General features: G+C 45.6%; 1 protein-coding gene and 1 pseudogene across 1 annotated transcript; one reads left to right on the top strand and one right to left on the bottom strand.

The window, feature by feature from the left end:
* Positions 1-4,713: 4,713 nt before the first annotated feature.
* Positions 4,714-5,927, bottom strand: LOC134378563 (branched-chain-amino-acid aminotransferase, cytosolic-like; annotated as a pseudogene).
* Positions 5,928-6,665: 738 nt separating this feature from the next.
* Positions 6,666-14,922, top strand: LOC134378861 (synaptonemal complex central element protein 1-like). The gene is made up of 13 exons (XM_063098183.1): positions 6,666-6,735; positions 9,555-9,617; positions 10,609-10,668; positions 11,024-11,098; positions 11,757-11,804; positions 12,028-12,082; positions 12,793-12,882; positions 13,124-13,187; positions 13,971-14,037; positions 14,114-14,237; positions 14,307-14,417; positions 14,577-14,668; positions 14,891-14,922. Exons 1-13 carry the CDS (start codon positions 6,666-6,668, stop codon positions 14,920-14,922), a joined length of 951 nt encoding a protein of 316 aa, XP_062954253.1.
* The last annotated feature ends 57,167 nt before the right edge of the window (positions 14,923-72,089 follow it).

A 72,089-nucleotide genomic window follows, 5' to 3' on the forward strand; every position in this document is an offset into this window, starting at 1 on the left:
TATAAGAGTAGTTCAAAAAGTTCATGGAAAGATTCACATTATATTTTAATTCGATTTTCCCGCAAACTCTCTGAAGTACCCTCGTATATATTGTTTTGCCCCGTGTAATACACTTGCACGATAAATGAAATTGCTATCCGTAGAGGTTGCTATCCAGAGTTGTATTTCCCACAAAGAATTCCGAGAGTAAAATTATACTAATCCATAAAAATTGTAGTAATTATCAGAAAAACAAATACTGTTAGTTATATGATTATGAATGACTTTTAGACTACAGTTATAGTAATGCCCATGGTGAATATTCCTTTCTCTTGATTCTTTAAGGTTAATAACCTGTTATCTGGTACCTACTGTGCTTTAAAGTCACTTAGCTTATCATTTAAAGAACATGGAGGCTCCTTTTTAATCCTTAATTTAAATAATAACCTAATACTATTAATAGCTAACATGTGTCAGGCACTGTTCGAAGTAGTTCATATATTTTGACTCATTAAATTTTCACAGCAATTATAGAAAGCAGTTATAATTTTTATATCAATTTACAGATGAGGAAACTGAGGCCTAGAGATATCGTGTAACTTGAGAGTGTTAGTAACTGATAGGGCTGGGATCTGGACTCTAGGTAGTTGGGAAGCCAGAGCTTGTAACAAACCATGAGACTATCCTGCCTCTATTGAGCATTTTAATTTTTTTGAAAAATCATGTTACATGCACACACATCTACCATTTGTTGAGTTGGTATTCATACCCTCATCGCAAATTATCTTTCAATTTCTTGTGTCTTTTTGTCCTTTCAAACCTGCCTTTTACAAATGAGGCAGATGAGAATACAAAGTTTTTGTTTTTGTTTTGTTTGGGGATACCTAGAAAATTAGGAACCGAGTTGAAATGGTCTTTTATGACAGTCCCTGGTATCATAAGTAAATGTATAGCAAGTTTACATTTTTAGTTTTAAATTGATGACCCTCAAGTTATTTCGGAAATATGCCCAAAAAGCTCCCAAGAAACATTTATAATAATAAATGTTTATATCTTTCTAAAACAAATAGCTTCTTCCAGTTCTTTCAACAAGCTCCCTTGACACTTTTCATCTGCACACAAGTGGCTGTATTCTTTTGTACCTTGACATGCAGGCTTACATGAAAAATTGTGGACATAAAAATTGCATTTAGTAGGTCTGCCAGGAAGGGGTCATGTAAAAGTTATCTTTGATTAGTTCATGGAACTTTTTTTGTTTAGAGATGTGGTACGTGGCAGCAGTGATGTGCATCCTAAGAGAAAAAATGAACCATTTTATAAAGGTTTATTTTCATATTGTATGCACTGTAGTTCTATTGTGTGTTTTTGATTTAGTGACAATTTGTGTGTTTTTCTGTCACAGAGCAGGCCTGTGGTGTTGAGGCTCCCAGCCAAGCCATCCAGCCCTGCCTCATCAGCGAGGCTGTTCGACACTGTGGCCACAAGATTGGCCCCCTTTCTCCGTTCTCAGTAAGTAATAACAGAGTTATAAAAAGTTATATTTATAACCTGAAAGAATTTTGATTTTCAGCTGGTCAAATGAAGAAGCAATGGAATTGTTGAAAGCAATTTGTAGTGACTGTAATTTTGTTTACAAATTTATTTATTAGTTCTCTTGGGAAATAAAAGTCATTTTTGTCTCTTTTTGGAAGGACATTTTTCTACAAAAATTTTTTTCAATTGCAAATGAAGCTTTTTCTGTTGGAGCTTATAGGTTCTATTTTTCAAATCTTAGGTTTATAAAACTTTCTTGCCAAATTATATGTACCCAAATATTGCTAGAAGCACTTTGTATTTTTACATTGGTTAGATTGGCATCACCACTTCTATCAGATGTCCTTCTCCTAACCATGCTTTGAGTTGGAAGAAGAAATTTCTTTACTGTCTTTGAACTAGGCTGAAATGCAGATGGTGTTTTCACATCTTCAAATGATTTGAAGGCATATAATCAGAGTTTTGCTTTTACTTAATGGGGAATTAAAGAATTGATATTTCAGTAGGCTAAAGAAAGTGCATGCTTGTATTTATTTTAATTAAATGCTCATTTTGTGGCTGACCCTCTAAAAAAATTTATTTAGTAGAAGTTTCTCCAAATCCTTCCCGATTATAAGGAATTGGTTTGCCATTCAGAAAGTAAGATTTGATTTACATAACCAAGGATAGGTATATTTTACATTTTTTTAATATTCACTTTTGTTTTAATATATTAATGCAAAATATATAAGTATGTTATACATAAACAAATAAATGAACGAGTAAATAATAAGTACAACATAGTATACATTTCTACTTAAGAGTGGATTTTACTATTATTTGTTCATAGAAATCACGTGGGTCTCCTTTCTTCTCTGTGCTTAAAGCGAATTCTTTATTTGCATTAGTGTTTCCAGAAGCTTTCTGTAGTGGTGATGAATATTTTCATTGTTACTTAGTATTTATCTTGTATATGAACACTTTTTTTAAATTTTAACATTTACTTGTACATATTTGTGGGGTACAGTGTGTTGTTTCAGTACATGCATACACCGCACAATTCCCACTTAGGTTATTTAGCGTGGTTTCGTACCCATTAGTCCACGTCTTCTCCTCCATCCACCCCTCTCCCCTCCTGGCCTCTGATAATCATTATTCTTCTCTCTACTTCTATGAGAACGACTTTTTTTTTTTTTAGATTCCACATATAAGTGAGATTATGTGGCATTCTGTGTCTGACTTACTTCACGTAACATGATGGTTTCCTGTTCCATCCATGTTGCTGCAAAGGATAGGATATCATTTCTTTTTATAGCTGAATAGTATTTATTCTATTGTGTATTTATACCACAGTTTTTTTAGTCCACTTGTCTGTCAATGGGCACTTAGGCTGATTCCATCTCTTGGCTATTGTGAATAGCACTGCAGTGAACATAAGAGTGCAGGTGTCTGTTTGATACAGTGATTGCATTTCCTTTAAGTATAAACCCAGCAGTGAGATAGCTGTACCATAAGGCAGATCTATTTTTAGTTCTCTGAGGAATCTCCATTCTGTTTTCCACAATGACTGTGCCAATTTACATTCCCATCAATGGTGTAAAATAGTTCCCTTTTGTCTGCATTCTTTCCAGCATTTATTTTGTTTTGTTCATAGCAGCCATTATAACTGGGGTGAGATGAAATCTCGTGGTTTTCATTTGCATTAAAATTTTTTCATGCAGATGGTGCTTTTTGGCTTTTTGGCCATTTGTATGTCTTCTTTTGAGAAATGTTTTTTCATGTCCTTTGGCCATTTTTCAATTGGGTTATTGTTGTTATTATTATTATTGTTTTGCTGTTAAGTTCCTTATATAGTCTGGATATTAGTCCCTTCTCTAATGTGTAGATCGCAAATACTTTCTCCCAATCTGTAGGTTGTCTCTTCAGTTTGTTGATAGTATCCCTTGCTGTCCAGAAGCTCTTCAGTTTGATGTAATCCCTTTTGTGTATTTTGCTTAGTCGCCTGTGACTTCGTAGGATCACCCAAAAACCCACTGCCCACTCCCATTTTTTACTGTTTTCACTAGTAGTTTCTTCTAGCAGTTTCATAGTTTCAGGTCTTAAATTTAGGTCTATAGTCCATTTTGAGTTGATTTTTATGTATGGTGATAGGGGTCTAGTTTCCATATTCTACATCTCAATATCCAGTTTTCCCAGCACCATTTACTGAAGAGGCTGTCCTTTCCCCAGTGTATATTCTTGAAACTATTGCTGAAAATAAGTTGGCTATGAGAGCGTGGGTTTACTTCTGGACTCTCTATTCTGTTCCATTGGTCTATTTGTCTGTGTTTAGGCCAGTACCATGCTGTTTTGGTTAGTATAGCTTTATAGAATATTTTGAAGTCAGGAATAGAAATGCCTCCAATTTTTTTCTTTTGGTTCAGTACTGCTTTAGAAACATGAGATCTTCTGTGGTCTCATACACATTTTAAGACTGTTTGTTCTATTTCTGTAAAGAATGCCATTGGTATTTTGATAGGAATTGAATTGAATGAGTAGGTTGCTTTGGGTAAAATGGACATTTTGATGTTGTTAGTTCTGCCAACCCATGAACATGGAATATGATTCCATTTATTTGATCCTCAATTTTTTTCACCTAACCTTCTAACCCCTCACCCCTCACCACTAACCTTTAACCCCTAACCCACACCCCAAAACCCAACCTCCTAACCCCTAAGCCAAACACCAACCTTAACCACTAACCCCTAACCCTAACCATTAACCCCTAATCCTGACCCTAACCCTAACCCTAACCCTAACCCTTACATTGTGTAATGTTGAATACATGAATTATTCTGATTTGAGCATCACATATTGTACACAGGTATTGATATTCAACAGTGTACCACAGATGTGTACAACCAATTATGTTTTAATGAATAAAAAATACATAAATGAATAAATAAAATTTAAAAATAAATAAAAGCAAATGGAAACAAATGAACCTATCTACATAAGCAGTTGGTATATGACCACAAAGAGAGCGATTATTTCAAGAGACTTCATTTTATCTGATGATTGCAATTCATTTTCTTTGGCATGAGGAATCAATGACCCTTGTAACACACTGATAATACAAACTGCATTATGCACAACTAGTAACAGGTAGCCAAAAAAATCTATTGCAATTCAAATGCAACAATCTGTCCCAACAGTATACAGTTCATATGCTGTAGTTTTTATTCAGGCTAATACAATTGTCTAGTCAATTTCTCCTCTTCTGTATGGGATATCAGTCAATTTGCCCAGGATACAGCTTGCAAGCTTAAGACCATTCTCCATACTTGGAATATGTATCTTCTCACCCTTATACAGTATATCAGAAACTAGATGAACAACACAGGCTGTACCAGAGCCTCACTCTGTACATCTCCCTCACTCTGCTCCCCTCCAGGGCAGTTGTCAGGTCACCCATCGTAAGGTGCCTCTCTGAAACCTTAGATTCACCCACTTGTGTGCCAGGTCCTGAATGCACTTCCTTCCCTCCCGGAAGAATGATGCCATCTCATGGGGGAGGTGCCAGTTTCTCTTCTCCATCTTTATTTATCTAGTAAAGAAAAAGATTTATAGTTCTAAGTTCAGTTATCTGGTTATCCTTCCCAGAGAGCCACAGAACCTTACTGTCACCCATTGTCCATTGCTTCACATTGGGCAAAAGAAATGAGCTGTAATTCCCTTTCATCTTGCAGTCCCCAGTTCCAACTTCCCAGGCTCTTATATTATCTGGATTGGCCCACGGGGACGCCAGATTAAAGGTTCCCCTTGAAAAACAAGGCTCCACTGGGCTCAAGATGAGAAAAAGCAGGCTTTGTTTGATAGGCTTATTGACTAAAGAGAAGGTTTAGTTCAAATGAATGTAGGACAAATACGTAGATGAGCAGGCATTAAATATGGGACCCATTCTTGACTTGTTTCCACAAGCTGTTGAATACACCCTAAAAATTCTTCTTTGTAAAATACCAGCAAAGTTGCCCACACAGAAGATTAGTGTTTTCTATACATACTGAGGTTGGGCTGCAAGAGTCAAATTTTATTATCTACACCTCAAAATGACTTCAATGATCTAAGGAGATCACTCCACTGAGTAGTGGAAAGCCTATGATGCAGGATGCAACGAGAGGTTTTAAAGAGGCTTGATATGGGCCGAGCCGTGGCGCACTCGGGAGAGTGCTGTGCTGGGAGCGCGGCGACGCTCCCTCCGCGGGTTCGGATCCTATATGGGAATGGCCGGTGCACTCACTGGCTGAGTGCCGGTCACGAAAAAGACAAAAAAATAAAAAAATAATAAAAATAAAAAAATAAAGAGGCTTGATATGAGTTTTCTCCCACCCAAACTCTGAGGACCACTCCTCTGTCAACATGTGATCCGTGAACACAGTTCTGAAAACCAGCGTATTTGGGTCTAACCCTGACCCCTAAACCTAACCCCAACCCTAACTCTAACCCTAACCCCTGTGTGGCCCTAACCCTAACCCTGATCCTGACCCCGACCCTCTGACCCTGTAACCCTGACACTTACTCTGACTCTGTGACCCTGACCCTGACCACGACCCCGACCCTAACCCTGACTCTAACCCTGTCCCTTAATCACTAACCCCTAACCCTCTGCGTAGGTTTCTGAGCTCGTGAATCGGGTGGGGTCGGTCAGCTCCTGCCGGCGCGGCCCGCAGGTCACTCAGCTTCGGTCAGTGATGGCCGAGCTCCCAATCGCTGCTCCCGGAGGCGGGGACACTCTTACGGAGCGAAGTCAGGATAATGGCAGAGACCGGACTCAAGCAGCGGTCCCCACAGCCCAGCACATGCGCACTTGCCGCCACCCACCCACGTCAGTAGGAGCGCCCCTTGGCAACCTTTACACATGAGCAGGTGACCGCTCAACCGGCCAATCGCAAGCTTGGAAGGCTGCACGTGACCCTTGCTTTCTCGGCTGGATTGGCCGGCCGGGCAGCTTTAAGCATGCGCACTAGCTGATGGGCAGGGGAGCTGGACATTCCGCGCGCCCCCAGAAACGTTACTTGCCTCCAAGCAGACAGACGAGAGAGCAGTGCGCAGGCGCGCAGCGCCCCGCCCCCAGCGAGGTTTGGTCCAATCAGCCGTCGAGGCGCCACAGGCTCCGCCCTTGCGGCTGAGAGGAAATGGCGGCGAGAGCAGCGCTCTCGACTGCGGAGCCCGCGGGAGCCGCGGACCGGGCCGAGGCGGCTGGAGGTAGCGGCGGGAGGGCGGCGAGGACAGGCGGGGACGGGGCGGAGCTCTCCCGGCGGGCAGGGCGGGGCGAGGCGGGAAGGTGGGTTGAGGGTTTGTCGCAGGGACGAGGGCGTGACGGTCCCACCCGCCGCATGGTTCACCCTGTCGCACGTTTCTGTCGCGCCTGATTTGCTCCACGTCCTGTCGGTGTCGGTCATTCCGTTTCCTTCCCGAGAACGCCCACACGCGCCTCTTAAACAGAACAGGACGTTTTCCCGGCGCTCCCAGAGCTGAGGACCTTAGTGACCCCTCACGTCCGTGGTGGGACCGGGCTGGTCCGCGGTCCGAGCTGGACCCCTCGATGAGCCCGGGCGCCCGGCCCGCTGCGAGGCCCGCGGCGGGGCTCCCTCTCCGCCATCGCCGGGGAGGACGGGCGGCCTGACGCGGGGTCACAGGCCCAGGACCGCAGCAGGCACGGAGGAGAAACGCCAGCCGCCCGGCCGCCTCCCCTCAGGCTGCTCCTGCGGTGCCGAGCGGTCTGCAGGCTCCAGCGACACGGTGGGGACTGCGGCCGGGACATCCGCGAAGACGCCGGATCCTGCAGACCCGCCCACGTCAGCGCGGGCTGGATCCACACCGCGCACCTGTAACACTGGAGGTTCCAACACGAAGTCAGCTCGGCACGGAAAAGCGAGCTCGGAGCAGGGTGTGGCCACCAGTGGTGGCCCTGGGCCAAGGACAGAGAGGACGTGAACGCAAAGATGCGTATATACCCCTTCATTGAGTGCCACTGCCATGCTTTCGGGTCCCACCTTCAAGTTCCTCAAAAAAGCCTAATCGACTTCACCAATGCGTGAGTCAGTGCGGGCTTCTGTAAGGAATGACCGTACACTGAGTGGCTTATAAGCCGCAAAAGCTCATTTCTCACGGTTCCGGAGGTAGGACGTCCAAGATCAGGTGCTGGCAGAGTGAGTGAGCGGCGAGGGTCGCTCTCTGGGTCGTAGACTTTCGTCCTCCCGCTGTGTCCTGTCACGGTGGAAATCGCTAGGGAGCGCTCTGGTTCTCCTTTGTAAGGGCACTGATCCCATTCCTGAGGGCTCTACCCCCAAAACTCAGTCCCCTCCCAAAGGCCTCTGACCCCAATACCATCACACTAGGAGTTAGGATTTCAGCACAGGAATTTTGGAAGCACACATTGATGAGCTCATAGTAGGTGCTTCGTCTTCAAACATGCCGTTTGCATACTTCACCAAGGATATCTGGTTAAATTTCTAGAATTGGAATTATATCTTCGAAATGTTGATATAGCCAAATTGCCTTCTAAAAAACTGTATCGGTTTCCTCAGTCTCTGTCAGATATGAGGGCCTGTTTCCGCACACTGTCACAAACACTGGGCATTATCAGACTTAGCAAGTGTTACCAGTCTGCTAGGTGCAATATGTTAATTTGCATTTCTTTAATTATAACTGAGGTAGTACATATTTTCAAGTACTTATGGCCATTTATGTAATTTTCTGTTAACTGTTCTCTCCTTTTCTCAACTCTTATATGGCAACGACCAATTGTTTACCTTCTCTATATTGACTTATTGATTTAAAAAACTTTTTATTATGAAAAAATTTAAGCATGTACAAAAGGAGGGAATAAAATATAATCACTTCATGAACCCATCTCCAGCTTTAACAATGATCAACTCTTGGACAATCTTACTTATTCTTTAATCATCACCCCTCCTACGACACACTCCATTATTTCATTTTAAAGCATCTCACATATCATCCATAAATATTTCCATGTATATCTCTAGAAAATAAGTGCTTTTCAGAAAAGTAATACCATCATCACATCTATATAACAACAACAGTAATTACTTCATCAAATATTTTGTTAATTTTCAAATTTTGCCGAACTTGTCATCAATATTTTTTACTGTTTTTGTTTGAATCAAGAACCAATTATGGATCATTCATTGAGATTGGTTGATATGTCTCATAAAGCCCTTTTAGTCTGTAAGGATCTTTCTATCTTTTATTACCTTTGGAATGTATTTGTTAAACAAAATGGGTTGTTTTGCCCATGGAGTTTTCCAGTCTGAATTTTGCTAATTGCATCCCCACGTGCCACTGAACATGTTGCTCTATCCCTGTATTTCCTCTGAATTTGTATTGAGATCTAGAGGTTTAATGAGTATTAGCTTCATTTTTTTGGCAAGAGTATATAATCGGTGATATTGTCTTTTTACATCAGGTGGCTCCTGATATCTGGTTACCTTTATTGTGATTTTAATGCCATAAATAGTAAAATTAGGTGCCTATAATGATTATAAAAATTCATATGTAATATTATTTTACAGGGAGGCTTCAGAACCAGTATCGATTGTATATAGGAAAGCTATTTGTGTTTATATATATTTTAGCAAGACATCTTATATTTTCTTATTAGTCGTTGCAGTTTTAAGATTCTGTAGAACTTTATAATTGATTATTCCACCTGCCAGTTAGTGATTTCCGACTCCTCATTTCCAGTTTTTTATACCCTTCTTTTTCCTTGCATTATTAGATTACCAGCTTTTGACCAACCTAACTTCGAACAGCATTAGCAGTGAGAGTACACCCCTGTCCTCACCCTGAGTTTTATGAAGGGAATACTTACGTTGCCATTTCAGTCTGGAGGGGAAACCTGTCTTTTGAGTACTGTCCACCTCAGGACAAGGAGCTGGGGCACCACTCTGGCTGGAGACCTGCCCTCAGCTCACCTCAGTCCCAGCCTAGGCCGGTCAGATCCTTCCTCTGGTCTCTCACCCTACTGGATTCTGAAATGTTTGGTTTTGTCTCCTCAGGGCTGGACACATCCTCACAGAAAATTGAAGACTTGGTGGAAATGGTGAAAAGGTTACAGAAAGGTCACATGTCTCCTCTGTATCTGAGGCTTAGCCTGAGGTTTGGGGTCAAGCAGATGTGGGTTCAGTTCTAGGCCCCACAATTCACAACCTTGGGAAATTCCATTTTTTCTCTTTTAAAATTGAATTCCTTGAACTAAAAATGGTTCTAAATTAAAGAAGTATAAGGGGATAGAAAGCAAAATATTTTCCCCAAACCCTGTCCTGAGTACCTTGCTGGTCACCCCTTTGGCTCCCACTATACTGTGTTAGATCTCGAAGTTTTCACCTTCACCTGCCTTCCTTCCACCTCACTTCCTGCTACTCCTCACTTGCTTACCAGGCCCCTCCCAGCCAGTTCCCACTCAGGGCAGGCCTCTGTGCTGACTGCCTTCCTCCTCCAACCAAAGAGCTGCAGGGCCTGCCCCCTCACTTGATTTGGGGCCCTCAAGACGCCTTCCCACATCTTCACTCTTTCACACTTCCCATTCCTTCGCCCTTTTTCTTTCTCTTTTTCAATTAACATATGATAATGGTACGTATTTATGGGGTACAGTGAGATGTTTAGATACAAATATATACACATTATGTAATCAGGGCATTTAGCATTTCCATTATCTCAAACATTTATTGTTTCTTTGTTGTAAGAAAATTCAAAATCCTCTCTACTAGCTTGTTTCGAAATATACCATATGATGTTGTTAATTGTAATCACCTCTCTGTGCAGTAGCACACCAGAGCTTATTTATTCTAACACTCCTTCTCTCTTTAACCCCTTGCCCTTCTTTATTTCTCTTGACCAAAGTTACCATAACTTGACTTTGCATCTCTTTTTTTCTGTTCCTCGTCCCCCTGACCGCACCAGAATGTGAGCTTCATGAGGGCCCCAACACAGCACCTGCTAGCAGGGAGCGTTCAATAGATTTGTGTTGAATAAAAGCAGCAGAGGCACAAGGCTGGCGCCCACCCTACTCTGCCTACTCTGTCAGCAACCAACCTCTTTTCCTCCCTGCAGGAGGAAGCCTGGAGCCCCTGGTTGAAGTCCTGATTAACCAGATTAATGAGGTTCAGGAAGGTGAGCTCAGGTACCCTGGCTGCCAGCCAGAAACAGCTACAGGATTTGCCAGGCCCAGTGCAAAATGAAAATACAGGGTCCCTGGTGCAAGAACTGCTAGATATTCACCACAGCAACAACAGAGCATTAAATTAGGTACAGGACCCTTCTTCATAAAACTGCCATAGCCTGGCTCTGCTGCCAGCTGAGCTTGGCAAGAAGGGCCTGGACTCTGAAATCCTCATTTCCTGCTCTGTAAAATCTGGGCTCCTCTAGGTTTGTTTGAAGACAAATGTGAAATGTCATTGTTTGCAAGGGAATAGTGTGGGTGTAGGCTGTACTCACACAATGTCTGTCCTTCTGCTCTTTGGTGAAGCAAAAAGGAAAGCCAGTGAAGAGCTGGGAGAGGCCCGGGCTGTCTGGGAGGCCCTGCAGAAGGAACTGGACACACGTAAGCAAGCCAGGGGCCACCCAGAGGCCCCCACATGCCTCCAGCCTCCCTCAGCCCAGTATTCCAGACATGTAGCATCCCCTAACCCAGTACTCCAATATTCCTTAAAAGGGCCAAGGGCCCTTCCCCTCTCCAGCCTCATGTTCTACCAGTTTCCTCTGCTGGTCAAAGTGTTCTGAAAACACCCTCCAAGCACACTCCCACCTCAGGGCCTCTGCCAGGCTGCTGTGTGTTCCCCCAAGATAATACAGGTTCTTCTTGCCTCATGTCATCATTCAGCTGTGAGCTTGAATGTCCCCTTCTCACAGAGGCTGTGCCCAGTCATCCCATCTGAAGATGACATCCTACCCCACCTGGTCACATGCCCCTTCTTGCTTGATATATTTCTTCACAGCACTTATCCCATTTCAAGCAGTATCTTTATGTTTTCTCTCCCCTCGATGTAAAAGCATGAGCATCCCACAGGATCCTCACAGCCATACTTTGTAAATGTCAGCTTTCAGAGAGTGGGCACCAGAAAGAAGGGGGCTCACTTCATGGGGTCCACATTGGGGTTCGGGGCAGGGCTATACCCAACCTTCCATGTGACCATGGGCAAGCCCTATCCCTGCAGGTTCACTGGGCAGTCCCTGATTACTGAACGTGTTGTGTTTTCCAGTGCATGGAGAGAAAGTACGCCTGAAGGAGATCTTGAGCAAAAAACAAGGTATTGGCAGCTCCTCTGTCTCCAGGCTTTTGCCTGTGCCACCCTGTAGAAGCCCACTCTCCCTATAGCAGCTGAGGTCTTTGAAACCTGCCTCAGCTTAGTCCCTCCTGTGGCTTCTGTTGGACTGGTGGTGTCCACTGACCGGACATGATCTGGTCCTGTTCCCTATGCCCAAACCTGATGTTAGACAGACTCTCACAGGGCCCTATTTCTCTCTCTGCAGAGACCCTAAGGATCCTGCGGCTGCACTGCCAGGAGAAGGAGACTGAGGCACAGAGGTGTGAGCTTGCAGCCAAGCCTGGCTCTGCCTGCCCCTTCATTCTGGCCCAGCAGAGAGGAAGGGAGATGTGTCTCAGCCCACAGCTCCCATTCTCTCCCTCTACATTGAGAGGCCAAAGAGTGTCTTCTGCCCTCGGCAGTAGTGCTGAGGGTAACTCTCACTCACTGGGATAACCACTGATTTGCTACATTGTTCTCAATTCAGTTTCTTCAGCCAGTTTCTATCATGTGTCTTTTATTCTTTGTCACCTGGCTCCTTGCTGTAGATTCACTCACCTGCCTGTTCATTTAGGCATCGAGCTGACCACCTGTCCATTCTCTCTCCATTCATCCCTTAACCTTCCATCCCCTCATCTGTCTGCTTCCTAAAGGCTTATCTAGCTCATGTTTTGACCAGCAGCCCCAAGCCTTGGCATACCCTAAGACTGGAAGATGGAAGTATTTGGGAAGATCAGATGATATTAATACATGTGTGCATGTGCACTTGAATATGTCCATGTTGATCTCCCTAAACCTCACAAGGATGCTTCCAGGGGTCGTGTGCTCACGTCATCCCCCCATCTCCCCAGCACACACACACTACAGAGAAGGACCTCAGTGCAGAGGGAGAGAATGGCCCTCAACAGAGGGAGCCAGAAGCCCTACCTTTTCCCCTCCTGGGGACTCATTCAGAGAACACAGCTGAGAGGGCTGCCTTGCCCCTTCCCAGGAAGCACAGCATGTTGCAGGAGTGCAAGGAGAGAATCTCTGCCCTGAATTCCAAGATCGAGGAAGAGAAGAACAAACAGAGGCAGCTGAGGTAACCCCAGCACCCGAGGCCTGGGGAGCTCAGGTGGGCTGTGGGTGGTGCACTACCAGGGATGGGCATTAGAGGAGGAGCTGGCCGAGCTGAACATGGGAAGGTCAAGGTGGTGGAGGTGCTCCCAGTGAAACAGCATGGGCAGAGCCCCAAGTATATGCATGAAGACCCCATCCTGAGCCAGGCTGTGTGGTGGAGGTCTCAGCCCATGGCCCCTCATACCTGTGTGGTTGGTCCCTAGGTTGGATTTTGAGGAGCATCTGGAGGATCTGATGGCCCAGCACAAGGACCTCTGGGAATTCCATGTGAGTTACTTGAAGCTACTACTACCACCTTCATCTTCCTTGCAGCACCAGGCCCAACTGCAGGGTCATCCTCAGGCCTTTTCTTCTCACCTGCCACACCCAGTTCCTGAGCAAGCCCTGATGGTCTTAATGTCACCATCACCCTGAATCCAGTCCATTGTTTGTGCTCTCATAGCCACCCAGTGTCCTCATTGCCAATCTTGTCCCCCAACCCCTGCTGATCCATCTGGTCAGTGGTCAGGAGGAAACCTGACAAAGCTAAGGTCAAGTCATCCACTGAAGACATCCATGGGTATCTGGGATCATCACAGGCACAGGGGAGATAGTGCAGATCAAAGCATCCCGTGTTTGCCCCCAAGGGATCCCAGGCACCAAACAAGAAAAGAGAATGAATGTCAGCAGGGAAGGGGTCAGTGAGGCCACCAAAAGGGAACAGCTGCAGCTGTGCTGTTCACTCTCCAGATAACATCCTGGGTTTGAAGAATTTGCAGGTTTCTCTGTTGCAAACACTCCATGGCCGATTTCAGTGCTTGCAAAATTCCTGAACACTAACAATCCTATGAGCCTACCCAGTGCAGCACTGTATCTGGGGTGAGAGAGGATAAGGGGGAGGGAATGGCCAGTACCAAGGCCCTGAGTCTAGACTGTGGCTGGGTGCACCAAGAGGCAGAGAAGTAGGAAGTGAGGCACGGTGAGTGAGTAAATGACTGGATCCTGGTGGGCTTCTCTGAGACATGGGGGAAGCCTGGAGGTGTGGACTGGCCTCCTTTCTGCCCCTCTTAGAAGCCAGAGCAGCTGGTGAGGGAGATTTGTGCCCTGGACAGCAGTAAGGAGCAGCTACTCAAAGAAGGTGAGGCCAGAGGAGGATGGTGGCCCTTATTTGACCTACCTGCCCTCACTTACTCATTCACCCTCTCGTGCTGCAGAGAAGTTGCTCGAAGTGAAGCTGGAGGATGTGAAGCATCAGCTGTGCTCCCTGTGCAGGGCTGAGGGCACCTCCACCATCGCTGACGGGCTCTTTCTCCGTAGCCAGGAGGCGGCAGCAGCAGTGTAAGATGTGGAGGTGGAGGGGGCTGGGGGAAGGAGTGGCCTATGCTGACCCTGCCACTGGGCCCCCAGGCAGCTGTTCCAAGAGGAGAACAAGAAGGCTGAGGAGCTCCTGGCAGCTGCTGCCCAGCACCATCAGCAGCTGCAGCAGAAGTGCCAGCAGCTGCAGCAGATGCGACAGAGGTGGGTACAGAATCCCTGTCTCCCAGCCCCTCCCCAGGAAGGTGGCTGAGGGAACTACTTCTCCCTTCTGTCTCTGTGTTTATTCACACCCTTTTGTCTCTCCTCCACCCCCTCTTCCTTCCTCCATCTCACCCTCCTACCCCACCCCTTCCCATCCAGGCTGAAGGAGGAACTGGAAAAGCATGGGATGCAGGTTCCTGCCCAAGGCCAGAGCAAGCAAGAGGAAGGGGCCAGCCCAAGAAAGGCAGTGAGCCTGGGACTCAGGTGGCAGGGAGCAGAGACAGCTCCTGGAGGAGGCTGGGGGAAGGAGGGATCTGGGAATCCTCTGGGATGGTCTATGGGGAAGGGACACAGCCAAGGCAAAGGCATGGACGCATGGTGGTGGTGGGGAGGGGCAGGAAGGAATGGTGTGGGCACAGGGATGTGTGGAGATCCCTACTTTGGACCCTGTCCACCCACAGGCCAGTCCCAAGTTCCTAGGAGTCCAAGAAGAGGAAGACCCTGAGCTGCCCACTGAGTAGGACCTGATGCCCTGTTAGGCCAGGAAGACACTCCCCACCCCCAACCTTCTCCCAAGGGGCTTCGGGAAATAAAGGTGCTATTTTGGCACAACTCGCCTCAGTTGAGTCTGTGCTTGGGAGGGGGAGGGGCCAGGTCCAAGACTCCCAGGACTTTGAGACCGCGTGATGCCTTGGCCTGACTGACCCTTGGCCTGGGCCAAAGTTGCACTGCAGGTGCTCAATAAATGTTTCCCCAGCCTCCTGGTCTCTGGACTCTTCATCTGTAGGATCTGACAAGCTGTTCTGGGTCCCCAGACAGAGGGATGCAGGGATGAGACCCTTTCTCAATGGGCCCAAAGGGTCTGAAACCCACCCTAAGATGATTTCAATTCCATTATATAGGCTTGGACTACACAGACATTTTTTTTTTTTAAAGAAGGATCAATGAGCTAGGGTCCCAAACCAGTCAGTTCGTGCTGTAGTCCCCACTGGTTAGCTGAGAAAAAGAAATGTAATTTGAGGCTGCATGTAGTTTGAGCTCTCATGGACACAAAACATATAATTAAGACTGTTGTTTACAGGAATTTAATATGTTGGAAATTCTCAGTGTGCAAGGAGTCATCAACAAGGAATTAAAGTGTGTGCACCTGAGACAGGTTTCAAATCCACCAAAATGCATCGACCCAATTAAGGCCAATGATGAAAATCAAAGTCTGCATCTCCTGGGTCCAGATACACTGAATTGAGGACAAAGAGATTCCTTCTCTTGACAGGCTCCCCCACCAGGTAGGCCAGTGACACAGTGGGGTTGGAGAGAGGCCTGCCCAGGTTCCCAGGGGGTGGACAGCATGGTTTTCCATAGAATGGAAGAACATGGCAGCGGAAGGAAATTCTTCAGTCAGTCTGAGACCAGACCTGAGGCAATAAGCCTAAAACTTGACATAGTTTTCTAGCTGAGATGGGGTTAATCACACCTGTGTTATATATGAACTGGCAATGCCCTAACAAAATAACCCTCATATAAAGTGGAGATTAGAAAATATATTGAACTGAATGGCAATCACCCCATCACAAGACATCACATTTAAAAGCTGCAGTTCAGGTAAGCCTATGATTAGAAGGAACTTTACAGCTTCTGTTGGTTCACCACAATAACCAAAAGAACAAATGATCTGTTCAACTGATGGATAAAAGGCCTTTGTAGTTGGAATATAAAAATAGCAGTTACCACTAGAGAAAATGGAGGGGATGCTGAGAGGAAGAGGCTTGAAGAGGCTTTCTGGGGTCCATTTCTTGACCTAGGTGGTGGTTACACGGCGTGTTTCCTCTGTGATCAGTTATTGACTGGTATAGTTTTGATGTTTTTCCTGTTATGTTCTGCTCAATATAAGCAAGTTTATTAAAGGGTGGTGAAGAGGAGCAGAAAGGAGGGATTAGACGGGAATGAGGAAACTTTTGGGGGTAATGGATATGTTCATTACGTTGATTGTAGTGATGGCCTCATGGGTGTGTACCTATGTCAAATCATAAAATTATATACCTAAATATATGCAGTTTATTGTACGTCAATTTTACCTCAATAGAGCTGCTAAAAATTGGATGAATTTAAAGCCTAGCTTAAGATGAAACATCCAGCCTTAAATAGGTAAAATAAAAAAGAAAAAGAATTTATTAGCTAATCATCAATCTCAGGTTGGAAAGGAAAATCTTAAAAAAGAAACTTACAAGAAAAGAACAAAATGCAAAAGTATTGAAAATATACATGCCATAGAGAGGATCAGCAAAATGAAATATATTTTTTTAAATGAAATTGAATATATATAATTGTAACAAACACAGACACTCATGTATTATAAAGTTATAGTAATGAGTGCAGAACTGGAACTAAAATGAATAAATAGACCAGTGGAACTAAAGAGAGAACCCTTAAAAAGACTCTTGCATTTTACATACTTGATAATGACAAGAATTGAACTGTAGAGAAGTAGAAAAAAAAAAGACATCTTTTCCAATGAAAGCTTCTAGGACAATGATCAAACAAAAAACTGTACCCTTTCTTTGTACCACACAATAAATCATTTCCAGAGGTAATAAATACCCAAATATAAAAGCACATGGTAAAAGTCTCAGAAGTTGTTATAGGAAAGAGAATTGCTTCTTTTAAAAGTCTTAAAACAATATTAAGAAAGAAAATATTCATAAATATTAATATATTCACAAATATAATATCACTACATTAAGATGAAAATTCTATTCATTAAATTACATCATTAAAGTGCACAAAGAGAAGCAATGGAGAGAAAATAATTGCCTCACAGGTAACCAAACATTTTTTAATAAGGAAAGAGACCCCAATAGAAAAGTAGGTAAGAGACAGTAACAGCCCCTTATAGGAGATTTCTAAATGTTCAATAAGCATGAAACATGCTTAACATATTTTACAATTATAGAAATGCAAACTAAAACCACATCAGATGGAGAAAATTAAACAGTATCAGTACAGATGTGCAAAAATTAAACTATCATGAACTACAGTTGCAGAGTAAGTTGTTATATCCATTGTGGGAAACTGTTTGGCTACTGAAGATACATGATACTCCCCCACCACGGCACAGGCTTAGAGAAGTGCACACACATGGCTACCATGATAACATACCAAGACACAAACATCTGAAACCAAGGGGAAGGGGCAAGAGGAGGTGATATTAATGGGAAGGTGTGGGGAGCAGTTCCTGGAACCAGCCAACTTCTAAGTCTTACATTCCAGTTTAACAACTACTATGAACACCGCATAACTTTTACATTGACATCATGTGTATGATATATGACATGCATGCATGTTTTAAAGAAGAAATATGTAAAATCTATGAGAAAATACAAATTTAGAGAGGGACATAAAAGGACTTGATTACACATACCATGTTTGTAGATAGGAAAACTCATAATGATCATTTTCCCAAAATTAATCTATAAATATAATGTTATCCCATCAAAATTTCAACATGCTTTTTTTTTGTTAATGGAAGGGACCAAAACCAAAAATTCTAAAATTGATCTTCAGGTTAAATATATATATATATATTATATATGAATATATTAAATATATATATGAATAAAAAACTTCTGAATTATTAGAGCAATGGGAGTAACTAACATTACCTGACACTAACATGTATTATGAAGCTATAATATTGCAATGATAGACAAAGACAAGGGAATCACCACAATGTGCACAAAATCCATAGATGGATACTTACGGAAGTAAAAATTGTTAAAAGTGATATTTAAGAGTAATAGAGAGGCTGATGTAAATCCAACCACACCAAGAATAATATTAAATGTGAAAGGATTATACAATCCAATCAAAAGATAGACTGTCATATTGGATTTTAGAAAAAAAAACCACACCAAACTATGTACTGTATACAGAATAAACACTTTAAATCAAAGATACAAACAAGTTGAAAGTTAAACAATGGAAATATATACATACATGCAAATAGAACTACAAGACAGCTATACTGGCTGTCCATACTATCAGATAAAGTAGACTTTAAAACAAAAATGTTACTAGAGATAAAGAGAAACAGTTTTTAATGATAAAAGAGTCAATCTATCAGGACAACATAACAATTATAGATAAATATGCACCTAATAAAAAAGCCCCACATTAAATTCTTTAAAAAACAATAATTAAAGGAGAAGTCAACTGTTCTTCATTAATATTTGGAGATGTCAATATCCATCTTTCAATGATGGATAGAACAGCTCGGCAAAAGACTGACAAGGATACAGAAGGTTTGAACATTACAAAACAAGTTGACTTAACAAATGTGTGTGTGTGAGTGTGTGTGTGTGTGTGTGTATCACGCCATCCAACAACAAAATACACGTTCTGATAGATCATCACAAATATTAGCTTAGCATATGGGCAGCCATGTTAGAGCTTAATGCTGAGGAAAGAGCTCTGTTTGAACAATGCAAAATCATTGCAGTTTTTAGGAGTAATAAAGCAAGGCCATAACTAAGTGACTTGCAAAACTAACTGTCTTGTTTAAGGTTGTAGATGCTCTTCAAAGGAGATAAAAGCCAGAGTCAACAAGTCTAACTCCAGGCCTCACAGGACTGAGCCCAAGGACAAAGATTAAGACATGCTGGTGTGCATAGTCACCGACACAATCCCTGTTGCATTGTTCACTATCTTCTCCCTTTGTTCTTTTGTCTTACATAAACCCCCTTCAAAACCTAAGACAGAGATACAGTTCTAGCCTGTCTCCTAAGACATCTGATAATAAATTTCCTGCCTCACATCAACATTTGGGACTGGTGAGTCTTTTGTTTCTGAGCGGAGAGCAGTGGGACCTGGACACTGTTGACAGTTCTGCTCAAATGCACATAAAACATTCACCAGATGAAACCTTTTGCTAGGTCATAAAATAGCCTTAATAAATTTAAGAGGACTGAAATAATACAAAGTATGTTTCATAACCACAATGGATTTAAACTGAAAATCAATAACAAGGATATTTGAGAAGTTCAAAAATATGTGGAAATTAAACAACATACTCCCACACAGTCATAGAAGGTCCCACACATGTCATAGAAGAAATCGCAAGGGGAATTAAAATATATTTTGAGATGAATGAAAACAGAAACAGCATACCAAAACTAATGTGACGCAGTTAAAACAGGGCTTAGCAGGAAATTTTTAGCTGTAAATATCTATATTTTAAAAAGAAGAAAGATCTGAAATCATAAGCTAGCCATCTACTTTAGGAAACTGGAATAAGAAGGGAAAACTATACTGCCCGTGCACCTCTCCCCACTGCCCCCCCAAAACAAGGAAATAATATAATTAGAGTGGAAAAGGACAGCATGGTGCTCCCTGCGCACTGGTATCAGAGACCTGGGGGCAGTAGGGTAGCAGGTGGGAAGTGATCTCCCTGCCAGCCAAGACATCCCAATCTGTGTGCCCAGCCACACCCCTCAGGTTCTCTCCTGAACCCCAAACTGCCCTACTTGCTCCTCCCCTTCCTTGGGGACTGGGTCTCCTCCTGCCCATGGGGGTGTTGGGAGAGCAGTGAGGGGGTCACCACAAACTCCAGGAGGCATTAGTGACATCACAACCATTGTGACATCACCACAACAGTGATATCACTACCATCGTGACATCACCACCATTGTGATGTCACAATCATAATGACATCACTTCCATAGTGACATCAAGAACATTGTGACATCACTATGTTAGTAACATCACCACCATTGTGACATCACTGCATTTGTGACATCACCAGCATTGTGACATTACCACAATGGTAACATCACTTCCATTGTGACATCGCCACCATTGTGATATCACTGCCATTGTGACACCATCACAATTGTGACAGCACTAGGATTCTAATATGGTCACAAGTGTGACATTGCCACTATTATGATATCATCAACAATCTGTCCTCAGTACAATTATGACATCACTACCTTTTTATCATAACCTAGGTGAGAGCACTACGATTGTGACATTTTCAACATTGTGACATCCATGTTATAGTGAAATCCCCACCATTGTTACAGCACGTCCTTTGTGATGTCACGACTATTGTGACATCACCACAACTGTAAAATCACTACCATTATGGCATCACCAACATTGTGACATCATTGCAATAGTGATATCATTGCCATTGTGACATCATCACAATTGTGACATCACTAGGATTCTAATATTGTCACAATGGTGACAACGCCACTATTATGATATCATCAACTCTCTGTCCTCCCTACAATTCTGATATCACTACCATTCTTTTATCATAACCTAGGTGACACCACCACCATTTTGACATCACCGCCATCATGACATTTCCAACATTGTGACAACCACATTATTGTGAAATCCCTACCATTGTTACAGCACGGACTTTGTGATATCACCACAAGAGTGATATCACTGCCATCATGACACACCACCATAATGACATCACCAACATTGTGACATCACTGTGTGACATCACCACCATTGTGAGACCAGTGTATTTGTGATATCACCACCATTGTGACATCACCTCCATTGTGACATCATCACTACTGTAACATCACTTCCATTGTGACATCACCACCATTTTGACACCACCAGCATTGTGACAGCACTGCATTTGTGACATAACCACAACTGTAACTTCACCACAATTGCGATATCACGCCAACTGTAACATCACTTCCATTGTGACATCACCACCATTGTGACATCATGACAACTGTGACCTCACTGCCATTCTGATATCAACGTAATTCTAATATCACAATAGTGTCATTATCACCATTGTGACATCGCTAGCATTGTCACATCACAGCAATCATGAGCTCTCCACAATAGTGACATCACTGCCATTGTGATATCACCAATATTGTGACATCACCACAATAGTGACATTTCCACTATTCGGATATCACCACAATTCAGACATCAATAGAATTCTTATGTGATCACAATGTTGACTTCGCCATCATTATGTCAAGAGCAATCTGATACCAGTTCTGATATTACTATTCTGACATCACGACCATTGTGAAATCATCACTTCTGTGATATCTCTTCCCTTGTGACATCCCCAAATTGTGACATCACCGCCACTGTGATATCTCCACCATTGTGATGTCACCATAATTCCAATGTCATCGCAATTGTAACATCACAACCATCATGACATCATGGCCATTATGGTTTTACCACCATTCTGACATCACCATGATTCAGATTATTCAAAATTCTGATATCACAGTTCTGTCATCACCACCATGGTGATATCACCAAGTCTGTGACATCCCTTCAATTGTGACATCAGCACTATTGTGACATCACTGCCATTATTGCATTGCGACCACTATGAAATCATGATCTTTGTGACATCCCACTATTTGGACATCACTGCCATTGTGACATCACCAACATTGTGATATCTCTGTATTTGTGACATCACCACAATTGTGACACCACTGCATATGTGAAATCACGACAATTGTGACATCACCAAATTGTAACATCAGTTTCATTGTGATGCCACCTCCATTGTGGCATCACCACCATTGTGACGTCACTACCATAATGACATCACTGCCATTCTGACATCACCAACATTGTGACATCACTTCATTTTTTTTTTTTTTTAAATTTTATTTTGTCGATATACATTGTAGCTGATTAATGCTCCCCATCACCAAAACCTCCCTCCCTTCTCCCTCCCCCCCTCCCCCCAACAATGTCCTTTCTGTTTGCTTGTTGTATCAACTTCAAATAATTGTGGTTGTTATATCTTCTTCCCCCCCCCCCCGGTTTGTGTGTGTATGTGTGTATGTGTGTGTGTGAATTTATATATTAATTTTTAGCTCCCACCAATAAGTGAGAACATGTGGTATTTCTCTTTCTGTGCCTGACTTGTTTCACTTAATATAATTCTCTCGAGGTCCATCCATGTTGTTGCAAATGGCAGTATTTCATTCGTTTTTATAGCTGAGTAGTATTCCATTGTGTAGATGTACCACATTTTCCGTATCCACTCATCTGATGATGGGCATTTGGGCTGGTTCCAACTCTTGGCTATTGTAAAGAGTGCTGCGATGAACATTGGGGAACAGGTATACCTTCGACTTGATGATTTCCATTCCTCTGGGTATATTCCCAACAGTGGGATGGCTGGGTCGTATGGTAGATCTATTTGCAATTGTTTAAGGAACCTCCATACCATTTTCCATAGAGGCTGCACCATTTTGCAGTCCCACCAACAATGTATGAGAGTTCCTTTTTCTCTGCAGCCTCGCCAGCATTTATCGTTCATAGTCTTTTGGATTTTAGCCATCCTAACTGGGGTTAGATGGTATCTCAATGTGGTTTTGATTTGCATTTCCCGGATGCTGAGTGATGTTGAGCATTTTTTCATATGTCTGTTGGCCATTTGGATATCTTCCTTAGAGAAATGCCTACTTAGCTCTTTTGCTCATTTTTTAATTGGGTTGCTAGTTTTCTTCTTGTAAAGTTGTTTGAGTTCCTTATATATTCTGGATATTAATCCTTTGTCAGATGCATATTTTGCAAATATTTTCTCCCACTCTGTTGGTTGTCTTTTAACTCTTTTAATTGTTTCTTTTGCTGTGCAGAAGCTTTTTAGTTTGATATAATCCCATTTGTTTATTTTTCCTTTGGTTGCCCGTGCTTTTGAGGTCGTATTCATGAAGTCTGTGCCCAGTCCTATTTCCTGAAGTGTTTCCCCTATGTTTTCTTTAAGAAGTTTTATTGTCTCAGGGTGTATATTTAAATCCTTAATCCATTTTGAGTTGATTTTAGTATACGGTGAGAGGTATGGATCTAGTTTCATTCTCCTGCATATCGATATCCAGTTATCCCAGCACCACTTGCTGAAGAGGCAGTCCCTTCCCCAGTGAATAGGCTTGGTGCCTTTGTCAAAGATCAGATGGCAGTAAGTGTGTGGGTTGATTTCTGGATTCTCTATTCTATTCCATTGGTCAGTGTGTCTGTTTTTATGCCAGTACCATACTGTTTTGGTTATTATAGCTTTGTAGTATAGCTTAAAGTCAGGTAGTGTTATGCCTCCAGCTTTATTTTTTTTTTGCTGAGCATTGCTTTGGCTATTCGTGGTCTTTTATTGTTCCATATAAATGTCTGAATAGTTTTTTCCATTTCTGAGAAAAATGTCTTTGGAATTTTGATGGGGATTGCATTGAATTTGTATATCACTTTGGGTAGTATGGACATTTTCACTATGTTGATTCTTCCAATCCAAGATCATGGGATATCTTTCCATCTTCTTGTATCCTCTCTAATTTCTCTCAGCAGTGGTTTGTAGTTCTCATTATAGAGATTTTTCACATCCTTGGTTAACTCAATTCCTAAGTATTTTATTTTTTTGGTGGCTATTGTAAATGGGCAGGCTTTCTTGATTTCTCCTTCTGCATGTTCACTATTGGAGAAAAGAAATGCTACTGATTTTTGTGTGTTGATTTTGTATCCTGCTACTGTGCTGAAATCATTTATCAATTCCAACAGTTTTTTTTGTAGAGGTTTTAGGCTGTTCGATATATAGGATCATGTCATCTGCAAACAGGGACAGTTTGACTTCATCTTTTCCAAACTGGATGCCCTTCATTTCCTTCTCTTCTCTGATTGCTCTGGCTAGTACTTCCAACACTATGTTGAATAGGAGTGGTGAGAGTGGGCATCCTTGTCTAGTGCCTGTTCTTAAAGGAAAAGCTTTCAGCTTTTCCCCATTCAGGATGATATTGGCAGTGGGTTTGGCATATATGGCTTTAATTATGTTGAGATACTTTCCCTCTATACCTAACTTATGGAGGGTCTTTGTCATGAATGAGTGCTGAACTTTATCAAATGCTTTTTCAGCATCTATAGAGATGATCATATGGTCCTTGTGTTTGAGTTTATTAATATGGTGTATCACATTTATTGATTTGCGTATGTTGAACCAACCTTGCATCCCTGGGATGAATCCCACTTGATCGTGATGAATAATTTTTCGTATGTGTTGCTGTATTCTGTTTGCTAGTATTTTAGTGAGGATTTTTGCATCTATATTCATCAAGGATATCGGCCTGTAGTTTTCTTTTTTGGTTATATCTTTACCTGGTTTTGGTATCAGGATGATGTTTGCTTCATAGAATGAGTTTGGGAGATTTGCGTCCGTTTCAATGTTTTGGAATAGTTTGTAAAGAATCGGTGTCAATTCCTCTTTGAATGTTTGGTAAAATTCTGCTGTGAATCCATCTGGTCCTGGGCTTTTCTTTGTTGGGAGCCTTCTGATAACAGCTTCTATCTCCTTTATTGTTATTGGTCTGTTCAAATTTTCTACATCTTCACGGTTCAGTTTTGGGAGCTTGTGTGTGTCCAGAAATTTATCCATTTCCTCCAGATTTTCAAATTTGTTGGCATATAGTTGTTTATAGTAGTCTCGAATGATTCCTTGTATTTCAGATGAATCAGTTGTAATATCGCCTTTTTCATTTCTAATTTTTGTTATTTGAGTCTTCTCTCTTCTTTTTTTTGTTAGCCATGCTAATGGTTTGTCTATTTTATTTATCTTTTCAAAAAACCAACTTTTTGATTTGTTGATCTTTTGAATTGTTTTTTGGTTTTCAATTTCATTCAGTTCTGCTCTGATCTTAATGATTTCTTTCCGTCTGCTAACTTTAGGATTGGATTGTTCTTGTTTTTCTAGTTCTTTAAGGTGAAGTGTTAGGTTGTTCACTTGCCATCTTTCCATTCTTCTGAAGTGAGCATTTAATGCAATAAATTTTCCCCTCAATACTGCTTTTGCAGTATCCCACAGGTTTTGGTATGATGTATCATTGTTTTCATTAGTTTCAATAAACTTTTCGATTTCCTGCTTGATTTCTTCTTGGACCCATATGTCATTAAGTAGAATGCTGTTTAATTTCCATGTGTTTGTATAGTTTCCAGAGTTTCGTTTGTTATTAATTTCTAGTTTTAATCCATTGTGGTCTGAGAAGATACATGGGATAATTCCAATTTTTTTTAATTTATTGAGACTTGATTTGTGACCTAATATGTGATCTATCCTGGAGAATGATCCATGTGCTGATGAGAAGAATGAATATTCTGAGGTTGTTGGGTGGAATGTTCTGTAGATATCTGCCAATTCCAATTGGTCTAGAGTCTTGTTTAGATCTTGTGTTTCTCTACTGATTCTTTGCCTAGATGATCTGTCTAATATTGACAGTGGAGTGTTCAGGTCCCCTGCTATTATGGTATTAGTGTCTATTTCCTTCTTTAGGTCTAATAGAGTTTGTTTTATAAATCTGGCTGCTCCAACATTGGGTGCATACATATTTATGATTGTTATGTCTTCTTGATGGATCAGTCCTTTTATCATTAAGTAGTGTCCCTCATTGTCTCTTTTTATGGTTTTTAGTTTAAAGTCTATTTTGTCAGATATAAGAATAGCCACTCCAGCTCGTTTTTCTTTTCTGTTTGCATGGTAAATCTTTTTCCATCCTTTCACTCTTAGTCTGTGTGAATCTTTATGGGTGAGGTGGGTCTCTTGTAGGCAGCATATAGTTGGGTCCTGCTTTTTGATCCAGTCAGCCAGTCTGTGTCTTTTAATTGGGGAATTTAAGCCTTTAACATTAAGAGTTGTTATTGAAAGGTGTTGATTTATTCCTGGCATTTTATTGGTTGTTTGGTTGTCTTAGGTGTCTTTTGTTCCTTGCTTTCTGATTTACTGTTTGGTTTCTTTGTTTGTTGGTTCCTTAGGTTGTAGATAGTGTTTTTGTTAGCTTGTTTTCTCTTCATGAATGCCATTTTTATTGTACTATCGTGTTTAGATTTTTCTTAGGTTTTTATGGCAGTGGTAGTTATTTTTCAGGAACCAAACCCAGTACTCCCTTGAGGATTTCTTGTAAGGGTGGTCTTGTGGTAGTGAACTCCCGCAGTTTTTGTTTGTCTGAGAAATATACTATTTGCCCTTCATTTCGGAAGGATAGCCTTGCAGGGTAGAGTATTCTTGGCTGGCAATCTTTGTCTTTTAGTATTTTGAAAATATCATCCCATTCCTTTCTAGCTTTTAGGGTTTGTGATGAAAAGTCTGATGTTAACCTGATTGTGGCTCCCTTATAGGTGATTTGACGCTTCTCTCTTGCAGCTTTTAAGATTCTCTCTTTGTCTCTGAGTTTTGCCAATTTGACTATGACATGTCTTGGAGAAGGCCTTTTTGGGTTGAATACGTTTGGAGATCGTTGAGCTTCCTGGATCTGAAGATCTGTGATTTTTCCTATACCTGGGAAGTTTTCTGCCACTATTTTGTTGAATATGTTTTCAATGGAATCTCCATTTTCCTCCCCTTCTGGAATACCCATGACTCGGATATTTGAGCGCTTGAGGTTGTCTGATATCTCTCTCAGATTTTCTTCCATGTCCTTGATTCTTTTTTCTTTCTTTTTGTCTGCTTGTGTTATTTCAAACAGCCCATCTTCAAGTTCAGAGGTTCTCTCTTCAACTTCGACAAGCCTGCTGGTTAAACTCTCCGTTGTGTTTTTTATTTCGCTGAATAACTTCTTCAGTTCAGCAAGTTCTGCTACATTTTTTTTCAGGACATTGATTTCCTTGTATATTTCCTCTTTCAGATCCTGTATACTTTTCCTCATTTCATCATGATGTCTAGCTGAGTTTTCTTGTATCTCATTCAGTTTCCTTAGAATTATCACTCGAAATTCCTTGTCAGTTATTTCAAGGGCTTCTTGTTCTATAGGATCTAGAGTATGAGATTTATTAACTTTTGGTGGTGTACTTTCTTTATTTTTTGTATTTCTGGTGTCTTTTTTTTGGTGTTTATTCATTGTGGCAGGGGGTTTCACAGTCCACCGGTTTGAGACTAATGACTAACTAAGATGTTGCTGTGGTTGCCAATTTGGTATGGCTCCCGCCGTGACTGCTCAGTTGGCCTCTAGTGTCTTGTGTGTGTGGTTGCCTCGGGTCTTGGGCTTCTCCGGGGATCCACCTTTCTGGTCAGCTTGTACTCTGCTGGGCTGGTGGATCACGTACCACAGGGTGTGTGATCTCTGTTGAGCTTTCACTTTCTGTACAGGACTTCTCCCCGTTCCGTGTGCTCTGGCCCAGGCTGTTAGATCATGCAGTGGCGACCCCACCGGGTGTGTGGGTTCTGTCGAGTCTCCGCCTCCCTGGCCGCACGTCTCCCCCCTCTGTGCACACTGTGCTGGGCTGGGGTGTGTCTTCTGCACCCCTCGTCTATCAGCTGGGCCTTCAAGACCCTGCTCAGCACCACCTCGCCCAGGAAGTCTACCAGGTTTCTGCTAGGCACAGACGACCGGTCTCTCTGGGTGCCTTTGTAGCACTGTGTAGATCTTTCTCGGGTCTTGTTCACCTTTGTATCCCCCCGGTATAAACCTATTCTAGTGCCCGCCTGCAGCCTGCTCTCCGGCCGGTTCAAGCAGACCTGGGAACTCTCCTACCACACTATTCCCCACCAGAAATTCGTTAGGCTTTTTTTCCAAACTGGTGGTCTCAGAGATGGTATCTGCCTCCCAGTAACAAGAAGTTTACCGGGTCGGAGTCCAGGGTGTGGTGGAGTGACAGTCGGCCCACCCGTACTTCCTAGCCCTCCCAACACTGGTCGGGACGCCCAACACCCCCAGCCCTGCCAGAGAACCGCTGAGGGAGTGGGAGAGGAGGTCGGCCCGCAGGGTCCGGAAAGCCCCGCGGCCAAGCAAATGGGCTCAGTGATGGCCGAGCAGGGCGGAGCTGCCCGCACCTGGGAAAATGGAGGCAGCACCGGGGCAGTGAGTGGCCTGGTGGTGCAGGCGGGGAGCCGCGTGGGCATCCACCCCCCGAACAGAGCTGTGCCAGGGATCACTCACAGTGCTGTGCCAGGTCGGGCGCTCGCTCTGTCTCTAGTTTGTTGCCTTCCGTGTTCTCGGCGCTGCCGCCTCGGGCTGTTCAGTCGCGGTGCCGCTCGGGCGCTCCCAGGAATCTTCTTTAATGCCGGCCTGAAACCTTGAATCCTGAATAGGGCAGCTGGCCGCCTTCAGTGCGGCCCCAGCCTCCGGGATCCTGGCTGCATCCACAGCAGCCCTGGCGCCGTGTTCCCTGTTTCAAGACTCGCTTTTGCAGCTAAGAATCAGTTCTTTTCCTGCTCCACACTTCAAAGCTGTTGCCTGTAAATGAGGCAGCCTCTCCTGCTGGGGGCAAAGTGGCATTGAGCCCCCACGACCGGCCAGCAGCAGCAGTCCTCCCTTAAGAGATGGCCAGAGGAAGGTCCACAAGTTTCCCGGCTGCCTGAGGCCCAGTGGCCACCTTTTCCACCTCAGCTACTCCGCGCCAGCCGCCGCAGCCGCCGCCATCTTGAAACTCCTTCTATATTGCTTTTAAAGCTGTGCCTTTTAACCCAACAGAAAATGGGCTAAATTCTGAGAAAACTGTCATTATAATAGTGAATTCCTTCTGGTGCCGTAATCCTGTAAGGGTCTGTAGCAAGTCTGGAGCATTCTTGTCCACGTCTCATGCTTTGGCGTGGCTCCCCCAGTGCCTCCCAGCCCAGGGCCCTGGGTGTTGTGAACGCATGGCTGTGGCCGTCCTGTCCCTTGATTCTTGATCCCTGGACAGAGTGACTGGGGGCGGCCACTGGGATCTGCACTTTTCCTGTAGCACAGTGCGATGTCATGATGTTGAGTGGAGACGGAGCTGCCTGTGGCAGACTCAGCAGGCACCGAGTTCTGTTTCCTTCCACCCCTATCCCTCCTGTCTCTGTGACCTGTTTTCTCTCCCCTGTGATTCAGGATTCTGGGCCTGCTTCTTCCTGCCAAGGCCAAAGTTTTCAGAGATGCTGCAGCCTGCACTGACCATCCCCACCTGCCCACCTACCCTCGTGTCTCCCATATGCTGTTGCGTCTTCCTGGCCCTCTGGATCCATCACTTTCTTTCCCAACATTACCCACGACCTCTTTCCCAGCTCCTATCACCTGTCTGGGGAGGTCGGCATGCTGTGTCCCCCAGGGTGTCTCCACATGTGGGAATGGAGGCATCTGCTCATGAAGTCCCAGCACAGCTACAACTAATCGGGTACAAGGTCTGTGACTGCCACAGCGAGGAAGGCTGTTGCCAGTGGCGGGCTTAGTGGATGAGGGGAGCCACTGCGGACCACCTGCCTGCCACTGTTCACCCTGTAAGTGACCTCAGGTTGTGTAAGAAGCTTTCTGCAGACACAAGGTATCCAGGGCTAACGGGGAATGAGGATCCTCATGGGCGTGCCAGACATGTTTCTCACCATGCACAAGTCTGTGGATTCCTAAGAAGAAATTTTAACTGAGTTTGCTGGAAGATGGGTTCATGGTTCATGTTTTGATGACACTAGCAAAGTTGTCATTCCAAACAGCTTACTTTTAAAATAATAAATTATGTGAAACAATGAGCAGAAAAGCCCAGGTCAAAAGGTCCCCTTCCCCAGGTCCCTGGTGAAGCTCCTCAGAATCTCTTGATTCGGGGATGTGTCATCAAAGGGATGCACCTGGGGAAGGGAACCGCTCATGAGCTTTCCCCAAATGCTTGACAGTCTCGTAAGGATTTACAGGAGAGACTACAGAGTGTGTTGGGTCCCAATGTATCCATGTCTGCCAGCGCCCCCCGTCAAGTCCAGTGGATGGTCACAACCCAGTTATCCACGAGATGCTCCTGACAGAAAGCTGCACGTCCGGACACAAGGAGACAGACAGGGAGAGCTTGTGAAGCATTGTTACATCAACCAAAGCTGCAGATATTTAGATGCCAGTTAAGGACGGGTGGAAAAGTAGAGCAGGTGCATCTCACAGCACGACACAGCACAACACAGCACGACACAGCACAGTGCAGTGCAACACAGCACGACACAGCACAGTGCAGCACAACAAAGCACAACCCAGCACGGTGCAGCGCAACACAGCACAGTGCAGCGCAACACAGCATGACACAACACAGTGCAGCTCAACACACCTGACACAGCACAGTGCAGTGCAGTACAACATAGCACACTGCAGCACAACACAGCACAGTGCTTCACAACACAGCATGACCGAACAGTGCAGTGAAGCAAAACACAGCACAACACAGCACAACACAGCACGACACAGCACAGCACAGTACAGCACAGCACAACAGCACAAGGCAGCGCAACGCAGCACAGTGCAGCACGATGCAACATGACACAGCACAGCACAGCATGACAAAGTACAACACAGCACAATGCTGTACAGTACAGTGTAATATGATATAGAACAACACAACACAGCCCAGCACATGCAATACAGCACAGCCTAGGCAGTACAGGACAGGATGATACAATATGGTGCAGTACAACACAGCACAGAACAGTGCCCTACAGTACCACACACAACACAATGCAGGTTTCCCAGTACCCGTGAGGCTCCCCATACAGTGTATATAATACAGTACAGCTTACATAATACAGAATTTATAAGATGATACCACCAAGGTCAAGTGTGTGGATCCCTGGACCATGGGGCATCAGGACAGCCGTGGGCCAAGACTGACCTCTGGGGAAAGGGCCAGGGAGGAGGGCCACCAGCAGCAGTAAACCACAGTCACATGCCTCGCCGTGCCCCACAGGGAGCTCTGGGCCAGGTCCTGCAGTTGCTGCCCATCAGTGCGATGGGTCTTGAGCAGACGTTGAACCCTGTTTGTAAAGTGGAAACACTTACTTCATTGAATTTTGGTGAGGAATGGATGAGTTAGTTGATAAAGAGTTTCCATAAACACTAGGGAGCCTTGCAGGGTGGGTGCTGGGGCTGAGGAAGTCACTGCACCTGCCCCTGCACAGTGAACAGCACCCGTGGCTCGCAGAGGCGCCTGCATTGGGCGGTGCCACCAGGACTGTGCCTTCCTCAGTGCCAGGCCCATGCCCGAGTGAGTGGCCCTTCCCCGAGGCAGCTGCCCCCCAGGAACAAGAGGGCTGCGCTGCTGGCCGTAAGGGCAGAAAGCCCCAGGATCATGCTGCTGGTGCAGCAAGAATTCACGTTTTCTTGTTTCTATCATTTTAATTTTCCAAGATCCAAGAGACCAACCTCATGGTAATTTGTGTTGTTTTGGTGACTTGGGCTTGAAGACTCCTAATTACACTGTATGACGGTGGTTTGTGAAAGAACGCTGTGCGTGAGCTGCCCAGGATGTCCATTCTCACTGACATAAACAAAACTGAAAACAAACAAATAAACAAACAAGTTCATGGAGATTGCCCATGATTTACACACGTACCCTGTGACCGTATGGAATAACAGGGCCGCATGGCTGAGTGGGCGTCTGTTGTCTGGGGACCTCTGTCCTAAAGCTCTGCAGTGTCCCAGGGCCCTGTGGGGGGCACTGACTACTGAGTGTGGGGCTGTTCTCTGAGAGTCCCAAGTCCACGGCAGAGGGGAAGGGGTGGGCTGTGGTTGTCCTGGGCACTATTAGCTCAGGGAGGAGGGGTGGGAGCAGATGGCACCCCCAGGCCAGGGGCGAGGACACATGCCCCACACTACAGCTCCCTGGCTTTCTGCAGACCCTTCTCCACATTCCTGGGGGATGCGGCCCTGTCCCCAGCGAGCTGACAACCACGAAGGCACCAGTTGTGGCTCATGCGGGGTCATTATCAGGGGCCGAGACCTCGGCTCTGGGGAACGGTCCCCATGGGTGGCAGCGGCCCCTCCCCAGGACGCAGTGGAAGCTTCTGGGGCACAGTGGAGGCACAATCCTGGGCCTCTGGGGGCTTCGCCTGGAAAGCCTGGAGCTGTCGCCGTGTGGTCCCTCCTCCTCCCAGAGCAGTGCCACGTGGGGAGGCACAGGCGGTGCTGGTTTCACGATTTCAGGGTCACAGGGCAGCTCTGGGGGGTCCTCATGTCCTGCTCTTCCGCTTGCCCAGGGGTCAGGCCAAGAGCAGGTGAGCGCTCACCTGACAGTGCTGTTCTGACAAGGCTCCCACCCGAGGTCCCGGCGATGCTCAAAGCCGCTCTCCAAACACCTTGCTGGAGCCTCGGTGGCCCCAGAGCCACCGCACACCCCGGCGGGCTCTCAGCTCCCTGGCGCTGGGCCTCCCCGGCCCCCGCACAGACACCTGCGGTGGCCACCCTGCTGCGGGGTCTGATGGCGCCGGGCCTCGGGCAGGTCTGCAAACAGGGTTAGGGTGTTGTCTTTACTGTCCCCAGCTCTTCGCTTTTCCTCCTAGTAGGACGAGGGGCACTATCTTGCAACCTGCGTCTGAGGCAGGCCTGAGGCCCCGGGGCTCCCAGCTGCTACCCTCAGATCCCAAGGCAGGGCCCCTCTCAGACCCCCGCTGAGGCCGTTCCCGCCTGAATTCTCACGGCCTGAGGACTCCACCGCCTTCTCTGCTCACCCAGACATGTCTCCTCCTTTGCCCCACGTGGAAACACCATTTCATGATCTGAGCATCCGGTTACGATGTCAGCTGAGTCCTGCATCGTGTGCCCATGTGCGCACTCTCTCTTACAGAAGATTTCTCTGTTGTCTTTACTGCTCCCCTCTTTTTATTTCTTATTTCTTACTTCTCATAAATAAGATGCGAAGGACGCAGAAGGGGTGCTCCTGCCGTCCCAAGCAGACCCTGAATCTCCACAGCAAGGAGTTTGGTGCAAGCAGTTTATTGGGGAGGTGGTTCTTGGGTGCTACATGAGAGAGGGGGACTCAGACAGAGAAGGCAGAAAGCCAGTAAACATCGCATTGACAGGGGTTAGCGCTGTGGGCACCTGGGGCTCAGTCCTGCCAGGGGTCCACTGAGAAACTGGGACCCCAGCCCAGCCACATCTGCTGTGCATGGAGGAGAGCAGGGCACTTATCCCCACTCCCACCCCTCCTGGGCTGGGGACCACTTGAGGCCACCAAAGCCCATGCCTGCCCCTCCAAGAAACAAATGCATTTGGTGGCCAAGACATGCCTCAGAGAGAGAGGGGGGCCTGTCCTCTGTGTCCAGAATGGGCCGGGGCGGGGGGAACTTCAACAGCAGATCCATTTATGCCCCTTAACATGTCAGGAAGCTAACGTGACTCTGACCTGTCACGGATTCCTTAAGATGGTGACTCCAAACCAAAGCAATCAAATGCATCTCATCCCACGTCATGCGTGGGCTCCTCCAGGGGCTGGCGGGGCCTGCACTTGCATGGTCTGGGTTCCTGATCAGGGAGCTGCGCAGACTGTCCCTCCTGAGTCTGTGGTCACCTGGGGGCCTGCTCCAGGTCACCCTAAAACCACCAGGCATGCTCCAAGACGTGCCTTCCTGCCCTGCACACAGTAGCTCACCCAGAATATTGGGTGATCGAGCTCAGGAGCACAGTAACTCCCTTCTGGGACCTGGGCTATCCAGGATGTCCATGCAGCATCTGTGTCTACAGGTCAGTGGGACCCACACCATGTTCCCTGGTGGAAGTTCAATGAAGGGAGAAGGGAACACAACTCCCCACCTGGGCGTAGTGAGCAAATCCATCCCACCCCTCTCAGTTCCAGGCCTGTGTGTTCAGCTGCCAGGCACAGCCCACCCCCTTGCCACTGGCTCAGGAGCCTACGGGACAGCAGCTCTGTCCACAGCATATCCTCCCAGTGGTGCCAGAGCTGTCACTTCTACAGATGGTCCAGGTGATGAACACTGTGGCAGACCCTGTGGACTGCACGGACACACACCTGCTTTGCAGAGTGGCCTGTGGTCCTGTGTGGTGTAGGTGGGGCCTGGCAGGCAGGCCCTTCTGTGCACCTGTGTTTACAGTGTTCAGACTCTGCTCTCAATGTGTGTTAAGTCCAAGGAGGAGGAAGCCTTGCCCCTCCAGGGAAGGAGGGGTTTTACATGACCAATCTGCTACCCGTGGCTGGTGGTCTCCAGGGAAAACACCTGCCAAAGGTGAGCACAGGCATCTGCTGCTGCAGGCTGGACACGCCCCTGTCCTGGTCAGGTTGGCCTCCCTGCCCCGTGGCTGCACCACTCCTGAACCAACTGCCCAGGCATCGGCAGCATTAACAGCCTCCCTTCACCCCACTGGTGTGGGAAGGAGTCTTGCTCTGGGGCTGGAAGAGGACCACGCACACGGCCCCCTACCCTGGACACAGGAGGAGGCTTTTGCTATAGCTTCTTCCCATAGCAAACTGCGGCTCATACAGCGTCTCTTCTGAACAGGCCTCTTTTGTGACAGTGTCAGCTCCATCTTCTGTAAACTGGGATGATGGCATTATTCACTTCGTGGCTGTTTTGGGAGAACAAATGAGCTAATTCATGCTGAGTGCTTTCAACAGTGAATTCCTGATACATAGCAGGTACTTAAAATCCTGTTTTGGCAAATCATTTAATGATGTGAAAATTGTTGCAATAGGACGTTGAATCTAAACCCATGATACCCACTTGTGAAAAATTCAGATGTATGCACAGAAAAACAGATAGGAAAAGGAATGCACAAAAGAGCTGACAGAGGTTAAAATATTTGGCATAACTATAGGATTTTTCTTTATTTTTCTATTTTGTTTCATACTCTACATTTTCTGAATTGAACAATATGATACTTACAATCAGGAAAAAAAATACAGAAATACTAGTGAATGCTGTAGAACAGTCAAGTAAAAGAAGGGCTGGAAGATTCATTGAGTTTAACAAGCAGATAATCTTTAAAACGCTTTTCAAAAATAAAAACCAGTAAAGTAATGGGGCAGAAAATAAATGAAATAGGATGAAGAGTGTGAGGAAGGGCCAAATGCCTAACTGGAGAGATCCACGGAGCTATGGACACGTGTGAAACATGTGTACAGACATGCAAACACAGTCATTCCTGCGGCACACACATGCAGTGTCCATGTGTTCAAACATTCACACGTGCAGACACGTATGAGGTACTCAGGGATCACTGCTGATCAGGAATTTTAATTAACAGAAAGAGATGATAAAATCATTTTAATCAATATATTTACATAGATGTAAAATAATTTATATCTGTTTCTATCTAAAATATTTATATATTTAGATTTAAACAAAGACATAAAATGAAAATACTCTAGAGACATCCATACACAGACATGATCTAGGTATGATGCAGATATAGACAGAGAGAGAGGGGAGTCTGCTGTGTTCAATTTGGACAGATTTTATGGGGGGAAACAGGAGGCAGAGTCTGCATGGGGAACGGACAGAGGCAGCTGGATGTGCTGGGTGTGAAGACCTGGCAGAGCCCCCAGCAGTTGGCCAGCACCCCTCGCCCAGCAGGGGGCACAGCTACTCCCAGGATCTTGTGGGTTCCTCTGGAAGCCCCTGAGCTAGAGATGGAAGCACCTGAGTGTGAAGAGTCTGGACAGCAAAGGCCAAATGTATGGTTTCTCTGCACTTCATGGGGAGATCATTGAGGCTTCAGGCAGGAGCCTGGGGTGACGAACAGCCATGCAGGCATGGCCAGGCCTCCTGGGCACCCATGCCACAGGGAAGCAGGTCATCCTGTCTAGTCACCAGCTGTCACATTACCAACATTGTGACATCACTTCATTTGTGACATCAGCAGCATTGTGACATCACTGCAGTGGTAACATCACTTCAACTATGACATCATGACCTTTGTGATGTCACTACCATAATGACATCACTGCCATTCTGAAATCACCAACATTGTGACATCATTGTATTTGTGACATCAGTGTATTTGTGATATCACCACCACTGTGACGTCACCACCATTTTGACATCACAACTATAATGACACCACTGCCATTCTGACATCACCACCATTGTGACATCACCATAATTCCATTGTCATCGCAATTGTAACATCACAACCATTGTGACATCACGACCATTTTGGTTTTACCAGCATTCTGAAATCACCATGATTCAGAATCGCCAGAATTCTGATATCACAGTTCTGTCATCACCACCATTGTGATATCACCAAGTCTGTGACATCCCTTCAATTGTGACATCACCACAGTGTGACATCCCACCATTGTTACATCACTTCATTTGTGACATCATTGGCATTGTGACATCACCACAATGGTAACATTACTTCCACTGCGATGTCACCACAATTGTGACATCACTGTATTTGTGACATCACCAACATTGTGACATCAGGTATTTGTGAAATCACCACCACTGTGACATCACCAACATTGTGACATCACCACAACTGTAACATCACCACCAATGTGACACCACCATTATTGTGATGTCACTACCATCATGACATCACTGCCATTCCGACATCACCAACATTGTGACATCCCTGCATTTGTGACATCACTTCATTTGTGACATCACCAGAATTGTGACTTCACCACAATGGTAAAATCACTTCCATTGTGACATCACAACCATTGTGACATCACTACAATAATGACATCACTGCCATTCTGAAATCACCAACATTACAAAATCACTGTATTTGTGACAGCACCACCATTGTGACATCGGTGTATTTGTGACATCACCACTATTGTCATGTCACCATAATTCCAATGTCATCACAATTGTGACATCACGACCATTTTGATTTTACCACCATTCTGACATCACCATGATTCAGAATCACCAAACTTGTGATATCACACTTCTGTCATCACCACCATTGTGAAATCACCAAGTCTGTGACATCCCCACCATTGTGACATCACTTCATTTGTGACATCACTGCTATTCTGACATCACCACAATGGTAACATCACCACCATTGTGATATCACTTCATTTGTGACATCACCAGCATTGTGCATCACCACAATTGTAAAATCGCTTCCATTGTGACATCTCCACCATTGTGACATCTCCACCATTGTGACATCAGTGTATTTGTGACATCACCACCATTGTCATGTCACCATAATTCCAATGTCATCACAATTGTAACATCATAACCATTGTGACATCATGACCATTTTGATTTTACCACCATTCTGACATCACCATGATTCAGAATCGCCAAAATTCTGATATCACAGTTCTGTCATCACCACCACTGTGACATCACCAAGTCTGTGACATCCCTTCAATTGTGACATCACCAAAAATGTGACATCATCATCATTGTAACATCACCACCATTGTGTCATCACTACCATAATGACATCACTGCCATTCTGGCATCATCAACATTGTGACATCACCACCATGTGATATTATTTCATTTGTGACATCACCACAAAGGTAACATCACCACCATTGTGACATCACCACCATTGTGTCATCAATGTATTTGTGACATCACCACCATTGAGACATCACCATAATTCCAATGTCATCACAATTGTAACATCACAACCATTGTGATATCATGACCAGTTTGGTTTTAGCACCATTCGGATATCACCATGTTTCAGATCGCCAAAATTTAGACATCACTGTTCTGTCACCACCACCACTGTGATAGCACCAAGTCTGTGACATCCCTTCAATTGTGACTTCACCACAAGTGTGACATCACCACCATCGTGATGTCTCTACCATAATGATATCACAGCCATTCTGACATCACCACCATTGTGACATCAGTGCATTTGTGACATCACCAGCATTGTGACATCACTGTATTTGTGGTATCACCACCATTGTGACATCACCCCTATTGTTATGTCAATACCATAGTGATATCACTGGCATTCTGACATCACCACCACTGTGACATCACCACAGTTGTAACATCAACATAATTCCAATGTTATCACAATTGTAACATCAAAACCATTGTGACATCACCACAATTGTGACATCACCACCAGTGTGACATCGCTATAACAATGACTTCACTGCCATTCTGACATCACCAACATTGTGACATCACCACCATTGTGATGTCACTACCAAAATGCCATGACTGCCATTTGGACATCACCAAGATTGTGACATCACTTCACTTGTGACATCACCAGCACTGTGATGTCACTACCATTCTGACATCACCGCCATTGTGACATCACTGCATTTGTGATATCACCAGCATTGTGACATCACCACAAGGGTAACATCATCACCATTGTGACATCACTTCCATTGTGACATCACCACAATTGTGATGTCTCTAACATAACAATATCACTGCCATTCTGAAATCACCACCATTGTGACATCAGTACATTTGTGACATCACCACCATTGTGACATCATGACCATTTTCGTTTTACCACCATTGTGCCATGACCATGGTTCAGAATGGCCAAAATTTTAATATCACAGTTCTGTCATAACCACCATTGTGATATCACCATATCTGTGACATCCCATCAATTGTGACATCATCACCATTGTGACATCACTACCATAATGAAATCACTGCCATTCTGACATCACCGTCATTGTGACATCACTGCCATAATGAAATCACTGCCATTCTGACATCACTGACATTGAGACATCAGTGTATTTGTGACATCACCACCATCGTCATGTCATTGTAACATCACAACCATTGTGACATCACTGCATTTGTGACATCACCAGCATTGTGACATCTCCACAACAGTAACATCACTTCCATTTTGACATCAACACCATTGTGACATCACTACCAACATGACATCACTGCCATACTGAAATCACCAGCATTGTGACATCACTGTATTTGCGATATCACCACCATTGTGACATCACAACCATTGTGTCATCACTTCCATAATGACATTACTGCCATTCTGACATCACCACCATTGTGACATCACTGCATTTGTGACATAAGCACCATTGTGACATCACCACCATTGCGATGTCACCATAATTCTAATGTCATCACAATTGTAACATCATAACCATTCTGACATCACAACCATTTTGATTTTACCACCATTCTGACATCACCATAATTCAGAATTGCCAAAATTCTGATATCACAGTTCTGTCTTCACCACCAATGTAATATCAGCAATTCTGTGACCTCTCTTCAATTGTGACATCAGCACAACTGTGACATCACCGCCATTGTGACACCACCTCATTTGTGATGTCACTACCATAATGACATCACTGCCATTCTGATATCACCAACATTGTGACATCACTGCATTTGTTACATCACCACCATTGTGAGTCACTACCATGACATCACTGCCATTCTGAAATCACCAACATTGTGACATCACTGCCATTCTGACATCACTGACATTGTAACATCACTGTATTTGTGACATTACCACAACTGTCACATCACCATATCACCACCATTGTGACATCACCATGACTGTAACATCACCACCATAATGACATCACTGCTACTTATGAGGGAGGACATGTGGTATTTCTCTTTCTGTGCCTTTTGCCCATCGTTTCAATGGACTTGTCTTTTTATTATTGAGTGCAAGCTGTTTAATATATATTATGGATATATGTCCTTTATCAGATTCATGATTTGCAAATATTTCCTGCCTCTTTTCTATATATAAAGAGATTTATTGGAAGAAATTGGCCCACACGATCATGGAGGCTGGCATGTCTGAAGTCTGCAGTGTGTGCTGGCAGGCTGGGGACCTGGGACAGCGGATGGTGCAGGTGGAGTCAGAGGCTTCTGCTGGAGAGTTCCCTCCTGTCCAGTATGATGGTCTTTTTGTTCTGTTCAGAGCTTCATTGGATGAGGACGACCCCACATTATGAAAGGCCAATCTGCTTACCCAAAGTTCACTGATTTAAATATTAATACCCTCTAAAAACATCCTCCAAGGTGACACGTAGAATTAAGCATCACAACATAGCTGCTCATGCCACTCCCTCAGAATCATCTTCATTGCTGTCAGGTCTGTAGTGATGTCCCTTTTTCATTCTGATCTAGTGACTTGAGTCTTCTCTCTCTTTCTTCCCAGCCTCCCCCCTTTTCTTTTTTGTCAATTATGATGATCTTTTCAAAAAAACTAACTTTTGGTTTTGTTGATCTTCTCTATTGTTCTTGGTATTCTCTCCTTCACTTATTTCCACTTGGACAGTAATTTCCTTCTTTATTCTGCTTTCTCTGTTTAGGTAGATCTTCTTTTTCTAGTTTCTTTGGAGGCTATGTTGAATTCAATCAAAATCTTTCATTTTATGTTACATGTGTTTACAGCTATAAATTTCCCTCTAAGCATTGATTTCATTGCATTGTATAAGTTTTGATGTGTTTTATTTTGGTTTCCAATCATTTAAAACTATTTTCTGATTTCTGTTGTGATTTCTCCTTTTATTCATTGCTTATTTATCAATGGGTTATTCAATATTCACATATTTGTAAATTTCACCCAATTTTATTCTGTTATTAATTTTTAATTCCATTGTGTTTGTAAAACATACTTTACATGACTTTATCTTTTTGAATTTATTAAGATTTGTTTTATGTCTTAGCATAATCTCTGTGCTATAAATGCTGCAGGTGAACAGAGGAAGAACATGTACTCTGCGGTTGATGGTGTAGAGTCCTGTGGACACCTGTTTGGTCTAGCTGGATTATAGCACTGCTCTAGTCTGCTGTTTCCTTGTTCTTCAGCCTTTGTTCCATCTGCTACTAATAGTGAGGTATTGAAATCTTCAATTATTATTGGTGGATTGTCTATTTTTTTCTCCCTTTCTTCCCCATCTTTCTCAATTTTGCCTTTATCAACAAAAAATATCCTTCTCAATGAGCACTATAATCTTTAATTGTTCCCAAGCTAAATTCTTACAAAAAAAAAAAAAAAGTTTTGTTACAACGTTAGAAATAAAAGAAATAGATTACCTGCAATATGCTGACTTATCTTGTTTTGAAGGATTTATTATATGAGCTACATTCCTTAAAATTATAATAAAATCAAAACACTTAGAAAAAAAAAAAAAAAGAAAACTATGCATGTTGGGAGATCAGTCCTAGCAAGTATTTATACAGAATGTCTCAAGCTGTTGTCAAGAAGGGAATCTCTTCACCCTGTTGTTCCAGTACCTTCGACACTTCAGATTCCTTGATGTCTTCAAGAGAAAGCCGTCAGTCATGTTAAGGACAGTTTAATTGCTTTCCCCAGCATTTCTCTGGGCCATCCTTTCCTGTTTCCACACCCGTCTTGCTTCTCTCCAGATGGCTGCCCATGAGCCACCCCTGCCCCTGCTCCCTGAGGCCTGGCCTCTCCTTTCCCTGATTTAGTCCCCGTGTTTGCTGGTGCACATTTTGGCATAACTTTCTCTGAACAAGGATCTGGGAGGAAAAGATTTTGAGTTCTTGTATATCTGAAAATATTTGTTTTCTCCCTTTTCTTTGACTGTGATAGACTGTAGGTATAGAGTTATACATCAAAATAAGTTTCCTTCAGGCATTGGCAAAGGTTGTTCCATCACATTGTGATGTTGTGACCATGAGTGCTCATAATGAAAGGTCGGAGGTCAGGAGGCTTCCTGTCCTGTCCACTTCACCGCCCCAAGGATTTTATTATCATTGTTTCTCCTTAGGACTGGATTCATGGACTCTCACAAGGACATCCTTGCTTGGTGTACTGGCAACCCAGGACATCTTTTTAATAGGGAGACTTCTGTGGGTCACTTTTTTGAAATTATCTTCCACTGTTATTTTTATAATTTCTCTGTTCAATATTCTGGACTTCTGATTTGTTGAATATCCTCATACAATGTGCCAGGGAGCAGTTGGCCAGGTGTCCTGTTTTGCCTGGGACAGTTCTTTGTGACACTGTATTTATTAACAGAGTCTCTCTGTCTCAGTGGAGCCTCACTGTAGTTGAAAACTACATATTCATCTCACATTTTCATCTCCTTTTTCTGGGTTTTATTTCTGAGACTTTTCTTTTTTTTTCTAACCTTCCAAACCTCCTTTAACTGTTTGTTTTGCCAGGTGTTATTTTCTTTCTGCTTGTCTTGTTCCTCTTCTATGGCCTCTTTTCTCTTGCCTTGGCTTTATGCTTGCAATTTCTTTGTACTAGTTTCCTGGGGCTGCTGTAACAAATTGCCACAAACCCAGTGGCTTAAAACAGTGGAGGTTTGTCCTCTCACAGTTCTGGAGGCCAGAAGTCTGAAACCAAGGTGTCGGCAGGGCCTTGCTCCCGGGGGGGGGGGGGGGGGGGGGGGGGGGGCGGGGGGGGGGTCCTTCCTGCCTCCTCCAGCTTCTGGTAGCTACTGGTATTCCTGGGCTGCAAACTGCAATCTCCGCCTCTGTCTTCACACAGCCGTCTCCTCTGTTTGTGTGTGTATGCGCGCATGTGTGTGTGCGCGCGTGTGCGTGTGCGCGTGCGTGTGTGCGTGCATGCGTGTGTGTGTGCGTGCGTGTGTGCGTGTGCGAGTATGTGTGTGTGCGCGTGTGCATGTGTGCGTGCGCGTGCGTGCCTGTGTGTGTGTGTGCGCGTGCGTGTGTGTGCGTGTGCGCGCGCGTGTGTGTGTGCATGAAACTCCCTCTGTCTCTGTCTTATGAGGGCGATGTGATTACATTTAGGACCCACTGCAATGATCCAGGATCATGTCCTCATCTCCAGATCTTTAACTAACTCACATCTGCAAGGATCTTTTTTTATGTATAAGAGGACGTTCACAGGTTCCAGGGATTAGGACTTGATATATTTTCAAAGTTATTTACAGTAACTCTTGTTTCCTAGCAGCTTTCCCCAGGGGTCCTTTTTCTGCTTCTTTATTTTGGTGTGCATCTTTCCTCAAAGCTCCTGAGACCTGTGGCTGTCACCCATTTTGTGAGTGAGGTGGCAGCAGGCTACTCGGGGTCCGTGGGTGGGTCTCGTCGATTGGTGAGCTGCACCTGCACGTTGGGAAGACCGTGTGGATGTCTCTCCATGTGCTGGCAGATGACTCCTGGTGTGGGACCCGACTGGCCTCTCTCCAGCCTGAGTGTGCTTTAGAAAGGCTCCTTCTCACTTGTGCCAAGGTGGCCGTGGCCTGGAGGTGCAGTGTTCTGACAGGGAATCTGGAGCAGCAGCTGGTCCACCCTCAGGATCAGTCCATCTCCCCTGCCTGCCGGTGTGCCAGGACCCAGGGGCTTGGGCCAGTGGCTCCTGTCTGATCACACCCCGATGCCTGTACTCCAGCCCGAGACTCCTTGGTCCACCTCCCCAGGGCCTGGCCCACCGCCTACTCCCCCGTGTCACTGTGGCTGCTGCCTCTGGCTGCTCCTGGAGGGGCTGCAGGTTTAGGCTGGCTCACACTTCCAGCCCATCCCCCTCCCTGTGGATGCAGCATGACCATCCTTCCCAGGCTCCCCTGAAGCTGCCAGTGGGTTCTATGCACTGAGAAAGCCTGAATGTGAACAAGAGCACAGGGATGGGGCAGAGGGGCCAGGGCATCCTGAGGCCGTTTCCAGGTGGAAGAGCCTAGGGTATCTGCTCATGCTGGGAAACACCAGGGGAAGGAGGACTGGAGATGGGCCTGCACGCTGGAGCCGCACTGCTGGAGGAGAATCACTAATTTACTTACTGGTATGTTCAGTGCGGGTGTCCAGGCTGTGTTCAGTCGACACGGAATGTGTCCTTCCTGAGGGCAGCTCTCACGCAGTGAGCCCGGCCAACTCTGAACACGTGGCACTGGCGATTCCTCAGTTTACCTGCCTTCTGTGTTTCCCACGTGCATGTGGAGGATGCCCAGGTTCACATTCCAGAGAAGGAGACGTGGCTGAGCGGGACCCCCCTCTCACTCTGCGTGGAGTAGAGAAGGGCTGGAGGGTCGTGGGGTTTTAGCCCCTCACAAGCTGGGAGACGGGGCAGATGAGGCACTTGTGCCGTAGAGTCACAGTCACCAAACTTCTCTTCTGTTTCTGGAATGTTATTCTCGGGACTGCTAGTCTGGCTATTAGCTTTCCCATAAAATACACCAGTGAGGAACTGCTAGGTGCTTGGCTGAGTTAGCCCGGTGGGTGCTGTCGACTACAGACAAATTTGGTTTTTATCAAAACGTCTGCACAGTGTGCATAGTATGTAGCACACTACTTCCTAACGCCAGATTTCCAGAGTTGACTGATATCATTTTTAAGAGCTTGTGCAGTAAGTCTCACTGGACACACCAACCACTTAGCGGCACGCGTTGAAATGTGGAGAAGCAAAGAAACAAAACCCATCTGTCTCCCAAACCTGTAGGCGATGGCCGGTTTGCCTTTGAAGAGCTGCGTGTAAATTCAGTTCTACGTCCCTTTATCTCTTCAGACTGAATGTTGACGCGTTGAGGTTTACCACATTATCATTGGGACAGCTTCGGTTATTTGAAGATGAACACCATGTACGTTGCTGTGTTTGGCACAGTACGACACTCCATGGTTTGTAAGGTTTCTTTGGAAACACAAAGCCTCATGAGGGCACTTTTTTAGGGTCATGGGGACGAGCCCTGGAGACCTGCCAAAGCTGCTCATGTCTGGGTGTTAAATACCGAGTGGAAGGAGCCTCCACGGCCCACGTCATCAGGGCTTGTACTTCAGATGACTTTTCCCTTCTCAGCTTGTTTCCAGAACCTCTGTCTCATCATGAACTACCTCCACGTTCAAAGCTAAAATGCATCATTGAACTTTAACCTCTGCACTCTTCATTGAACCTGATATATTCACGTGCAAGTGTATCTGAGAAATTGCCTGTTCCAGTTGAACTGAGTTAACTTATCTTCTCCAGGAGAGATGGTAACATTTGGTATAAACTAAAAGTAAAAGAAGGACCAAGATGATATGCACGTTTAGGTTTTCACCTTGGGAAATATTTCCACTTAAGCACGACATTGTTCTGACCAGGTCTTGGTGAGCTCAGCATCAACTTCCTGGAATCAGAGAGGGCAGATGAGAACACGGGAGATTCAGAGGCTGACTCCTGTGACCACAGGCGGGACACTGGTTTGGATGCACAGACCCCGGCGTGGTCTTGGGCAGCGGGAGGACCTGTGCATGGTGTGCAGGCAACTCCTGGGCACTGGAGTCTGCTTGTGGAATCACCACAATCCAGGGCCGTTCCCAGAGAGCTGGCTGTTAAACACTTCCCAGCAGACCACCAAGGTCCAGATGCAAATCCTGGGCATGACAACATGAGGGTACAAAGCAGCTCATAATCAGAATGTGCAGTGCGCAGTGGGGACAGAAGAGTGGGGTCAATGCGGGGACTCCAGCCAAGCCCCGAGCGCAGCGTGTGAGAAAGACCAGGGTGCTGGGCAGGGCAGGGGTGGGGGGCCCTGATCCACGTAGTCAGAGCGCGGCCAGCTCTCAGCCCAGACCTGAAAGTACCTACCTGTGTATTCTCCAGCCCCAGCGCTGGTGGTTCCTGGGACGATGAGAGATGTGGCGGAACTGTCCTCGGTCCTGCAGGTGGCCTCGAGAGGCAGACGGGAGGAGTCTGGCTCAGCGGAGGTTGGAGAGCTGGGCTCGGTCTCAGCCAGCGGAGGTTGGAGAGCTGGGCTCGGTCTCAGCAGAGGCTCAGTGAGGAATGACGGCAGAGAGGGGCAAACGTCCCTGTGGCTTCTGATTAAATTCTTCACCACCAAGCGCCAAAGCTGGACGTCCAGCGTGAGGTGCACAGCTAAATCCACGGGAAGGGAAGCTGTTTCAGAAGGAGGGGCTGCCGGTGCAGTCGGGGTATACAGAAGACGATTTCCAATAACACCGTTCATTTCCTTTGAGGGCTGCTGAAGTCTGGTGCTCTCGGTGTGAGGAAACCGCGAGAGTCTCATCACAGAGACGGGAGAAGAGTGAATCCTCTCCCATCACCAGGGGTCAACTGGAGACACCGCACGTCCCCAATTAATGGCAATAAACGATGCACAGGCTTCGGAAAATCTGCTTGGATGGTGTCTTTGTGGCCAAGTCGACGTGCAGCAGACGCCGAGGTCAGGGTCTCCCTCACGATCGAGGAAAGAGGCAATTAAAGCCTGAGGCTGGGCTGGGCCAGGAGACAGAGACACGGCTGCCACCCGGGTGACAGAATGGAGAGAGCCAGGGCCATCTTTTCAATGCCGGACATCCTCAGGGTTTACGAGCCGATTTCCCTTGCTGGATGACGTCTGTTTTTTCTTGGAGCCCCAGGTCTTGAAAGCAGGGAAAAAAAAAAACAAAAAAAAAAAACCAGATTGCTGCAACTGAACACAAGGAAAACAACTCAGTGAGCAGTAAGTGCTGGACAGTGGGGACAGGGGACTGTCAGTGTTGGGTGGGGACAGAGGACGGTTCATGTTGGGTGGGGACAGTGGACAGTTTGTGTTGGGTGAGGACAGTGGATGGTCTGTGTTTGGTAGGGACAGTGGACAGTCTGTGTTGGGTGGGGACGGTGGACGGTTCATGTTGGGTGGGGACAGTGGACAGTCTGTGTTGGGTGGAGCGGGGGGTGCCTTGATTTCACTTCCCACGAAGAGGCATCTGCAGTTTCCGGGGAAAACACATCTGGCAGGAGAGAGTGGTCACACGAGGAAACAGGTTCCTAGTTCCAAATCTCACATTTCTGGTGTCCCCTTTTTGTATCTTGCTGTCTAATAAAGACAGAGTGAGACGCTATTACTAGTAACAGACACGCATGGATGAAATATTCAGTTTGCTCCGTCAGATCGCAGTCAGCAGACTTTTCTATGACGGGCCATAGAGTGACTCTTTCAGGCTTCCTGGGTGACACAGTCTCTGTCACTGCTACTCAGTTCCATTGTCCACAGCCTCAGACAAGACCGAAGTGAATGGCATGGCCACATCCCAGTGAAATGATATTGACAAGGAAAGGCCGACGGACCCACGGACAGCATGAGAAGAGTTGGGGCAGATCACCTGACTTCTCTGGACTTCAGTCTCCTCATCCGAAAGTTAAGGGTTTTCTCGATGGTCTCTGCTGAGGGTGTGAAGACAACAGACCCAGCTGCCATCACAGAGACCTGTGTGTAAAGGAGCGAGGGACCAACTGCTCTCCCTGGGGAGTGGGGGTCAGCGGTGCAGGGCTGGCTCTGGGCTCCACGCCCTGCCCTGTCCCTCGTCACCTGCCCGTATTGCAGAAAAGGTGGAGGGAGGAGCGGGAGGCCCACCGCCCCCCTGGGGACATGCGCAGGCGGCGCTCAGGAGCATGGAGCTGTCAGGAGACCCTGGACCCTCAGGCAGCACTGGGCCTGGCTGGGGGTCTCAGGGAGGGTGATCGTGCAGTGCTGGGTGGTCGCAGCACCTTCAAGCCTGGCTCAGAGAAGGCGCTTCTTATAAACACTGAGAAAGCATAGCCACCGGCCACCGTGGTGGCCTCTAGTCCCCCACCCAGAGTCACGCATGACCCCTTCACATCACCCCAGCAGTGACAGACAGAAGGTACACATCTCAGCAACAGGACATGGCCCTGAAGAGGAAAGACACAGGGCAGACACACCCAGCAAAGCTGAAACACATTGGGACCTGCCATGACAGCGACACATGTGCCATTGATGACTTTGTGAAAGTCCTTCAAAAGGTACCTTATGACTTGTGCTCTTTTCTTCTTTTCTCCTTCTTTCTTTCTTCTGAGAGTTCTATGGTTCCATAAGAAATGTGTTATTAAAAAGTCTATCAAACAGCTCATGGGGTTTGGCTGACATAATTTAACACCAAATTTTGCTAAGTCTAAGCATGCTAACAGGCTCAGCGTTCTAACACTGCCTTCAGGAACACAGAACTTGCTCCTCTTCTTTTGGGAACACAGCGGCTGGTGTGGACATCATTGCCAGTGCAGCATGGCTCAGGTGGCTGCTCCCATAAGAGCCCAGCTCCTCCGCGGGAACTGCCATCAGCACCGTGTCCTCGCAGGGCGCAGGGCTCTCTTTGGATATGATTTCATCGAGGGCTTCTTTCTGTCTAGGAAATGTTGTCTATTTGCAAATGGCATACAGAAATGTGGTGGGGTTTGAGTTTGGACTTGGTAATATTTTACATAAAATATCAGTGATGGAGTTTGGATGTGTTGTCCCTGCCAAAACTCATGTGGACATCTGATCTCTAGTGTGGCAGTTTGGGCCAGGGGGGCAGATCCCTCATGAATGGATTAATGCTCTCCCTAGGTGGGGGATTAATGAGTGAGTTCTTGCTCTGTTAGTTCATGTGAGAGCTCGTTGTTTAAAAGACCCTGCCCCTTCCCCCCTCTTCCTCTTGCTGTGTGATCTGCTTGCACCCACCAGCTGCCTGCTGCTTTCTGCCATGAGTAGAAGCAGCCTGAGGCCTGTGCCAGATGCAGCTGTCCCAGAATCGTGAGCCAAATAAACCTCTGTTCTTTAGAAATTACCCAGTCTCAGGTATTTGTTATAGCAACACAAAATGGACTAACACAATCAGCAATCTTTGTACATGTTGCGAAAGGCAAATTTTTGGTTCTACTCTGATCAAGCAGACTTATTTGCAGCATTTCAGAATTTGTCTTATAATAAAATGTATTAAATTAATGATGCAAAAAATGAATTCAAGTCTCTTAATGACAAAGAAAGCTGCATAATTTGGGAAGCTAAATAAGAGATGTGAAATGAGTCCCACAGACCCTCAGAAACTGTCTTATCACCACCAGAAGGTGACGCAAACATCTTTGAAATACACATTGAGACATTTACATGTGCGTTGATGCAGGCTACTGCTCCTCGCAAGTACTGAGTATTATTTGAAATCCCAAACCTTCAAAATGATATTGAAAGTGATAATTGTTATTATAATGGACAGTATAGACACAGTATAAACACATATGTGTACAAGTAAAAGGAAGCTGGAGATTAAATATATATAAAAACACTCTAATCTGCAAACTCGATGCTGGTGATGGTGGTGACCTTGATAATGTCAGGATTTGCATGGAGAAGCTGACTGAGAAGAAGAGAGAACAGCTTCTCCTACAGCTGCATGGAGTCAGGTATCCACAGGATCCCAGTGGGGTGAGAAGGTCAGACAGAGGCCCAGAGCTGGATGGGGCTGGGGGGCTGGGCATGAGCCAGAGCTGACCCTCAGGAGCTCACACCCTGTGGCGGGTGCCCGGAGTCCAGACATCATGGCAGAGTCTGGAGATGGTCAGACCCTGCAGCAGCTGAGATGCTGTAAAAGGCCATGGGTCTGAGGAAGTGGGAGAGGCTGTGGACTCCTGTGCCCTTGGTCTGTTTCTCCTGCCTCTCACCACCGCCTGGAACTGCCCCAAGTGTGCGTGTGTCTCATTCTCACTGTTAGTATTTGCTTGTGGATGATAAAGCCTGCAAGCAGGGATCGTATGTATCTGCCTTGTTCCTTCCTTTTCCCACGAGAACTCAGACTCCTGCAGGGAAGAGTGCAGGGGCTCAGTGAACACAATTGTGTGAGCAAACAGACGGGTCCCTGATGCTCACGTCGTCTGGAATACAGCTTTTCAGCCCCTTTGGAGGATGTCAGCCATCCTGATCTATCCCTGCAGAAAGGATTGTCTTCCTTAAGGGGAAAAGCCTTTTAAAATGTCCCTGAGTGGATTAGCAACGTAAATGATCCTCTAATGGAGCATTGAGTTTCAAAGAACCTGCTTCTATGGAGAGATTCAGTCAGTCAGGGGCTGCTGAAGGGAACAGTGTGGGTGCACACAGGCCTGGGTCTGCGCCCTTCACATGTGGCGTTCTCTAATGAGCGTCACGATCACACGCGGGCGGCACCCATGCTGATTTGATGGCTGGCTTTACAGCGAGCCTGGGACCCCACAAATGTTCAGGTCCCCCACCATTTGCAACCTGTGTGGGAGCCACAAGTTGCCATATGCTGTCCTTGTGGTGTTAAGTGGATGTCAGGATCTTAATGGAGTTTATTAATTATTCAGGCAGCTATTATTTCATTTAGAGTTGGAAGTACTTCTGAAATCTAAGTGAAGTTTGAGGAGTCACGATCTGCTGTGCATAATGAACTTCCGTGCATAATGAACTTCCATGCATAATTCACACCACACACAGTCATGTCGTGAGAGATTCACTTTGCATAAAACTGACGAATGGATCTGACGGGATGTGTCGCCAGCCTTAGGGATGATTTACGTGTCTGCGGGAGGAAAGCAACATCTTCAGGCATCTCAGGTTCTTGTTTGTCACAGCAAAGCTGGTGGCAATGTTGAAATACTGGGCTGTCTTCTCTCCTTGTTTCGCCTGTCATTTCTCCGTGCCTCTGTCCGAGCCAGGTGACGCTGCAGCAGGTATCAGTACCTCGCATCTTCACAGGCTTTTGATTGGAAATGCTTTTCTGCATCTTATGCGTCTCCATATCTGGCTGGTATGGAGGAGACTGAAGTCCACAGGTTCCTGAGGTCTTGCCATCAGGAGCAGAAAGAGAAGACACCAAATACAGAACTGTGTCCTTTTACTTCTTTGTTTTTCTAATTGATGAACAAAAATCAAATGTATTTATGGTGTATAACATAATGTTTTGATGTGGGTATATGTCATGGAGTGGCTACACATAGCCCAGTTGCAGATGCATACCTCACACAGGCATCATTTTCCTGTGTGGCAAGATTCCTTAAAATCTACTCTCTTAGCCATTTCTGAGCACACGTACATTGTTATTAACTGTGGTCGCCAGGCTGTGCAATTGATCTGAACTTGTTACCAGCAGACCAGGCTCGGCTTGTCCTCTCCCATTAAACAAATGACTTGAAAGTCCAGAAGTTGCTGCAAGGATTAGAAGGTTTATTCAGAGAGATACAATCAAGATGTCGGAATAGACGGTCTGCAGCGTCACTCTCTCCCACAAATCAACCAAATTTACAACTATAAAAATGTAACATCAGCCAAGCCAGGGCCACTGGAGCTCAGGGGAAGAGGAGGAGAGACCTACGGAGTTCATGAAGGCAGGAGAAGCCAGGATGAGAGAAAGAAAAAGCTGCTCTGAGCATTTCAGGCCATAGCTGCTTTAAGGCTGGAGCTGCTGAGCACATGGAGCAGGAGCCGGCTGAAGCCACAGCTGCGCCCTTTAGATGGAGTCACTTGGAGACAGCAAGAGAGAAGAGGGCCTTGGCGGCCAGAACAACTGAATAAAGGGAGCCATTCAGAGGCCGGTGAGTCATCACAAGGGACCAGCACATGGCCTATCCCATGGGAAGTATTTGCAGCATAGGTGGTGGGGGAGACAGGCCCACCAGGGGAACACTGGGACACAGCAAGGACAGCCAACCCACCCCCCAATCAGCACAGGACCACTCAGAGAGACTAGTTGGGAATGCAGAATTGCATGGGGTGCAGTTTGATGAAAAAACTCAGGCCCAGATCGGAGATTCTACACAACCCAGATCCACTGGGTCTCAGAAGAGTCGGAAGTACCTATAAGGTCAACCATTAAACCCTGAGCTGCACAAAAAGCCTGCCCTAGGGAAACAGCAGCAAAGTAGCAATTTAATCAACCACACAGCCCACGTACTGGTTCCCACAGGAAGTTCTCCCATGTTAGAAGGAAAGGACAAAAATTAGCTCTGGGCCAGGCACACCACCAGCACCTTGGGGCCTGCCTGGGAACTGGAGGCTTGGATCTGGGGACCGGACCTCACTCCCACATCCAGGCAAACTGCACCAGTGCCTCGGGGCCAGCCTGGGGACCTGAAGCATGGAGAAGGGGACTGGACCCCCTCCCACAACCAGGCACAGCACACCAGCACCTTGGGACCTGCCCAGGGACCCAAGGCAAGGAGAAGGGGACCGGACCTCTCTCCCACAACCAGGCACACTGACTCAGCACCTTGGGGCTTACCCAGGGACCCAGGGTATGGAGAAGGGGAACAGTCCTCTCTCCCACAACCAGGCACACCATGCCAGAGCTTCAGAGCCTGTCCAGGGACACAAGGCATGGAGAAGGGGACTGGACCCACCTCCCACAACCAGGCACACCATTGCCAGCACCTTGGGGCCTGCCTGGAGACCCAAGGCAAGGAGAAGGGGACTGGACCTCTCTTCCACAACCAGGCACTCTGAGCCAGTGCCTTGGGGCCCACCCAGGGACCTGGGGTATAGAGTTGGGGACTGGACCTCTTTCCCACAACCAGGCACAACCAGCCAGCAACTCGGAGCCCACCCAGGGACCCGAGGCAAGGAGAAGGGGAATGGTCCTCACTCCCACAACCAGGGACACCGTGCCAGTGCTTCAGGGTCTGCCCAGGGGCCCAAGGTATGGAGAAGGGGACTAGATATCTCTCCCACAACCAGGCACAACATGCCAGCACCTTGGGTCCCACCCAGTGACCCGAGGCATGGAGCCAGGAATCAGACCTTCCTCCCACAGCAAGGCACACCATGCCAGTACCTCAGGGTCCACCCAGGGACCCGAGGCAAGGAGAAGGGGACTGGACCTCCCTCCCACAACCAGGCACAAAACACCAGCACCTCGGGGCCCACCTGGGTACCTGAAGTACGGAGAAGGGGACCGGACCCTCCTCTCACAACCAGGCACACTGCACCAGTACCTTGAGACCCGCCCCAGGACCTGGGGCATGGAGAAGGGGACTGGACCCCTCTCCCACATGGTGCCAGCCCCTTGGGGCCTGTCCAGGGACCAGAGGCTTGGAGAAGGGGACCAAACACACCCCACAACCAGGCACACTACTAGTGCCAAGGAGCATGCCAAAAACAGCACCTCCATGTGGGCGGCCCACCACAGCCACCACAATAACCATGGCTGCTGCAAAAGCGGCTAGACACCACAGCCACCACGCAGATGGTCTGTCAACCACTGGAGTGCATTCACACAAGAAGGGTCACCAGCAGAGACAAAGAAAAGAAGAGGATGTCTCTCTCCACAAAGCCCATTTCAGAGTGACAGAAGAAGCATCTGCTCTATGATAATATTGGGGGACCTGATCACACCTCTCAGCATTGGACAGATCATCTAGGCAACAAGTTAACAAAGTAACCATTATTCTTTCAGAAGGAGAGAAGAAATCTAGGGTGATTAGAGGGGGGAGGGGGAGGAAATGGGGGAAGGGGAGAGATTGGACAAGGGGCATAAAGAATAATTACAATTTGTAACAATATATATGTTAGTAATATTGATTTAATCAACATATCTCAATGTTCAACCCCCAAAATATGTATAATCGATTTTGATTCAATAAATAAAATAAATTTTTTTAAAAAGAAGGTTTATTCAGATAACCAGCACCTGGGGGATGACCATGCTAAAATCACCCCACCTTCTGATGCCTCTTCTGGGGCTATAAAGGGGAAGAGGTGGGAAGATGAGGTTAGGGTCTTTGTCCTGAAAAAAGGGGGGAGTCAGGAGCAGCAGATGGTCTGAGTCAGGTGTCAGGGTCCATGATGGGCTGGGAACTTCAGCGTCACGGAGTCTGTGGTAGCTTCAAGTCCCTGATGTTACTTCAGGGTCAGAATCCTTATCTCCTAGGGAGAGCTCGGGGATAACAGCCTCAGTCAAACATCATAAAAACACCTGACTTGGATTCCTAATTAATGCGGATACCGTTTTCCTTTAAGTAAGAGGGGGAGTTTACAACCCGCTCGGCTGTCCGCCTCTCTCTATACCTCCTCTTGTTTGCAGCTGATTAGAGAGGCAAGAAAAACGAGAAACTTAGTTTCAGTCCTGAATTGCAGGTGCGCAACCTCTGAAGTAAGTCAGCACACGAGGCCGTGCTTCATCTCCAGGCGGTCTCTCGGTTCTGCTGCCAACCTCCAGGAGCTGATGGTTATCAGTTCCCAAGTTCAGGGCTGATGAAACTTCTGCTTGGACTTGGTTACCCCACAGATGGCTGTTTTTCTGGCTAAGGTCCCTTTCAGACTTGCTCCTCCCATCTAACTGGAGCTTTGTATCCTCTGACCAACATCCCCCACCACCCACCCCCAGCCCCTGGGACCCAAGTGCCCTCAGGAGGTCAAGACTCAGGCTGTGTTGCACCCATTGTGGGCACAGACCCCCCACAGCCCTCTGACCGTCCACCGCACGGGCAGCCACTCCAGACGGTGGCACATGCAGAGCCCTCGTGGACAAAGGGAAATCGTGGTGATAATCCCAAGGAGCAAATGGATTATTTTCCAGCAAAAGAGAAAATAAAAAGAGCACGACGGAGATGGATGATGATTACGTCACTGAACAAGGCTCTTGGGTCCCACAATCTTAGAAATGAACGATGCACCCGGCAGTAAAGCAAACAAGACTTTATAAAAGGGGGAGATAGACTCATGCATGGGGAGTGGCTAAAGGAAAGGTAGCCCCTCGAAAGGAGCTGTTCAGGGTCCTTTACAGGGAAGGGAGTGAAGGGGTGCAGGCCAGCGTCACAGGAGGTGACCATTCTGTCCTTCCTGGCTGCGTCGTGACACACGTTCAGTTAGGGCTTTGGCCCTTGTACCTGCTCAGTAGGTCCAGGATGGTGGGGTTCATCATTCTCACCCCAGGAGGGTCATTGTAGCAGGCACCTTGAAGCTCTGTGTGCACACAGGAATTCCTAAAGGGGTCTTAAGGTTAATTTATAACTTAACTTTTACATTGCAAAAAACAAGCCTTGGGGAGGGGTTTGCAACTCAGTGAATATCTGTTCCCCTCTTGTCTCAGTCTATTTTATCAGGGCAGGCCATGGGGTAATCGTGTGCCCTGGGGGTCTCATGACTGTGGAGTGGAAAAGTGACAAAGTGTCCTCTGCAGGGAAAATGGAGTCGGTCTGGTTCACAGGCCGAGCCCTGTCCTGTCTCAGTTACAGATGTGACGCTGATCCACTAGAGGACGCTTCAAAGTTTAAACAAACCCAGTTTCTGCTTTCCTTTGAGACGGGCTGCCGTGCACAACACCAGTGCCCAGCCCTCTCCGCAGCTGAGTCTCCTCTCATTTACTCATCTTGTCCTGTGGTCTTTTCCATTTGGCATGGACGAGGCCAGGTGAGTTCTGGAGGGAGAGGGGAATGGGATTTGAGGAAAATGCTCTAGATACAGACGGTGTGGAGCCTCTGTCCAGCCACACAGCCCAAGTGGCTGGCCTCGCCTGCCCAGGCTGCAGCCCCTCACCTCCTCCAGGGCTCCCGTGTCCCCTCACCTGGAGCAACTCCCGGTCCTTTCGGGGTGCTCTTCCCATGGTCACTTCTGCCCAACCAAGAGGAGATCTCACTCCTTTCTAGTCCTGAACTTATTCTTTAAAAGTGTGGGCCAAGGAAGCCGAGGGACACGGTGTGGGGCACAGTGTCCTAGGCTTTCTCCTGTGATTTTTGTGCTATCAATGCTGCAGGTTTGTGCTTCTGGGGCTGGAGGAGCTGCTGTGGCTTCACAAAGCCACAGAATTGGGTTACAAGAGATTGTGAGTCTCAGGAGCCCCAGTGCTCTCAGTCCTGGCCTTGGGGCACCTGGGGTCACACAACTGTCCCTCCTCCCAGGTTCAGGATGCTTTCAGAGGCAGCAGCTGAGAAGGGGTTGGGATGGAAGCCCCTGCTTTCTCACGTGGAAGCTGTGGACGGCGGCCTGAACTCCTGCTCCAGGGGGAAACTGAGTGGCCCCCAGGCTGCCCCGGGGCAGGGCCACCTGCTGAGCTCATCTGCCAGGCACAGGTGAGACCGTCCACAGAGGGGGCAAGGACAGAGGAGGCATCTGTGTAATGCTTCCTTGGAATCTGAGATAATATAAGCAAAAGCAGAAAAACAAGACTGCATACACTGAGATTTTCCTGCATGCTACTTATTTGAGTGTGTGGGTCGTCTCAAGGGGAAAATACACGCCGAGATAGTTGACGTGTCCGCAGAAGCTCTTATGTTCTCAGAGAAAATGCTGAGACGTGTCACAGCGCGAACGCATTCTCGTGTGTAAGGTTTCTTCTGAGACTGGGTTTCCATGATCATTAAAGCTCTCACTTTAAACAAATAATTAAGGAAAAGATAAAGATTTAAATTTGCTCTGCTGGGAAATAAATACAACTGTAAAAAGGATTAAAGGAATCTTCTTTTCACACTTTGCTTTATTGGACCACAGCCCAATTTGAAAGTGTCCACACCTTTGGAGAGGTGAGACAATTGGAGATTAATTAGGAAGGACTCAGGGGGAGATGCGTGTGAGCTGTGGGTTTTCTGAGTAAACGCTCACCTGTTTGCAGAGGGTAGCGCTCGGCACACAGCACACATGCTTAAACACTTTGCTGGTTAGTTATCGCTCACAAGAGTCCCTACATACAAGTTTCTTAGAATGATTTTTGGTCAACCTGAGTTTAAACATCATGCCTTGATCATGAGCGCGGAAAACCAGGGCTGCCAATGGAATTAAACAAAAACAAAATGTGGAACCCAGCTGTCCCCTCACACCTTGCTTCCTCTCGGTGCCATCTTTAGGTGGCCTCATGGGGAGGGCCTTGCCTAAATTGCCATTTTGGCATTACTGAATTGCATATGAGCCCAACAATCGTCCATCTATACATCTATCATGTCTATCATCTCTAGCTATTTAACTCTGTGTCTGTCTATCCATATACCTACCTACGCATCATAGACCCCCATATAGATCCACTTACCATCTGTCAACTTGGCCAGAATGTTTGTGAATTTGTGATTCTATCTGGTTTGTCCTTGGGGCTGATCACAGCTTTCCCCACGAACTTCTCCACATATTGCAGGGTGGTCACAGCTGCCATTCACATGTGTTAAACCATGTGCTCAGCATCAGGGACACACGTGCTCTCCTGGAGGTCTTCTACCTTCAGGAACGCTGGCACGACCCTGGCTGGGGTCCTCACACAAACCAGGTAGACAGTCTTCTGTTAAACATCATCAGAAGCTCCAACCCAGTGCTCCATCTGTCACAGAAGCCTCTGCAGCACCTGCCATGGCTGAACAGGCTGGACTCTGGACAGATGTTCTGTGCCCCAGGGACCCACTTCCCTGGGCCTCCTTCTGTTCATCTTGGATCATGCCATAGTGTTCCTGGGAAGTGCAAAGCTGAGATAAGGGTTTGGAAAAGCCGAGGACCAGAGCCAGAACCAAGGTGCCGGGAGGAAAAGAGAGACAGCCAGGCTGAGGGCAGCTGGGCCCATTGACAACCTGACAGGTAGGCCTGGCACTGGAGCTGGCCATGGACAGATACTCACTCCGGCCACCTGCAGTCACTCGCATTGTTAATATCCAGCATCATAACTGAAGTCGAACTGTGACCGGATTCTGAAAGGAGAGTAGAGGTGAAACCTCCTGAGCTTCAGAAGAGTCTAGTGTGCACGGCGCCAAGCCCACACTCACCACGCGGCCAGGGGAGACGCAGACCTCTGCCCAGGTCTAGATCCTGCATCACCCCTGCCCTCACCCAGCTCTTCACGGGGCAGAAGCCACAAAACATGCTCTCAGTTGGAATGAACATTTTTTATAGAAATCTAATCAATATTTGAAAGTCAAAGAACATGGACAACGTGCCTCAGTGTGAATAAAGACACCTGTTGTGCTGATGGCCGTTTTCGACTGGGGCCCCCCCAGCAGGTTGCAGAGCCTCTTCATCTCATTGTGGGACACCAGAGAGCACAGCGGTGACATCGACGGTGACATCCACAGAGCCATGTTTAAAATAAGCACTCAGAGGGGAGCCCCACCGTGCTGTCATTTCACTCCAGGCATCAAGCTGATTTGCAAATTGCATTTTTAGAACTCACAGTGTTCCTCATGGGCAAGAACTTTCCCATTTATTTTAGAAAAATTTAATCTTTTACCCTAATTGCTGCATAAATTTTGCTTTACTAAATGGATGGAGGAAAGTACAGGAGCTTCCAGTGACGTGTGGAAACTAGATGCGGCTGGTGTGGGGTGGACCGGCCTCCTGCAGCGCCCGCCCTGTCCTCAGTGCCTGGCTGTCTACACTGCAGCGGGTTTTGGATTCTGTTCATTCTTTCACACGGGTTCTGTGTTTTGGGGAGAATTTAAAGCGATGTGTCCTGGAAACAGCAAGCAGAAGCCAACCAAGACCGGATCACTGCACTGGCTGGTCTTGGAAACCACAGGGGTCCATCTGGCCGGGATGTCTGGGCCTGCCCAGGGCAGTTATGAAGTGGGGTCACTGTCCCCCACACCTGGAGTTTGGCCACACCACAGTCCCACAGTCCTTGTGGGAAGACCTTTCGGGTGGTTATGGTCATCCCAAGGGGAGTCTGTGTGTTCTCCTCATTACACAGAAGAGGAGAAATCTGGGAGAATTTGAGAAGTCGGGGCAGCTTCACTGGGAATCCATGGGCAAAGAGAGAGGGAATAAAAAAGCTTAAAAAAGAAAAAAAAAGAAAAAAAAAGGAAGCCGGCGTCTTCGCTGTCCAGCGATTCGCCCTCAGCACGAAGGCCTTTCCCTGATGTGCCAAGTGCCCAGGACAGGTGCAGAGCCCGAGCCCGCGCAGGCACCTTGTGTTTGGGCAGATTCACCCCCTGAGGGCCGAGCATCTCCACACGGGCAGCCACTCACCTTTGGTGACCCCGCATGTGAGGTTGAGACCCTGAGCAGGTGACACCCATGGTGTGCTAGGAGCCTGCTTTGTGGTGAGGGAGTCATCGAAGAAGCCCAGGGCATGGACAGTTTGGAAAAAGGAGATGCCCCTGGACTGAGTGGTGTCTGATGTGAGCTGAGGGCTCGCGTAGTGACGCCCAGGCCATCAGCGGTCCTCTGCCCTCTGCCCACACGCACGGGCCGGGTCTGGGGGTGACCTGTCCCTCAGGACATGGACACAGGGATGGAAGATCGGCCGAGGCCACTCAGGTGGGCCGGGCACTAGGGGCGGGACCCTGGCAGGCGCACCTGTGGATGTCGCCAGCTCTCAGTAGTGACGACGTGAAAAAGGCTGAGGGCAAGCTCTGGTGCAGGGCTGTGTCCCTGCCACCAACTGTCGCTGGGAAGCTGCGGGCACGTCGGGAGACCCTGGGTCCCGTGCGGAGGAGGAGGAGGGTTTGAGCCAAAGTTCCTTCAGTGGAAGGCGGCGTAGGTTTATAGCAGAAAGCAGAATGAAAATTATGTATATCGCTGATATCCGTGAAATCTCGGGTGGCCACACACAGGGAGCGCGCCGAGACCTGAAGTCAACGTCGCCCTGCACGTTTCTGAGACTGTGCCATGAGGACCAGAAAACTGTTTCATCCAAAATCAAATGTCAACCTATTTCCTTTCCCATTTCTACCCTAAATTTTTGTTTTAGAATATGTTCTCCACATCTTTTTGAATATCTTTTTCATGTTTCAGGTGTGTCTTTAAAACTTTCTCATATATTCTATTTTGCCACCTTTCCTGTTTACGTCTGTATCGTCTGTCTCTATTCTGATAATTCTGTATAGAGAAGGAAGGGAGAAAATATTATGCAAGGAAATCAAAGCAATTTGCTTTTTTTGTATCATGTCTCTTTTTCTGTCCAAATTCAGAAAAATATTAATGCTGTCAGCACAGGAAATACGATTCGAGGCACACTAGTCACTCGACTTTTAACAAACCTTTCTCTTTCCCTGTCAGAAACGTTCTCCCAGTGAATTTGGAATGACTGGTGCGTAACTGGAAAGCAGATGAAGAGGCCCCTGGTGCACAGGCTGTCCTGAGTGTCAGGGACATTCCACAGAGTCAGACATGGCTTCAAGCCTCCTCCCCACTTTCAGTTCTCTGTAAATTAGCAAGTGAGTTCAAAGTCCTTCCTACACCTCCGAGTCCTTAAGTGCATCAAAGATTCAGCCCCTCCTGGGTTGGCCCACTTTCCCTTTCAAGCTGGTCTTGCTGTCGCCAGGCTGCCTGTGAGAATTCCAGTGTTGGAGGAAAGACGCGCCTCTGATAACCATGTGTCAGGTCCTCACTGATGGTCCAGACCTCCAGGTTCATGGACTAATGTCATAGCTCTGTGTACCCTGCTCCAATCTGATTCCACATCATGAGGAAATCTTATCTTATTCGCAGGGGTGCAGAATTCATTTCTAGGCAATGGACTGCCCTCTATGTGACTTTGTCCCATTTTCAAACAGTGGTGGGAATACTTACATGAAATCATTAGTTATTTACTGACTGTCAACTTTGTGCAAGAAACTATGCCAGGACCATGGGGGAAAATGAGCATCAGAGAAGTATAAATAAAATGCCTTAAAGAGCCAAGGTCTGCTAGGAACCGAAGTAAAGCAGCTAAGAGTGCGGTGTGGTTGGGGTAGCAGAGGACCGATGCCGGCTGTCACGCTGTGCACGTCAGTGGGGGAATGGGCTGGAGGGGAGTCTTCTGGGAAGAATTGATAGAGCTTGCACAGAGGGTTAGCTTGGGAGGAAATGGGACTCTAAGCATGCTTTGCTCAATAGCCAGCCCCACAACTGTCTTGAGTGGCCGAGACTTACTCTAGAGAATAAAGACACGTTCCCAGAGAGAATGGATCATCTTGTGGCCCGGGGCCACCCCATGCACAGCAAGCAAGATGATGTGAAGACTGATGTGTTGAGCCCAAGCTAAACTGCTTGAAACTCATTTAAGATAAAGATAAAATTTCACCTTTACACAGTGAGAGATGTGTTCTTAAGGAGCGATCTGGGTATTAGGGCTGTGTCTAGCTACGGTTTCTATTAGGGGTTCTCAGTCCTTCCATCTGCCCCATCTGCTAAAACCCCTTGTGGCTGCTCTTAGTGCTGTGTCCTTTTCCTCCTGGGCACGTGGTAGGGCTGCAGCTCCCTGGCATAAGCTGGGCACTGTGACAAGTTCTGTCCAATGGCTTGGGAATCTTCAGGTCAGTTTGAAACCTCCTGAGTGCTCTCCTTTCTGGCATGGCTACCAACCAGTCATGGAATGGTGGCTGCCCCAGGACTCTGGGTTCCTTAATGACTCAGTGAGCAGAGGCCCCTACTTCCTGACCCCAACAGCCAGGTGGGAAGAGCAAGCAGTGGGCTTCTGTCTTCAGCCACTGGGTGTGGGTGATTTACTACTGAAGCCCATCCTGACTTATGCAGAAATTGATACCAGAAGTGGGATGTTGCAGACAGGAAAAAGCGGAGTATGTGGACTTGGGTTCATGACAATGAGCAGGCAGGGAGGAACCTGTGCGTGGATGTTGAGCAGGTGGCAGTCAATGTCACGCAGCAGGAACCCATCTGACAGAGCTATCCCTGGAGGCACCTGGGGGCAGACAATGAAAGAGATTCAAACACAGACCATGGGCAGAATTTCAAATGGTAACATAAGAAAGAGATGACTTGAGGAAAGAATTGTCCAAATTGCAAGCATGATTGAAAGAGAACAGAGAAAACCAGAAATTCAGGGACTTTCACCAACAGAAAAAAAGCAATTGCTTCCAACCCTCACCAGGGAAAGAAACATCTGAGCGGGACCCAAGCTGCACTGTCAGAATCCACCTGACACTGTCATGCACTGTCAGAACCTCTGAATCACTGATCACTGTCACATACTGTCAGAACCTCTGAATTACTGATCACTGTCATGCACTGTCAGAACCTCTGAATCACTGTCACGCACAGTCAGAACCTGTGAATCACTGATCACTGTCATGCACAGTCAGAACCTGTGAATCACTGATCACTGTCATGCACTGTCAGAACCTCTGAATCACTGTCACGCACAGTCAGAACCTCTGAATCACTGATCACTGTCACGCACAGTCAGAACCTCTGAATCACAGATCACTGTCATGCACTGTCAGAACTGCTGAATCACTGATCACCGTCTCGCACGGTCAGAACCTCTGAATCACTGATCACTGTCACACATTCTCAGAACCTTTGAATCACTGATCACTGTCATGCACTGTCAGAACTGCTGAATCACATAACAATCTGAGGTGGCTTTTTTCTCCCTCAATGTGTAGTTGTAGTCTCTTAGTTGGAGAAGTCTCTTTAAAACATCAAAACTAATGTGGCTATTAAAATTTTTTTGAACTAGAAGATGGCGGTGGCTACGGCGGTTGGCACAGAGTAGCTGAGGTGGAAAAGTTGGCCACTGGGCCTTAGGCAGCCGGGAAACATGTGGACCTTCCTCTTGCCGTCTCTTAAGGGAGGACCGCTGCTGGTGGCTGGTCGTGGGGGCTGACCACCACTTTGCCCTTGGCAGGAGAGGCTGCCTCATTCACAGGCAACAGCTTTGAAGTATGGAGCAGGAAAAGAACTGTTTCTTAGCTGCAAAAGTGAGTCTCTAAACAGGGAACACGGCATCGGGGCTGCTGTTGACACTGCCAGGATCCCAGAGGCTGGGGCCGCACTGAAGGTGGCCAGCTGCCCTATTCAGGATTCGAGATTTCAGGCTGGCATAAAAGAAGATTCCTGAGAGCACCCGAGCTGCACCGCGGGACCAAGTGAGCAGCCCAAGGTGGCGGCGGCCGAGAATGGGGACGGTGATGACACAGAGGCAGAGAGGGAGCCGCCCAACCCGGCACAGCCCTGTGAGTGACCCCTGGCCCAGCCCTGATCGGGGGGCGGATGCCTGCCCGGCTTCTGCCTGCCCCACCAGGCCACTCACCGGACCCAGGGCTGCCTCCATTTTCTCAGGTGGTGGCAGCTCCAGACCGGCTTGGCCAAGCCTGTCCTCCTCACCTGGCTCGGCTCCTCAATGAGCCTTCCACTTGCTTGCCCTAGCGTGGGGCTTCCCTGGGCCTGTGGGCCGGCCTCCCCTCCCACTCCTTCTGCGGTTCTCTGGTGGGACTGGTGGCATGGGGTGTCCCCAGCCAGCATCGGGAGGGCAAGTAAATATGGAATGGGGTGGCTGTCACTCCACCGCATCCTGGGCTCTGGCCCCCAGTAAACTTCCTGTTACCGGGAGGCAGATACCATCTCTGCAGCCATCAGTTTGGAAAAATGCCTAACTGATTTCTGGTTAGGAATAGTGTGGTCGGAGAGTTCCCGAGTTTGCTTGAACCTGCCGGAGAGCTGACTGCAGGTGGGCACCGGACTCAGTCCATGCCGGGGGGATTCAAAGGTGAACCGTGTGCTGCAGGCTCCTCCCCCGAGGAGCTCACACTCTGGTGTGGGAGATAAGACAAGTACACAAATAACTGCAATATCAGGAGGAAGGTGATAAGTCCCTAGAAAGATCTACACAGTGCTACAAAGGCACCCAGAGTGACCAGTCGTCTGCACCTAGCAGAAACCTGGTAGACTTCCTGGGCAAGGCGGTGCTGAGCAGGTTCTTGAAGGCCCAGCTGAGAGATGAGGGCTGCAGAAGACACGTCCCAGCCCAGCCCAGTGTGCACAGAGGGGGGAGATGCCTGGCTAGGGAGGCGGAGACTGGACAGAAACCACACACCCTGTGGGGTCACCACTGCGTGATCCAACAGTCCCGGCCAGAGCGCATGGAACAGGGAGAAGTCCTGCACAGGAAGTGGAAGCTCAGCAGAGACCACTCACCCTGCGGTACCACCCCATGATCCAGCAGCCCAGCAGAGTCCAAGCTGACCAGAGAGGTGGCTCCCTGGAGAGGCCCAAGACCCGAGGCAACCACACACACAAGGCACTAGAGGCCAACTGAGCAGTCACGGAGGTAGCCATACCAAATTGGCAACCACAGCAACATCTTATTTAGTCAATAGTCTCAAACCGGTGGACTGTGAAACCCCCTGCCACAATGAATAAACATAAAAAAAAAAGATACCAGAAATACAAAAAATCAAGAAAGTACACCACCAAAAGTTAATAAATCTCTAACTCTAGATCTTATAGAACAAGAAGCCCTTGAAATGACTGAGAAGGAATTTCGAGTGATAATTCTTTTTTTTTTTTTTTTTTTTTTGTCTTTTTCATGACCGGCACTCAGCCAGTGAGTGCACCAGCCATTCCTATATAGGATCCGAACCTGCGGCGGGAATGTCGCCGCACTCCCAGTGCTGCACTCTCCTGAGTGCACCACGGGCTCGGCCCTCGAGTGATAATTCTAAGGAAACTGAATGAGATACAAGAAAACTCAGCTAGACATCATGATGGAATGAGGAAAAGTATACAGGACCTGAAAGAGGAAATGTACAAGGAAATCAATGTCCTGAAAAAAAATGTAGCAGAACTTGCTGAACTGAAGAAGTTATTCAGCGAAATAAAAACACAACGGAGAGTTTAACCAGCAGGATTGTCGAAGTTGAAGAGAGAACCTCTGAACTTGAAGATGGGCTGTTTGAAATAAGCACAAGCAGACACACACAAAAAAAGTAAAAAGCATCAAAGACATTGAAGAAAATCTGAGAGAGATATCAGACAACCTTAAATGCTCAAATATCCAAGTCATGGGTATCCCAGAAGGGGAGGAAAATGGAGATTGCATTGAAAACATATTCAACAAAGTAGTGGCAGAAAACTTCCCAGGTATAGGAAAAATCACAGATCTTCAGATCCAGGAAGCTCAACGATCTCCAAACGTATTCAACCCAAAAAGGCCCTCTCCAAGACATGTTATAGTCAAATTGACAAAACTCAGAGACAAAGAGAGAATCTTAAAATCTGCAAGAGAGAAGCATCAAATCACCTATAAGGGAGCCCCAATCAGGCTAACATCAGACTTTTCATCACAAACCCTAAAAGCTAGAAAGGAATGGGATGATATATTCAAAATACTAAAAGACAAAGATTGCCAGCCAAGAATACTCTACCCTGCAAGGCTATCCTTCCGAAATGAAGGGCAATAGTATATTTCTCAGACAAACAAAAACTGCGGGAGTTCACTACCACACGACCACCCTTACAAGAAATCCTCAAGGGAGTACTGGGTTTGGTTCCTGAAAAATAACTACCACTGCCATAAAAACCCAAGAAAAATCAAAACCCACTAGAATAATAAAAATGGCATTCATGAAGAGAAAACAAACAAACAAAAAGACTATCTACAACCTAAGGAACCAACAAACACAGAAACCAAACAGTAAATCAGAAAGCAAGGAACAAAAGACACCTAAGACAACCAAACAAACAATAAAATGCTAGGAATAAATCAACACCTTTCAATAACAACTCTTAATGTAAATGCTTAATTCCCCAATCAAAAGACACAGACTGGCTGTCTGGATTAAAAAGCAGGACCCAACTATATGCTGCCTACAAGAGACCCACCTCACCCATAAAGATTCACATAGACTAAGAGTGAAAGGATGGAAAAAGATTTACCATGGAAACAGAAAAGAAAAACGAGCTGGAGTAGCTATTCTTATATCTGACAAAATAGACTTTAAACTAAAAACCATAAAAAGAGACAATGAGGGACACTACTTAATGATAAAAGGACTGATCCATCAAGAAGACATAACAATCATAAATATGTATGCACCCAATGTTGGAGCAGCCAGATTTATAAAACAAACTCTATTAGACCTAAAGAAGGAAATAGACACTAATACCATAATAGCAGGGGACCTGAACACCCCACTGTCAATATTAGACAGATCATCTGGGCAAAGAATCAGTAGAGAAACACAAGATCTAAACAATACTCTAGACCAATGGAATTGGCAGATATCTTCAGAATATTCCATCCAACAACCTCAGAATATTCATTCTTCTCATCAGCACATGGATCATTCTCCAGGATAGATCACATATTAGGTCACAAATCAAGTCTCAATAAATTCAAAAAAATTGGAATTATCCCATGTATCTTCTCAGACCACAATGGATTAAAACTAGAAATTAATAACAAACGAAACTCTGGAAACTATACAAACACATGGAAATTAAACAGCATTCTACTTAATGACATATGGGTCCAAGAAGAAATCAAGCAGGAAATCAAAAAAATTATTGAAACTACTGAAAACAATGATGCATCATACCAAAACCTGTGGGATACTGCAAAAGCAGTATTAAGGGGGAAATTTATTGCATTAAATGCTCACCTCAGAAGAATGGAAAGATGGCAAGTGAACAACCTAACAGTCACCTTAAAGAACTAGAGAAACAAGAACAATCCAAACCTAAAGTTAGCAGACGGAAAGAAATCATTAAGATCAGAGCAGAACTGAATGAAATTGAAACACAAAGAACAATACAAAAGATTAATGAATCAAAATGTTGGTTTTTTGAAAACATAAACAAAATTGACAAACCATTAGCATGGCTAACAAAAAAAAAGAGAGAAGATTCAAATAACAAAAATTAGAAATGAAAAAGGCGATATTACAACTGATTCATCTGAAATACAAGGAATCATTTGAGACTACTATAAACAACTATACGCCAACAAATTTAAAAATCTGGAGGAAATGGATAAATTTCTGGACACACACAAGCTCCCAAAACTGAACCATGAAGACGTAGAAAATTTGAAGAGACCAATAACAATAAAGGAGATTGAAGCTGTTATCAGAAGGCTCCCAACAAAGAAAAGCCCAGGACCAGATGGATTCACAGCAGAATTTTACCAAACATTCAAGGAGGAATTGACACCGATTCTTTACAAACTATTCCAAAAGATTGAAACGGACACAAATCTCCCAAACTCATTCTATGAAGCAAACATCATCCTGATACCAAAACCAGGTAAAGTTATAACCAAAAAAGAAAACTAGAAGCTGATATCCTTGATGATATAGATGCAAAAATCCTCACTAAAATACTAGCAAACAGAATACAGCAACACATACGTAAAATTATTCACCACGATCAAGTGGGATTCATCCCAGGGATGCAAGGTTGGTTCAACATACGCAAATCAATAAATGTGATACACCATATTAATAAAGTAAAACACAAGGACCATATCATCTCTATAGATGCTGAAAAAGCATTTGATAAAATTCAGCACTCATTCATGACAAAGACCCTCTATAAGTTAGATACAGAGGGAAAGTATCTCAACATAATTAAAGCCATATATGATAAACCCACTGCCAATATCATCCTGAATGGGGAAAAGCTGAAAGCTTTTCCTTTAAGAACAGGAACTAGACAAGGATGCCCACTCTCACCACTCCTATTCAACATAGTGTTGGAAGTACTAGCCAGAGCAATCAGAGAAGAGAAGGAAATAAAGGGCATCCAGATTGGAAAAGATGAAGTCAAACTGTCCCTGTTTGCAGATGACATGATCCTATATATCGAAGAGCCTAAAACCTCTACAAAAAAACTGTTGGAATTGATAAATGATTTCAGCGCAGTAGCAGGATACAAAATCAACACACAAAAATCAGTAGCATTTCTTTTCTCCAATAGTGAACATGCAGAATGAGAAATCAAGAAAGCCTGCCCATTTACAATAGCCACCAAAAAAATAAAATACTTAGGAATTGAGTTAACCAAGGATGTGAAAAATCTCTATCATGAGAACTACAAACCAGTACTGAGAGAAATTAGAGAGGATACAAGAAGATGGAAAGATATCCCATGCTCTTGGACTGGAAGAATCAACATAGTGAAAATGTCCATACTACCCAAAGTGATATACAAATTCAATGCAATCCCCATCAAAATTCCAAAGACATTTTTCTCAGGAATGGAAAGAACTATCCAGACATTTATATGGAATAAGAAAAGACCATGCATAGCCAAAGCAATGCTGAGCAAAAAAAATAAAGCTGGAGGCATAACACTACCTCACTTTAAGCTATACTACAAAGCTATAATAACCAAAACAGTATGGTACTGGCATAAAAACAGACACATTGATCAATAGAATAGAATAGAGAATCCAGAAATCAACGCACACACTCACTGCCATCTGAACTTTGACCAAGGCACCAAGCCTATTCACTGGGGAAGGGACTGCCTCTTCAGTAAATGGTGCTGGGATAACTGGATATCCATATGCAAGAGAATGAAACTAGACCCATACCTCTCACCATATACTAAAATCAACTCAAAATGGATTAAAGATTTAAATATACACCCTGAAACAATAAAACTTCTTAACGAAAACATCGGAGAATCAGTTCAGGAAATAGGACTGGACACAGACTTCATGAATACGACCCCAAAAGCACAGGCAACCAAAGGAAAAATAAACAAATGGGATTATATCCAACTAAAAGCTTCTGCACAGCAAAAGAAACAATTAACAGAGTTAAAAGACAACCAACAGAGTGGGAGAAAATATTTGCAAAATATACATCTGACAAAGGATTAATATCCAGAATATATAAGGAACTCAAACATCCCTTGGCAACCCAGGGCATGTTTACCAGGGTGGGTTAATCTGGTGATGGAGCACACCAGCCCTGAAGGGGTGGGTGGGGATCCGTGCAGGGCAGAGCCACCTCATCCCCCTCACAGGGACCCGTTCAGCTGAGCTTTGGGCTGGAGGAACACGCTCCTTTCTCCTCATCCAGCCTGACTGTGTGATGGTGGCTCGACCGTGTGTGTGTGTGTGTGTGTGTGTGTGTGTGTGTGTGTGTGTGTGTGTGTGTGTGTGTGTGTGTGTGTGTGTGCGCGCGCGCGCGCACATGTTCAGTAATTAAACATTTTTCAGTTAGTTACTTGGTCTTTCTTTTAATACTATTTTGCCATACAAGCTATCTAAACTTAATTTTGAATAATTGAGTTTATCAATCTTTGTCTGTAGTTCTTTTGGATATTTAGTCTTGGTTAAGATTGTTTCCCAGACCAAAAAATCCAAAAAAAATCACAGACATTTTACTCTTTAACTTTATAACACTAGACCTCTGCTGTAATTAGAGTTTATTCTGTGTCAAACATAAAGAACAGATACAATTTTATCTTTTCTGTAATTACCATTCAGTTATCTGAATAAATTTTAAAAGTCCATCTTTTCATCAATGAAATGAGATTCCTTATTTATCTTACATCGTGTTTCCATACGTATGTGTTTCTATTTACAAAACTTGTGTTGGAAGTCTGTTCAACTGTACTTTGCAAAGTTTTCATGTCTGTTTAGGGACCATGGTGTCCCCACTGCTCTACATTTTCAAGTGTCTCTTTGCACATACTTATTTGCTCGTTTTTCTAAGTGAACTTAATAATCAACTTAGTCAGCACTTTCTGGTAAAAGCTGCTTGACATTTTAGGGGGTGGAGGATTACATTAAATTTTAAATTAATATAAAATGAGTGACTTTCTGTTTTTTTAAATACAACAAAAATACTATTTACATGATAATAATTTTTATTTCCAGAATGATGACAGTATAAAACAGAATGAGGGAATGAACAGAATGAAAAAAGATATTAGTTATTTAAAACAATGGTGGCAGAAGATGGCAGAATAGATGGTCCACAGCGTCACTCTCTCACACAAATCAAACAATTTACAGCTATAAAAATGTAACAACAGCCAAGCTGGGGTCGCTGCAGCTCAGGGAAAGAGGAGGAGAGACCTATGGAGTTCATGAAGGCAGGAGAAACTATGATGAGAGAAAGAAAAAGCTGCTTTGAGCATTTTGGGCAGCAGCTGCTTTAAGGCTCGAGCGCATGGAGCAGGAGCCGGCAGAAGCCACAGCTGCACCCTTCAGATGGAGTCACTTGGAGACAGCAAGAGAGAAGAGGGCCTTGGCAGCCAGAACAACTGAATAAAGGGAGCCATTCAGAGGCCGGTGAGTCATCACAAGGGACCAGCACATGGCCTATCCCATGGGAAGTATTTGCAGCATAGGTGGTTGGGGAGACAGGCCCACCAGGGGAATACTGGGACACAGCAAGGACAGCCAACCCACCCCCCAATCAGCACAGGACCACTCAGAGGAGACTAGTTGGGAATGCAGAATTGCATGGGGCACAGTTTGATGAAAAAACTCAGGCCCAGATCAGAGATTCTACACAACACAGATCCACTGGGTCTCGGAAGAGTCAGAAGTACCTATAAGGTCAACCATTAAACCCTGAGCTGCACAAAAAGCCTTCCCTCTAATAAGTTTTTTTGTTGTTTTTTTAAAATATCTATTTTGTGTGATATTAATATAGCTACCTATTTTAGATTTCTTGTGCTTTCTGGTTTTGTTTTGTTTTTTCTTTGGTGTCTGTCTGGTACACAGATCCGAACCCATGACCTTGGTGTTATAACAACACACTATCACCAACTGAGCTAACTGGCCAGCAATCTTGTGCTTTCTGTTTGCATGATGTATCTATTTATATTCTTTTACTTTCAATCTATGTGTACTTTTGAACCCAATGTGTTACTACGGTAGAGAGCACAGAGTTTAATCTTGTCCCTTTTTCAGTCTGGTGATATTTTTTTAGGTGCATATATATTGATATTAGTTCTTTCTTACTGATGGATCGATTCTTTTATCATTATAAAATGCCCCTTATTACCTCAGTAATTTTTCTTTGTTTTAATACCTATTTTGTGTGATATTAATATAGCTGCCAATTATAGGTCTCGTGTGCTTTCTATTTGCATGGTATTTCTATTCACAACCTTTTACTCTCAATCTATTTGTACCTTTGAATCTAAAGTGTTCTGTAGACAGCATAGTGTTGAATCTTGTATTTTGTTCAGTTTGTTGATCTCTTCCTTTTGATTGGATTGTTTAATCTGTTCACATTTAATGTACTATCAACATAGCTGGATTTATGTCTCCAATTATATTTTTGTTGTAATTTTTATTTTTGCATTCCTTTTTCCTGCTTTATTCTACAAGAACTGAATTTTTTAATATAGCATTTAAACTTTTTCAATGAGTTATATTTCACACTCATTTTAAAATATTGCTCAGTGAGTGTTCTTGGGTTTACCATGTACATTTTATCACAATCAGCTAAAGATTTATGCTAACTTAATTCTAGTTATATAGAGAAAAATTAATGCTACATAAGTCTACACCCTACTACTCATAGCTTTATATCCTTACATATCTCTATAACTTTTTCTATGTGCCTCCTTAGATATTATTCTTATACACATTACATCTACAAGCATTACAAATTCAACAATAATTATAATACTTTTTACATTACACAATTTTATGTCTTTGGAAGAAACTGGGAGAAGAAGGAAAGCCAAGTACATATTTAATGATTTTGTTGTATTAACCTGCTTATTTACCATTTACTGTTCTTTTCATTTGATTAATAGATTTCAGTCACCAAATGAAATCTTTTTCTGAACCCAATACAGCCTAGCTCCCATCTACCTCCTTTGTACTCTTATTGAAGAATATCGTACATTTCTACACACACACACACACACACACACACACACACACACACACACACACACACACACAGTGTTGTACCATTACTTTCTAAATCAGTTAAGAGAAGAAAGTTTTTAAAAAGTACATTTATACTGCCTTTTATAATTTCATAACGATCTTTACTTGTGCCCTGTGTTTTCTTGTGTATGAATCTGAATTACAGTCTGGGGTCACTTGCTACTTGCTTCTAGCCTGGGGAACTTCTTTTTATATTTCTTTTAATGCAGGTCTGCCAGAAACAGGTTCTCTCATTTTGTTTAATCTGGGTATGTGTGTATTTCACATTCATTTTTGAAACATAGCTTTCTCTCATTTCTTTCTTTTTAGTAATAATTGTTAGGTCAGATATATTCATTTTAATGTCATTCTTAGATTATCTCATAGTAGCCACTGCCCTCAGTCTTCCCAACTATAATGAGATCCCTAGGTTAAAAAAATCTCTGAGTAATTCTGGTCTCATTAGAGGAGATGACAGTGAATTATTGCTCTTGGCATATCCACTACCATCCACACCGACTAATGACCTTCAAAAATATCAATGTGTGATTGAGTTAGTATCCCTGCCTCCTAGAGTAAAAACCAATTATTATTACAATCTGTGATCTGAATCTAGAAAATTCGAAATTTTAATTCCACATTTTTTGTATGGCAATGAGACAAGTATTTGCTACCTGTAAGAGACTATTACTCACTCGACTCTTAGAAACCCAGCTAGCATAGAGTATTGGTTCCTGTCTCATGCTGTGAACATCTGCTTTTCTGCTGGATCTCCCTAAGTTCTGAGTAGATACCTCTTCCTCTGC

Source organism: Cynocephalus volans, chromosome 5 (assembly GCF_027409185.1).
Source record: "Cynocephalus volans isolate mCynVol1 chromosome 5, mCynVol1.pri, whole genome shotgun sequence".
In the NCBI taxonomy this organism is placed as follows: Eukaryota; Metazoa; Chordata; class Mammalia; order Dermoptera; family Cynocephalidae; genus Cynocephalus; species Cynocephalus volans.

What these genes read in the sequence shown, in the direction of transcription:
- LOC134378861 (XM_063098183.1), top strand. Translation starts at nt 6,666, where the DNA reads ATGGCGGCGAGAGCAGCGCTCTCGACTGCGGAGCCCGCGGGAGCCGCG. An exon ending in AAGGAGACTGAGGCACAGAG is followed by an intron (nt 12,083 to 12,792) that starts GTGTGAGCTTGC and finishes GCCCCTTCCCAG; the next exon opens with GAAGCACAGCATGTTGCAGG. An exon ending in GGAGCAGCTACTCAAAGAAG is followed by an intron (nt 14,038 to 14,113) that starts GTGAGGCCAGAG and finishes CTCGTGCTGCAG; the next exon opens with AGAAGTTGCTCGAAGTGAAG.